Source organism: Piliocolobus tephrosceles, chromosome 16 (assembly GCF_002776525.5).
Source record: "Piliocolobus tephrosceles isolate RC106 chromosome 16, ASM277652v3, whole genome shotgun sequence".
Lineage (NCBI taxonomy): Eukaryota > Metazoa > Chordata > Mammalia > Primates > Cercopithecidae > Piliocolobus > Piliocolobus tephrosceles.
In genome coordinates this window covers 37,019,230-37,090,000 of record NC_045449.1, presented here as the reverse complement: position 1 = coordinate 37,090,000, position 70,771 = coordinate 37,019,230, and the positions used below count along the sequence as shown (strand labels likewise).

The window sequence follows — 70,771 nt, the reverse complement described above, 5'->3', positions numbered from 1 at the left end:
ATCCAGCTATGTTTTCGTATTTTTAGTAGAGACGGGGTTTCACCATGTTGGCCAGGCTGGTCCCGAACTCTTGACTTCAGGTTACCCACCCACCTTGGCCTCCCAAAGTGCTGGGATTATAGGCGTGAGCCACCATGCCTGGCTCATTAATTTGAATTGAATTCCATTTTGCTAGAAACATCTTTATGCTATTAGAAGGATGTGATCACCATTTTTTAGGATCACCATCCAAAAAGCATAATAAAGCCCCAGAGGTTTTTGATTTTCACATTCAATTGCAGCTTTTATAAACGCAATTTTCTTCACATACTAATGGACACGCTGGAGTTGCATTTGGGTTTTTGAGTTATAAATTTGCTACAAATAATTCTTTTCTTGTTCTTGTTTTGATCAATAATTCAGTCTTCATTTAGGGAAGAATGTGAAGTTGTATGGATTTCATCTGATCTTTTCAAATTACGGGTTTGAAGATATTTTTTGTTCATTATCATATGATTAGTAATTAAATCTTTATTAAATAAGGAATTCGTAAAAGTTCTGTCTGCAAATTTTATGTGAGTCATGCTCAGCAGTCTGCTTAAATTTCCAGTTTTTTGGAAATTTAAGCAGACTGCTTTCTATTTTATCTTCTTTCAGGCTTTTTGTTCTCTAAGTTCCACTTCTGTATTTTCTTTTTCTTTTTCTCTCCCTCCCTTCCTTCCTCCCTCCCTTCCTTCCTTCTTCCCTCCTTCCCTCCCTCCCTCTCTCTCTCTTTCTCTCTTTCTTTCTTTCCTTCCTTCTTTTTTTTTTTTTGACACAGTTTCACTCTGTTGCCGAGGCTGGAGTGCAGTGGTGAAATCTTGGCTCACTGCAACCTCCACCTCCTGGGTTCAAGCACATTTCCTGCCTCAGCCTCCCAAGTAGCTGGGACTACGGGCATGTGCCACCATGCCCGGCTAATTTTTTTTGTATTATTAGTAGAGATGGGGTTTCACCATGTTGTCCAGGCTGGTCTTGAACTCCTGACCTCAAGTGATCTACCTGCCTTGGCCTCCCAAAGTGCTGGGATTACAGGTGTGAGCCACCGCGCCCAGCCCATTTCTGTATTTTCAATCTCAATGTGATCTTGACTTATACTGATTTAAATTATTTATGCTTATTAAATTATACTTACTTAAATTAAACAATTTTAAAATTATTTTATTTAAAAATATTTAAATAAAGCTGAATTTGTATTTAAATTTCTGGAAATACTAATGTTTTTATAAAAATTCATAACTCTAGCATTCAGTGTCAATCTGATTGTCATTGTATTTGTCCATGTAGTTGCCAATTCATATTGTTTCACGAATGAATGTTGTCTCCATTCCTGAGTATATACAAATATAATAATAATAAGATTTAATGTTACAAAATATTCAGCTGTCACTTGCAACTGTTGCAAATACCAGAATCATGCATCACTGACAAATGGTACCTTGTTATACAAGAATCTATTGCATTTGTGCTGAGAAGATTTGACAAGTTCATTAGTCTTTTTTTTTTTTATTAATGTCTCCCCCTCCCTGAGATCTCAAGTAGTGTCTAGCTCTATGTTAGCAGCAGCACAACTTACAAATCTCCATGGCATTCTGATTAATTTCCTTTTTTTGTTTCAAGGACATAGGGCTAGAGTCCTTGTCCTTGGGTCCTGAAACGGTGGGTCCTGAAATGGTGTAAGTCATGGGTCCTGAAACGGTGTAAGTCATGATAACAGATGGGTGGGGTATATGGGTTGTACCATGCCAGCACTAATATCAAGTTGCAGACACCTATACATTCCTTAATATACAAATGTGTTGTGTTTGTTATATATGTGGTCCTCCAAAGCTCAAGTTCCCTGCTTGCCTGGGTTAAGGGCAGTGGTCACTTTGAATGTCGTCTTAGGAACTAGTCAAAGATCTTTGGAGCGTGGGATCTTCGGCAGACTAGAATAGGGAAAGGAGCCACGCTAGGTGAGATTTGGGAGACAGGGCAGATTTACCATGAGGAGAATGAAGCTTAAGTTCTGAGGTCCCTCATTTGTACAGATTGCTCCAAGGTTTTGGTGCTTGCCTGATTTTGTGTTCTTTTTCTTGAAGATGTTCCCAGCTCACAAAAGTGAAGTTTGAAAAACTTAAGGCAGGATATCAGAGCCCAAACCAGACAGGTTCAGGGTAGTTCAGGGCAGGGTTCTCTTCCGGTAGTGTCCTGGAATACTCGACAGGAACCAAAGGCATATGAGCTGGGAGCAGTACAGCTTTAGAGTGGCTTCTGCAACTGCAACAGTGAGGTGGGGTGTGGTGGGGCGTGGTGGCTCACACCTGTAATCCCAGCACTTTGGGAGGCCAAAGTGGGTGGATGCCTTGAGTCCAGTTTTGTCATGGGCAACATGAAAAGTCTTATCTCTACAAAAATTACAAAAATCAGCCGGGTGTGGTGGCGCGTGCCTGTAGTCCCAACTACTCAGGAGGCTGAGGTGGGAGGATCACTTGAACCCAGGAGGGAGAGGTCACAGGGAGCCAGGATCACTCCAGCCTGGGTGACAGAGTGAGACTGACTCAAAAAAAAAAAAAAAAAAAAAAAAAAGAAAAAGAAAAAGGAAAAAAAAAAAAAGAAAGACAGAAAAAAGAAACTGCAGTAGTGAGATTCATCTAGAGCAGCCCTAATCAATAGAAATATAATGAAAGTAGTTACATGTATGCTTCTGAATTTTCCAGTGGCCACATTTAAATAAGTAAAAATAAACAGATGAAAGTAATTTTAATATTTTATTAAACCCCTGGTATCTAACATGTTAACTAAGTCCTTAAAATCTTGTTTTGTTTTGTTTGAGATGGAGTCTTGCTCTGTCACCCAGGCTGGAGTCTAGTGGTGTGATCCTGGTTCCCTGCAATCTCTGCCTCCCCGGTTCAAGTGATTCTCCTGCCTCAACCTCTTGAGTAGCTGGGATTACAGACACCCGCCACCACTCCCAGCTAATTTTTGTATTTTAGTAGAGATGGGGTTTCAGCACGTTGCCCAGGCTGGTCTCAAACTCCTGACTTCAAACGATCCACCTGCTTTAGCCTCCCAAAGTGTTGGGATTACAGACATGAGCCACCATGCCAGGTCTGGTACGTATTTTATACTTACAGCACATTTCAATTCATATTAACCCCATTTCAACCACTCAATAGCTACACGTGGCAAGCAGCTACCTTATTGGGCAGCACGGCTCTGCCTCTGCCTCTGCCTTCCCATCAGTGCTAGCTGGGACACTGTAGTAGTTTCCTATTGCTGCTGGAATCAATCACCCTGAACTTAGTGCCATAAAATGGCACACATTTATTCTCTTACAGCTTTGGAGACAGAAATCGAAAATGTGTCTCATAGGGCTAAGATGGTGGTCAGGCTATCTTTCTCCTGGAGACTGTTCCTTGCGTTTTTCAGCTTTCAGAGGCTGCCCATATTCCTTGGCTTATGGCTCTGCACGGCTTGGACTTCTGCTTCCATATTCACATCTCCTCCTCTGACTCTGATCCTCCTTTGTGTTTACAGTGGGCCCATACAGATAATCCAGGATAATCGCCCCACATCTCAAGATCCTTACCTCAATGACACCTTTATGGTGTAAGGCAGCATATTCACAAGTTCTGAGGATTAAGATATTTGGGGAGCCATGATTTGGCCTACGATAGATGCGTAATAGGAGGGGCTATGGTTACAGAGGAAGAGTGCTCAGGCCTGTAGCCAAAATAGGGCTAGGGACAAAGGAATGACTCCATTTTTTGTCCAGAGTAAGAGTAAAGAATGAGCTGAAATTCCATAGGAGGAAAACCAGAGGAACCTAAAGGCATTGAGTCTCAGGGGGACCTATGGTTTGAATATTTGTTTCCTCCAAAACTCATGTTGAAATCTAGTTCCTAATGTGGCAGTGTTGAGAGGTGGCAATTTAAGAGGTGATTGGGTAATGAGGGCAGAACCTTCATGAATGGATTAGCCCATTCGTGGATTAAAGGGTTAATGGGTTCATGGATTAATGAGCTATCATGGGAGTTAGACTGATGGCTTTATAAGAAGGGAAAGAGACTTGCTAGCACACTCAGCCCCTTGCCCTGCGATGCCCTAAGTTGCCTCCAGAGAGAACCCACCAGCAACAAGACCCTCAGCAGATGCAAACCCTCGGCCTGGGATTTCTCAGCTTCTAAAATTACAAGAAATACATTTCTTCTTCTTCTTCTTTTTTTTTTTTTTTTTTTTTGCGACGGAGTCTTGCTCTGTCGCCCAGGCTGGAGTGCAATGGTGCAGTCTAGGCTCACTGCAACCTCCACCTCCTGGGTTGAAGTGATTCTCCTGCCTCAGCCTCCTGAGTAACTGGGACTACAGGCGCCCGCCACTACATCCAGCTAATTTTTGTATTTTTAGTAGAGACAGGGTTTCACCATGTTGGCCAGGCTGGTCTTGAATTGCTGACCTCGTGATCTGCCCACCTTGGCCTCCCGAAGTGCTGGGATTACGGGCATGAGCCACTGTGCTGGGCACATTTCTTTTATTTATAAATTACCCAGTTTCAGGTGTTCTGTTATAAAGAACCGAAAATGAACTAAGAAGAGAGAAAATCTGGCCAAGGCCCATCCCAACCAACCAGCAATCTCCCTATTCTACTCCCTGTTCTATTTATTTATTTATTTATTTATTTATTGCCATTTAGTAAACTTGTCACAGTTACAAGTCCTAGAACAGAACTTTTCCTCCAAAGATTTTATACACACACACACGCACACAGACACACATACACGCACAGACACACACACGCACACACATACATTTTTTGAGACAGAGTCTAGCTCTTTCACCCAGGCTGGAGTGCAATGGTGTGATCTTGGCTCACCGCAACCTCCACCTCCCAGGTTCAAGCAATTCTACTGTCTCAGCCTCTCGAGTAGCTGTGATTACAGGTTTGCGCCACCACACCCAGCTAACTTCTGTATTTTTAGTAGAGATAGAGTTTCACCATGTTGGCCAGGCTGGTCTCAGATACCTGGTGTCAAGTGATCCGCCGGCTTTGGCCTCCCAAAGTGCTGGGATTACAGGTGTGAGGCACTGTACCCAGCCCAAAGATGGTATTTATTTCACGAAGCTTCAGGTCCAAGCCCTCCCCACTACTCTGTGCTACACAGGCCCATAACCTCAGTGCCAAGTCAGAGGCTGAACTCTCTATGATGTGCTTAGTGTAGAGTGGATCGTTTAAACATTAAAATATTCATGGAATGAAAAAAATAGGTACATTGGATTTTACCATAGGAAAACTAGTAAAACGGGACCACGTACTCCTGACCAAGGACTCAGAACTAAGTAAGTCAAAAATACATTCTAAAAGATGATAAAATCTGTAATCACCTAAAACAATAAACATGTGCCACTCCAACTTCTATAAAATGGGCTTTGAGGTACTCTACACGGTGATTACACAGGGAGTCCAATGAACTGTAGAGAACATAAAAATACCATTGGATCATACACTTGAACTGAAGCCTAACTTGATGGCTATCATGTGGTCAATTACAATCTTGCTGGACTTGTTAGACCTTAGCGTGGCTCATATGAGAAGACTTAATGATCCAAATATATCTCAAAGATGCCTTTATTTTGTCTTGATCTGTTTCCCTGGAGAGCAAGCAGAGGTATTTAACACAATTTCCAAGAGTCAGTACCTTCAGTGCTTAATGTGCTATTGGCAATGACAGCCCTTCTAGCCAACTGGGTCCAGAGTATTGGGGAAACAAGATGCACTGCGAGGGGTGGGGCCTGGCATGTGACACACCCACTGGGGTGGGGCATGCCCTGGGAGGGAAGCCCATGAGTGCAGGTGCCAGGAGGCCATCCAGTATGGCAGGCAGAACTCGGAAGTTGGGGTGCAAGGAAGCTGATAATAAACAGTTTTATAGTAAAATGGGAGGCTTCACAGTCATCTGGTATAACAAGAGGTGGACAGAGGGTAGCAACAGATCAGGTATTTAATTAACACCCTTGGCATTCTTGGATACCACAGTCACCATTCAAAATACTTTGGGGTGATCCCAGAGATCCATGAGATTTAGTCATTTGCCATTTTGCCAGGACAAGGATCTTAAACCCCTGAGGACCTAAGAATGACTTGAGTGAATGTCTGGCATTCCATCTCAATATAACTTTGTGGTTCTCTGATCATGGTTGGGTATGCAGACATTTTCTTTTGGTAATTAAAAAAATAAAAATGACCACAATGGTTTTTTCTTTGGAAAAAAGTCAGCTGCTTCTTACTGGTATTAAACTGAAGAGAAATTCAGCCAGAAAATGAAATACAACTGAATGTGAAACTCAGCTGTGCTGGGCTAGAAGGGGTTGACCAGGCCCACTTGTCTCTCCCTCTCCCTCTCCCTCCCCCTCCTTCTCCCTCTCTCTCTCAGTCTCGCAATGATGTGATGACTACAGCCTCTAACTCCTGCCTCCCAAAGTGCTGGATTACTTGAGTGAGCCACTGCCCCTGGCCCCCACTTATACTCTGTACAAAAAAAAGACATTGAAGAAGCTGTTTGAATATGACCCCAAAAAGGGTCATCAAAGGAGACTTAAACTTTAGTGAAAGTTGAGAAGGAGGTTAACATGCGACGTGAGGGTATCTACAAGAAGCAGCCAGCCTTTGATTCTGGAGAACAAGGGGCATCTGCATAAACACCACAGAGATTCAAAAAGGCTTGGAAAAGTGTTGCTCAAGCATGTTATGGGTTGGCTGTAATCAGAAATCAAGCTTGTGGGAGCTATTGTTGGGAAAGCATGTCAGCAGGTAAGCAGCAACATTGCCCCTGGCTGGATGGGTGGAGCACGGGGAGGGACTTAGTCCGGGAAGGCCTGGAGGGCCTTCTCTGCCTTCTCTGTCTTCTTGCTGTCTTCTGCTCCCAATCTACCTCTTCTTACCAACTGCTGATGCTATGGAACAATGGTGGCTTTTTTTTGAGACAGAGTCTGGCTCTGTCCCTGAGACTGGAGTGCAATGGTGTGAGCTTGGCTCACTGAAACCTCCGCCTCCCAGGTTCAAGCAATTATTGTGCCTCAGCCTCCCGAGAAGCTGGGACTACAGACACGTGCCACCAGTCCCAGCTAATTTTTGTATTTTTAGTGGAGACTCGATTTCATCATGTTGGCCAGGCTGCTCTCAAACTCCTGGCCTCAAGTGATCCAACTGCCTTGGCCTCCCAAAGTGCTGGGATTACAGGTGTGAGCCATTGCGCCCAGCCCAATGGTGGCTCTTGACTCACCACCAGATACTTGACAGTGATGCACAAGGCAGTAGCTATGCAGAGGGACAGCTTCCCACTGACCTCCCATGAGCTTGTTTTGCCATCCTATTTTGGGGCTAGATGTGCTTAGCTTCTCAGATTGACCAAATAGTAATCTCTTCTCTGATCCCCAACTTTTCTCCTTGACCTTCACTTTCTTGGCTCCCCTTACAAGACCTCATCCTAGAATACATTTCCTATCCCATAAGTAGTAGTTCTGCTTCCCTGGATAACCTCTGACTATATACTACGTAGACTGAAAAATCCAGGCGGGTGCTTACTTACTCTAAGGATTATTTGGTTCCAAGAAACAGAAAGTCACGCTGAACTAATTTAAGCAAAAATGGGGGCCTTTATTGGCTGATGTTCTCAAACCACGAAAGTGCTAGAGTGACTAGAGCCAGGAATTTAAAAACTGTCAGTCTCTTATCTCTGCTGCTCTTTTCCTGTTAGCTTTATTCTTCCTTCCATGGGGAAAGGCTGATCAGCCCAGCTTGGGTCATGCGTCCACCATGTGGACTAATCACAGGCTAGAGGAATGAGGCATTATCATTGATCCACCTGGGTCACTTGCCCACCTCCATGATTTGGAATTGAGCCTATTATTAGAAAAAAGTGTAGCATGAATGTGGCTGCTAGGAGAATTGTAAGCCAGGAAACTTCCTCCAGTTACATCTACTACACTACATTTAATAAAATTAAACTGGGCAATTTTGAGCATAACAAAAGCGCTTTCTAGCTAACACATTTAAAGACATATCTAGTAGTTGGAGGACACAAATAAGTTGCATAGGCCCTTCATAGAAACTGATATTACAGGCCGGGCGTTGTGGCTCACACCTGCAATCCCAGCACTTTGGGAGGCCAAGGCGGGTGGATCATCGGAGGTCAAGAGTTCGAGACCAGCCTGGCCAAAATGGTGAAGCCCCGTCTCTACTAATAATACAAAAATTAGCCAGGTGTGGTGGCGCATGCCTGTATTTGCAGCTACTCGGGAGGCTGAGGCAGGAGAATCACTTGAACCCGGGAGGCGGAGGTTGCAGTGATCTGAGATTGCTGCACTCGTCTGGGCAACAAGGGCAAAACTCTGTCTCAAAAAAAAAAAAAAAAAAAAAAGAATCTGGTATTACACTAAAATGCATTGAGAGGGTTTTTGTTTGTTTGTTTTTTGGTTTTTTTTTAGATGGAGTCATGCTCTGTCCCCCAGGCTGGAGTGCAGTGGTGCAATCTTGGCTCACTGCAAGCTCCACCTCCCGGGTTCACGCCATTCTCCTGCCTCAGCCTCCTGAGTAGCTGGGACTACAGGCACCCGCCACCAAGCCTGGCTAATTTTTTGCATTTTTAGTAGAAATGGGGTTTCACCATGTTAGCCAGGATGGTCTACATCTCCTGACCTCGTGATCCACCCGCCTCGGACTCCCAAAGTGCTGGTATTAGCGGCATGAGCCACCACACCCGGCTTAAGAGCTTTTTGTACTTCACTGGAAATCTTAAGGACATCAGGTTATTATTGAGGATCTTTAGATGGAGCTCCAAAATGTGTCTCACTAGAGGCTTGCTAAGATGGGCAGGAGACATTCTGACAGTGAAAGAAGGGTGAGAAGAGAAATATGTCTTTTTTTTTTTTTTTTTTTTTTAGATGGAGTCTTGCTCTGTTGCCCAGGCTGGAATGCAGAGGCACAATCTTGGTTCACAGCAACCTCTGCTGCCCAGGTTCAAGTGATTCTCCTGTCTCAGCCTCCCAAGTAGCTGGGATTACAGGCACACACCACCACATTCAGCTATTTTTTTTTTTTTTAGTAGAGATAAGGTTTCACTTTATTGGCCAGGCTGGTCTCGAACTCCTGGCCTCATGAGAGCTGCCAGCCTTGGCCTCCCAAAGTGCTGGGATTACAGGTGTGAGCCACTGTGCCCAGCCAAGAGCGATATAAGTCTTAATTAGGAAGCAAAGGAAGTGAAAGATGGAGAAGATTACATCTTTACTACATTGAGTCTCTCCATCCACAAACATATTTAATAATGTCTCCATTTGTTTAAGAATTATTTTATGTCTTTAAATAAAGGCTATAAGTTTTCTCCATGAATGTTTTGGCCATATTTTATTAGACTTATTTCTAGATACTTTATAGATTTTGGTACTATTATAAATGGTATTTAAAAAATTATTCTAAATGCTTGCTATTAATATATAAGAAAGTATTTCCCCCTCCAGCATCCCAGGCATCTTATATCCAGAAACTTTAGAGAACTTTCTCATTAGTTCTAAGAATTTATCTGGAGAGGCTCTTGAATTTTCTCTGTATTGTCTCCTAATTTTTCACATTCAAGTTAATTTTTCTAAGGTGAAAAATCCAAATTAAGTAATGCAAGCCTAGGACTCTAATATCCTATATTAATGTTTTATGCCTTAACAACTGACAAAATTTATTTAGCTCTTACTGGAAATCATATTGGTCTATGGAAGTGCTTTGCAACATGTGTTCCATCAGCCAGGAGAAAGTTCTCATTTTTCATACTACATTCTTTTCTTGGAGATTCACAAAGGCCCTGAGAAGTCCCGCAAAGAAACTTCTCAAAATTGGGTAAACCCTGCATTCCAAACTGACTTCATCATGGAACCCCCTTCCAAACAATACTTTCCAGCCTTCTGAAGGAACTACTTTTTATAAAGAACACACTTTGGGAAATGATGGTCTAACGAAACGAGTCATGAAAACTGGGTAACCCCAGGATTTTCTCAAGAATCTACTCTCTCATTCACAATGTTCTACGGAAGCTAAGCTGGGTGGAATAAGGCTGTATCTGGCTTTTTCTTTTTCTCTTCTTCAGTCTGTAACAATAATTCCCTGTGGGTTAATGCCGGCATCTGAAAGAAAGAAAAATATGCACATTACATCTCATGAGGCTACCCAGTATGTCTGTTCCTCAGCAAAGGGTCACAGCTGGTCTCAGTGGGAGGTTGTCCTTGGAATTCCCATCAGTATCTCTTAACTGATGTTGAGATCACATTTTCTGTTTCTGTTTCCCTTCCTGCTCAACCCTAGGCCACCAGCTCTCATGCTGTGTGCTTTTCCTTACATTATACAGAACCACAAGTGTTTATCAAAAGCTGTTCTTTCTGTGTTCTGCATTATGTACAAAGGCTAAAAATTTGACAGAGTACAACTAAATAAATGGAAATATAAAAGCTCCACAAGTAGGAACATATTTTATCGGGGGAAAAAAAGCTGTGATGTAAGTTTTCCTTGGATTGCTATTTCTGATTACGGTGCTTATTACATTATTGGAAAGGATAATAATGAGTGTCTACCTTAGTGGGTCTCACATCAAACTTACTTGACGAGCTCTGAAAAAATACAGGTTTTTCCCCAACTGAGACCCTCTGAATTAGAATCTCCACTGAGAAGCCTAAGCACTTGTATTTTTAAATGCTCTGGACTGCATTCTCTGGCATTTATTATGTGGCCTTTCCTTTTAAATAAATCATCTTTCAAAGTGGTCTTGCCTATATTTTTTTCCTGACTTCAATTTAAAATAACAATAAAGAATATTTTTAAAGAAAAAAATCAATTCCGGCCAGAAGTGACAGCTCATGCCTGTAATCCCAGCACTTTGCGGGGCCAAGGCAAGAGGATAGCTTGAGCCTAGGAGTTCAAGACTTGCCTGGGCAACATAGGGAGACTATGTCTCGACCAAAAAAAAACAAAAACAAAAACAAAAAACAGCCCGGTGTGATAGCTCATGCCTGTAGTCCCAGCTACTCAGGAGGCTGAGGTGGGAGAATCACTTGAGCCCAGGAGGTTGAGGCTGCAGTGAGCCATGAATGCACCACTGCACTTCAGCCTGGGTGACAGAGTGAGACCTTGTCTCAAAACAAAACAAAACAATCAAAACAAAACAGAACAGAACAACCTTCCAAACACAAACAAATATTGTTTTTTCCATGTTTGGCTCTGATAGTTGTTCATATAGAGAAATTCTGGAATTCTGAATTTGTCACTTACCATTTTTTGTAAAATTTCCATGCTACCATACAGTAATAGTAATTGTCATTTTCAGCAATTGCATGATATTCCAACATGTATTTATTTGTATCATAACTTAGCTAACCATTCCTTTACTATCAGACATTTAAGCTATTTCTCTATTTTTTGTTGCCCTAAGGAGCTTGATATGTATGAACTTTGCTTTTGTTTTGAATCAATTCCCTTGGGATAATTTTCTGGAAGTCTGGTTATTGGGTCACAGGATATGAACTTTTTTTTTTTGAAATGGAGTCTCGCTCTGTCACCCAGGCTGGAGGGCAGTGGTTGGATCTCAGCTCACTGCAAGCTCCGCCTCCCAGGTTCACGCCATTCTCCTGCCTCAGCCTCCCGAGTAGCTGGGACTACAGGGGCCCGCCACCTCACCCGGCTAGTTTTTTGTATTTTTTAGTAGAGACAGGGTTTCACCGTGTTGGCAAGGATGGTCTCCATCTCTTGACCTCCTGATCCGCCCATCTCGGACTCCCAAATGGGCTGGGATTACAGGCTTGAGCCACCGCGCCCGGCCGATATGAACATTTTTTTATGTCTCTTGTTAATGATTACTAAATTGCTTCCCAAAAGGTCGAACAAATTCATAAAGCCATGCCCCAACTCCATGACACAACTGCTGAGGTTTTCAGGGAGCGGTAGACAATACTAGAAGTCTGTTGGGTTTTCCCATGACAAATCAATAAACGACTCCAAATATATAAGTCATATTACCTTACCTAAGAAGAAAGGCAAGAAGCCTATTAATAAGAATAGTAAGTATTATGGCACTGCTCGACTATCTCATCCTCTATGGGTCAGCACTTTCCTTGCATTTTTTTCTATTATATAATTCTATAATTCTAATACGTATTCAATAATTCTCAAATAACCCTAGGAAGTTAGATCTTGCTACTCCTCAGTTCACAGATGAGACGAGGGTGGGAAGAGAGGTTCAATGCCTTGCCCGAGGGTTACACAGTGAGTTAGTACTGTAATGTGGATTTGAACCCTGTATTGTTGGGCTTTAAAATTTTATTATTTCATCTTTTTTAAAAACTTAAAAAATTTTTTTTGTTTTCTTTTTTCTTTCTTTGCTGCTTGAATCAGAATGAACCCTGTGTTTTACAACTGCTGCTGTGCTATCAGGTTGGTGCAAAAGTGATTGTGAGTTTTGCCATTACACTTTACTTTTTTTTTTTTGAGACAAAGTCTTGCTCTGTCACCCAGGCGGGAGTGCAGTGGCACAACCTTAGCTCACTGCAACCTCTGCCTCCCAGGCTCAAGCGATTCTCCTGCCCCAGCCTCCCTGGTAGCTGGGATTACAGGTGTGTGCCACCATGTCCAGCTAATTTTTGTATTTTTAGTAGAGACGCGGTTTCACCATGTTGCCAGGCTGGTCTCGAACTCCTGACCTCAAGTGATCCACCCACCTTGGCATTCCAAAGTGCTGGGATTACAGGTGTGAGTCACCATGCCCGGCCTTATAGTTTACTTTCAATGGCAAAACCCGCAATTACTTCTGAACCAACCTAATAAATTTCACACCATTGATTCTTAAAGCAGTCCCAAAATCTCACCAGCTAGGTGCCTCCCAATTCATAAATTGGCTGTAAAATGGAATAGGATACACTAGATGCAGTAGGTTACAGATGTCCACAATGTCCTGCTGCTTCTCCCATCAAGAGGTGGTCTATTGACCCTCCCCTTAAGTCTGGGCTGGCCTGTGACTTTTTTTGACCAATAGAATGCAGCATCACTACATCACACCCAGACTTAGTCTGACAGTTTCAGTGTTCACCTTTTTGGAGCCCCGAGCCACTACGTAAAGAGGACCAGTCTTTCTAGAGAGACCACAGAAGAAAGAAATGTGTGGCCAGCCCAGCTTTTTCAGCCATCACTGCTGAGGCTCTAGACATGATTGTCACCATCTTGGATCCTCTATCCTCAGTTAAGTCACCCAGTTGGCAACATGTGGAACAGAAACAAACCATCCCTGATGAGCTCAGAATCAGCTGTTTTAAATGCTGTTAAATGTTGAGGTGCTCTGTTATGCAACAAAAATAACTGAAGCAATAGGGTTTATTTTGGTGAAAACCAGATGCAGAAAGAGTATCAGCAATATGTCCAGTCTTCCCTAACCCTAACACAAGCAGAACAAAACTCACTGACATTTACCACCTCTCATGCCACCTAGCACTTAACCTCTATCGTGACACTGACTCTGCTGCACCCAGCCTTAACTTATGTACATGTCTCCCTTCCCTACCAGATTAGGTGTAAATTACCTTGGTAACCACAGCCTTTCACACGAGGCCTGGCACAAAAGAGTTGCTTAATATGTATTTGTTGAATGAATTTTGACTTACTCTTGATTGATTGATGAAAGCACTTGAAATGGAATAATAGCTCTTATTTTGTGCTCAGCATTGTGCAAAGTATTTTACATAGATTATTTCATTTAATCTTCACAATGATCCCATGAAATAGGTCCTATGATTATCTTCATTTTACAGATGAGGAAACTAAAAGGCTAGGTAACTTGCTTGAGGTCACACTGCTAGGGGCCAACACAGATTCAAACCCCACTTTGCAAAGAGAAAATATTTTCTTATAAAACATTTCAATCACACAAGTAACTATCGAGATGAATACAACACACACCAATGTACTTCTGCTTCTGCAAAGCCTTAACCTTTTATATTTGCTTCAAGTCTTTACAATGCTTTTACATAAATAAAATATTACAGATTCAGGTTAAGTTCCTTGTGTACTTGCCATTGGGAGGGTACACAGTGAACTTCAACTGATCTATATCCTTCTCTTCTTCCTGTATCCTTGATCCCAAGATCACTATCAACCTGAATCTGGTGACACTCATGACAGGCAACTCAGGTCTGTTTTTGTTTTTTCAACATATGCATGCAGTCACAGGCAATGTTTTGTGGGTTTTAAAAAACTACATAAAAGGAACCATGTTGTTTACACCCTTCTGTGCCAGAAATGACTTTTTCTCAGTCAATAAATACATTTTTGAGATTCATCCATGTTAATATATGTAGCTTTTTGATGCTATGTAATATTTCACTGTAGGACTACACCATAATTTATTTAGTCATTCACCTGCTGATGGACAGTGTTTTCAAAAAGAAATCTTTTTTGTTGCTATTACAAACAATGTCTCAATGGACATTTGTATACATGTCTCCCTAAGCAGGTCAGTAACAGTTTCCACATAGGAGTCCAGTTGCCGGATTGCAGTTTACACACATTTTTAAGTCTACGAGAGTTTTCCCAAATTGTTGTGCAAAGTGGTTGTGCTGATTAATATTCCCAGAGCCCAGTTTCTTAAACACTATGCAATTGTCTTTTCTTTTTTAGACAGGGTCTCACTCTGTTGCCCTGGCTGGAATGCAGTCATGCGATCATAGCTCACTGCAGCTTTGATCTCCCAGCCTCAAGTGATTCTCCTGCTTCTACCTCCCAAGTAGCTGGGACTACAGGTGCATGTCATCATGCCCAAGTAATTCATTTTATTTTTATTTTTAGTAGAGACGAGGTTTCACTATGTTGCCCACACTGGTCTCGAACTCCTGAATTCAAGCAATCCTCCCACTTCAGCCTCCCAAAGCACTGGGATTATAGGCATGAGATACTGCACCCAACCATAAGCAAAAATCTTGATATCAGTTCTAGGGTTGTCACCAAACAAGTGTTTTTAAAGTATCTGTGCTGGGCAAGGCAATACTTTAGGCCTTCTGCAGCAATTAAATGAATGAAGTCATTGCAGTGTGTGCACAAAACCCTAAGAGGTCTGGTTGGTTGTGTCATGGTAGATAGCCCTAGCTCTGTTAGAACTCATCCCCAACTACAAAAGTGTCTCGGAGGGTCATGCAGGTCAAGCCCTGCACATGGGCATCCAACCCAAGGGCAAGTAGGGGCTGAAATCCAGGCTGGGCTTCTGCACTCCACTCACTACGAAGCTTCGCACAGGACTGTGCCTGTCTAGGGAGTGGAACACCTGTTGCCTAATTTGCATAATGCCACTGAATAGGCTCATTGCAGTTCCGGGTAGAATGCATTCATCTGTGGGAAACTGGTGTGCCTGATCAAATGGGAGACAGAGATTACTAAGAAATTTGCTAGGTTTTAGAATAGGTAAAGCCAGAAAATGGTTCCAGAGGAATAGCAGGGGGTGTGTGGAGGTTGGTGGCAATGGAAAATTTGGGTGCAGTGTCCAAGCTCTCATATTGCTATATACTCTGCCCCATCACTGCTGGGAGTAGGTCACCTTGGCCAAATGTTTCATCCCCAGGGAAGCTCCTGTCTCCCTGCAGTTCTGTGAGACTTCTGGGTCTTGCTGTTTCAGACCATCTCAGCTGCAACTGTGTGCCTAAGCATATGAGAACTTACAAAATAAATATGGTACATGAGATTACAAACCTCACCCAGAAAGGGTTCACTGCAGTTTCCCTACAGATTCAAGCAATTCAAATGCCCATACACAGGCATCCAGCATGGTTGGGTGGCCTCCAGGAGGATCTCAATAGCTGGACCAGAAGATATCTCCCATGGAATCAAATGAGGTAAGTAACACTGTTTGATGATTTAATTGCTTCTCTATATGCATGAACCTTGCTGTAGTTAAAGGACCTAAATTGGCTGTGGATAGAACTTCACCCTACCTGAAAGAGTCTGCAGAGTTTCTTAGGCTCCATTTCTAAACTAAATTGCAATTGGAAGAAGCTGGGAAGAATGGAGGGGGCTCTGGGAAGCTGGGAAATATGGCCAACCATATTCTTGACAGCCACCCATTAAACAGAACCAGAATCAGGATCTTAAATAGCTAGCTAAAAATTCCCAAGTAGTATGTGGTGGTAATGATGCCTGGGTAGCAGGCCCCTTCATCACAGCCCCTTGGATGGGGCTCCTGCCCTGGGAAGCCAGGGCACCTGAGGTCCAGAGGGGAGGCAGGGGACAGCCCTCTTTTATCACGTTCTGAATGACATCACATTCCCTTTTACCAACTGCTGTCCATGGTTCAAGAAAGAAGGGCACTGTGTTAATTTCCTAGGGCCTCTGTAACAAAATACTGCAAACTGAGTGGCTTAAGACAGCAGAAATTTATTGTATCACAGTTCTAGTGGGAAGAAGTCCAAATCAAGGTGTCAGCAGGGCCATGCTCCCTCTCTGAAACCTGTAGGGGAATCCTTCCTTGCCTCTTCCTTACTTCTGGTGGTTTGCTGGCAATCTGGCATTCTTTGGCTTATAGATACATTAATTCAATTCTCTGTCTTCACATGGTGCTGTCTCTGTGTCTCCCTGCCTTCACATGGTTGTCTTCTGTTTTTTTGAGATGGAGTCTCGCTCTGTCACCCATGCTGGAGTGCAGTGGCGCGATCTCGGCTCACTGCAAGCTCTGCCTCCCCGGTTCATGCCATTCTTCTGCCACAGCCTCCCAACTAGCTGGAACTACAGGTGCCCGCCACCATGCCTGGCTAATTTTTTTGTATTTTTAGTAGAGACAGGGTTTCACCGTGTTAGCCAGGATGGTCTTGATCTCCTAACCTCGTGATCCACCCGCCTCAGCCTCCCAGAGTGCTGGGATTACAGGCCTAAGCCACCGTGCCAGACCAAAACATCATTCGCCTAGGCTGGCTGGAGTGTGATGGCACCATCACAGCTCACTGCAGCCTCAACCTTTCAGGCTCAAGTGATCCTCCCACTCAGCCTCCCAAGTAGTTAGGATCACAGGCACACGCCACCATGCTGCGCTAATTTTTTGTATTTTTAGTAGAGACAGAGTTTCACCGTGTTAGCCAGGATGGTCTCGATCTCCCGACCCTGTGATCCACCCGCCTTGGCCTACCAAAGTGCTGGGATTACATGCGTGAGCCACTGCGCCCAGCCTGGTTGTCTTCTTATAAAGATGCCAGTCACATTGGAGTAGGGGTCTAACCTATCCCAGGATGACTTCAGCTTAACTAACGACATTTGCAACAGCCCTGTTCCCACATAAGGTCCCATTCGGAGGTACTGGGGGTTAGGGTTTCAACATTCTTTTTGAAGGGACATAATTCCACCCATAACAGACCTGTTTCTGTATAAACTGCTCCCTTGGTCTCTGGATTTGCCTCCAGTGGCAGTATAGTGAGTTGGTTAATCCATGGGTTCCAAGTCAGATTGCTTGGGTGAAAATCTTGCCATTGCTGTCGTGTGACTAAGGTCTGTGAAACAGAAATACAGTGATACAGATTGCTGTGATACAGAAATAAATACAGATAACAAGAGTATCTAGTATTTGAGGTTGATGGAGTATTAGGATAAAGGACTCTGCATGGTGCTGGGCATTAAGTGCTCATTAAGCCTTAGTTACTTAAGTGCCATTAGTATTGTTATTCCCCAGCTCTTTCCATTGACTTTTCTAGGAGTGGGTTATTTATTCTTCCCTGCAGACACACATGGTCCTGGGGCATAACCAAATGCGTCTCCATTTTAAGAGAACTGGGAGTGGGGTGGAGTGTGGGAGGGCTCCTTCAGTGTATACATGTAGAGGCAGTTCATCTTTATTAGCACTAAAAAAGTTCTTTATGTAGATGCTTTCAATAGAAAAGTAGGGCATTTCTCAAACATGTGCCCCTGAAATTGGAGGGACTGCCAAGAGAAGAAAACCAACGGACTAATTTTTTTTTTTTTTGAGACAGATCTTGATATGTTGCCCAGGCTGGAGTGCAGTGGTGTGATCGTAGCTCACTGCAACCTTGAACTCCTGGGCTCAAGCCACCCTCCCCCTCAGTCTCTGGAGTAGTTAGGACTACAGGAATGCACCACCACATCCAGCTAGTTTTTTTTTTTTTTTTTTTTTGAGACAGGGTCTCACTCTGTTGCCCAGGCTGCTATGCAGTGGCACAATCACTGTTCACTGCAGCCTCAACCTCCTGGAGTCAAGCAGATCCTCCTGCCTCAGCCTCCTGAGTAGCTGGGACTACAGGCGGGCACCACCATGCCCAGTTAATGTTTTTTATTTTTTTGTAGAGACAGGGTCTTATTATGTTGCCTAAGCTGGTATTGAATTTCTAGGCTCAGGCACTCCTCCTGCCTCAGCCTCCCAAAGTGTTGGGATTATAGGTGTGAACCACTGCACCTGGCCATATATTGAGCTAATTTCTAAAATTTTCTTGTAGAGATACGGTCTTGCTACGTTGCCCATGCTGCTCTTGAACTCCTAGTCTCAAGCGATCTTCCTGCCTTGCCTCTCAAAGCTCTGGGATTATAGGTGTGAGCCACTGTGCCCAGCTCAAAACTAGCTAACTGTTTCTTGTTTTTGTTTTTTCTTTTTTTGAGACAGAGTCTCACTTTGTTGCCTGGGCTATAGCGCAGTGGTATGACGATAGCTCATCACAGCCTCAACCTCCTGGACTCAAGCAATCCTCCCGCCTCAGCTCTGCAAGTAGCGAGGACTAAAGGCAATTACCAGCTTGTTTAGCTAAATTTTAAAATGTTTGTAGAGATGGGGTTTTGCCATTTTGTCCAGGCTGGTCTTGAACTCCTGGGCTCAAGCGATCCTTCCGCCATGGCCTCTCAAAGTGCTGGGATTACATGCATGAGAATTAGCTACCTTTTTAAAAGAGACTCACAAGGTGACATTTACCTTGATGGATTTTCCCATGGTCCTGTGTTAAGCTTTAAAACAGGTTCAGAAACTTCATCATGTTCAAGTCCCGGAACTGAAAGCTGACTCATACTAAAAATATTCACATGATGTACAAGATATGAAAAATGAGAGAGGGTAGGTTATATAATTTATAATGATAAAAATGTATTGGTGGACCAGTGTCTTTCATCGGTCCGATCACGGCTTCTCTCCTTAGTGAGAATGATCAGAAGGCTGCTGGGTGGGTACAGAGTCAGAGTGAGAGGATTGGGTCATGTAATTTAAATGAATAATAGCACTGGGTTCAGATCTGACCAGTTTGACTTCTCAGAGAGCCCGGCTTCTTGATTAATGAGACTGGACACCTTCTTCCTTTCACAGACACTTACTACTTCTTCTATTTTTATTTTTTGGTCTCCTTTGGATCCTTCTATTTTTTACCTTCTTATTCTGGCTGACTTATTCCTTTTTGGATGAAATGTTTTGCTCTATTCACCAGATTCTAATTTTTTGTTGTTGTTGTTAAGGTCAGGATTAGAGTCTGATAGAAATGATCCATAACTAATCTGAACAGAAAAAGGCCATATTTATAAGACCATGCAAATTATTTCAGGGTGTTGTGGACATCCTTGATGTCCCAGGTTAAATTCCTATGCATCCTAAGTTAAAATTCCTGCCTTAAGCAGACCTTGCCCATTTTTGAGCTGACAAAGCTGAAGCCTAACAATGTTATCTTATTTTCCTCATGGCCAAGTTCTTAGGATCACCCTCCATCCTCACCTCTCTTCTCATTCCTCTACCTACAAATCTTCTATTAGGCCCACCTCAGTGACCTTGGAACTGCTCAGACCTTGTGGATACTTCCTCAACCACATGTACTGGGTTGAGGTCTAATGGTGATTGTAGTCAATCCTATTTTCTCATCTTTCCCCCTTTGACTTGTATCTTGCACTTTCTCTAGTATTCCAGTTAACACGCTCATTCCTTCCCTCATTCCTTTTTTCTGGTAGGCTGTGCCCATGTCCCCTTGCATTGGGTATGACTGACATATTTCTCTCATTCACCCCGGTCTTTGTCCTTCCTTCTCATAACCATATTCATAGCCCCATCTCCCTCTTTTACTCCTTCCATCTCCCTGTTTTTCTTTCCTACCAATACTTCCAGGGCTTACATCCCTGGACATAATTTTCTCAGTTTCTTTCTATTCCTACCTGCACTACTGCTAAGCATTTTCTTTTCTTTTCTTTTCTTTTTTTCCCCCCGAGATGGAATCTTGCTCTGTCGCCCAGGCTGGAGTGCAGTGGTGCAATCTCAGCTCACTGCAACCTCTGATCCCGGGGTTCAAGTGATTCTCCTGCCTCAGCCACCCGAGTAGCTGGGATTACAGGTGCGCACCACGCCCGGCTAATTTTTGTATTTTTAGTAGAGACTGGGTTTCACCATGTTGCCCAAGCTAGTCTTGAACTCCTGACCTCATGATCCATCGGCCTCAGCCTCCCAAAGTGCTGGGATTACAGGTGTGAGCCACCGTGCCCGGCCTAACATTGTCTTTGTTTAAAATATCTTTTTAAACGTGATTTTCAAACCATATTTGTATTTCCCATTCAGACCACTCCTCTGAGCTCCAGACTTGCATATCCAACCTAATTACCACTTGCACCTCGATGTCACAAAAACAGTGGGTCAAAAATGAAACCAACACTTCTCTGCCCCCAGTTTTCTCCTTCTCAGGAAATTGCACCCCAGTTCACATTGTAACTCAAGCCAGAAGAATCATCATTTGTTGTTCCTTTTTCTTTACCACCACCAACATGAGTGAGTCTGCTGCTCTTTCAAAATATATCTTAAGTCCAAAGCAGTGTCTTCATCCCCAGAGCACAATCCTTAGCTCAAACTAGCATCATTTCTTACCTGAACCACGTCCAGCATCCTCTTTAACTACTCTCCCTGATTCGACACTGGTCTCCCTCTAATCTGTTCTTCCCACAGCAGCTACAGCTTGCTTTGAAAAACAGAAATTATATTATGTCACTCTCTACTTAACAGCTTCCTATTCATTCACGAAACACATTTTTACTGAACACCCTCTACCAGGCCCTCAAAAATCTCTGCCCTCATGAAATAATGAAGTCTAGACAGGGGTAAGGGTTATGAAGGAAGTAAGTGGTGAGGGATGGGAAATTTATGTGTGTTTGCATGTGTGTGTGTGTGTGTGTGTGTGGTTACAATTTAAAATAGAGAGTCCAGGCCGGGCGCGGTGGCTCAAGTCTGTAATCCCAGCACTTTGGGAGGCCAAGGCGGATGGATCACCTAAGGTTAGGAGTATGAGACCAGCCTGACCAGCATGGTGAAACTCTGTCTCTACTAAAAATACAAAAAAATTTAGCTGAGCATGGTGGCATATGCCTGTAGTGGGACTACTCTGGCGGCTGAGGGAGGAGAATCGCTTGAACCCGGGAGGTGGAGGTTGCAGTAAGCTGAGATGGTGCCACTGCACTCCAGCCTGGGTGACAGAGACTCCTTCTCAAAAAATAAAAAATAAAATAAAATAAAACAGAGAGTCCAGGGGAGACTTCACTGAGTCTGAGTAGCTTACCTTTGAGCAAAGGACTTGAAAGAGGTGAGAGAGTGAGCTTTGCAGAATATTCCATGTGGAGGGAGGCCCTGAGGTAGAGTCATGACTGGCTTTGGGACTGAGCAGAGTAGAATAAAATCCAAGCTTCACTATTTAGTGTGACAAATACTAAGTATTTACTGAGGCAGCCCAGGCCCCTATTCCCCCAAACAAAGACAAGAAACGATCCTCTTTATCTCCTTTCCTGACACTCCCTCCCTCAATACATACCATCCACACTGGTCTTCCAGTTTACCAGAAGTTGCTTCCTACTTTTCCTGTGTTGTGCATCTGCTAGGAATACTCCTCCAACCCTTATGCCCCTATACAATTTGCAAGGCTGGTTCCTTCTCATCCAATAGGTCTCAGTTTAAATTTCACTTTAGGCCTTTTCTGACCACAGGACCTAAAACAGGGCTCTTTTTCTTTCTTTCCTGTGTCAGTTTCCTATTTCTTTCCTGACATCTACCACACCGTGCAATTGGGATTCACATATATATGAATTTGACTTAAATCTCATTATAGTAAATGGCATCTGTCATTTAAATTTGCATTTGATCACTAGTGAAGATGAAGCATTTTCCCAAGTAATTGTTAGTTCTTAGCATTATCTATTTTCCTGTATTTTGGCCAAAGAAATGCTCATTTAAAGTCACTTTGTTTTAAGGATGAGAGCAGGACTGACCAGTCAAAACCCTACCCTCTCCATTTATTTTGGGGGAATTTATTTTCCCAAGTTCCTGGCAGAGATAATGACTCACCGTGACTATCTCTGCAAGAATCATTCCACAACCCAAACCAATTCAGAGAAAAGTGTTTCATTTCGATGACATCAAGTTGTGAAAACGGGCAAGAAAGTTGCATTTGAGGGGTACCAGGTTTCACCATTACGCACTTAATTGAGCAATTATTAATGGCCAACCCAATTATACGTTACAAAGAAATGACGGTCACAGGGAAGCTCAAAGCTCTGAAGCGAGTGAAGCCCTGCTCCTCACCCGCCCCTCTGCCTTTTCCAGGGCGCTCTCCGTCCCGAGGCAGGAGGTGGCCTGGTTCACCCTTCGGGCCAAGGCGGGAGAACCGGTGCTGGGCTGGCGGGGTAGGGCATCAAGGGTCCTCCGAGTTCTGTACCGTCCCGCCCGGCCCCTCCGCCGGGCACCGACGAGATGACGGCTCCTCTCGCGAGAGCTCGAGCAAGACCCGGCTCGGGGCGGCGGCTGGATGTTAGCCCAGCGCTTTAGACCGCGCCCCCTCTGGCGCAGCTGGCAGAGGCGCGGCGGGGGCACTGCCGCGAGCTGCCGGTGGCGCGCACGCGCAGGTGAGCGGGGCGGGCTCGGGAGCGCGGGGGCACGAGGGCGAGGGGCGGGACCTGCGTCGCGCTGCGGGCACGTCGCCGCGAGTCTTCAGTATTTAATGTCTCTGTGTTCCACCGGCCTGGGCGAGCACGTGGGGGAGCTGCGGAAGAGCGGCGCTGCGGGCCGGGCCGCGGGGCACAGCCGGGGGCCGGCGGCGGCGTGCGGACGCCGCACCCCGCACCCCGACAGTCGCCGAGGAGCTGGTAGGTCGGGGGCCGCTGCGCCGGGGACCCCCTTGCCGGAGCCCCGAAGGCGTCGGGGTCAGGGCAATGGGGAGCCTGAGGTGCAGGTGCAGGGTGCGACGCGCGCTCCAGGTACCCCGGGGCGGGACGCTCCGGACGCAGAGGTGTCCTGGGGGCTCTTGGCCGCCGCGCGCTGTCAGACAGGCCCATCTTTCCCTCCCTCGCCTGCGCTCCTTCTCCTCCCCCCCCGCCGGTTGTCTGCCGGCGGGCTCCTGACAGATCGCGTGTGCGCGGCTCTGGGCGGCGCTCTGCGGCCGCCCCGTCCTCCCCACGCGCGTCACTGTCCTCGGGGGCGGGGGGCGAGGGCGCGGCGCCTGGGTCGCCTCTCTGCGCCTCAACTTTACCGGAGCGCGCACACCCGCCTGCCAGGCTGACCCGAGCGCGTCCCACCCAAGGTCGCCCAGCCCCGCGGGCGTTTACTTTTCAAAGGTCGTGTGTACACAGTCTGAGCCGGAGCTACCCCTTCACTTATGGAGCCTCACCCAACTTCTCACCCTCGGCTCGCCCCTCGGAGTTCCATGCGGCGAGCCAGGGGAACCGGGAAGATGGGCCGGGACATCCGCCGGTTGTGATCCAACCGTGTTTCGGGCTGAGGGACCGTTCGAACCGAGTTGGGGTCTGGAGGTCGGAGGCTCAGGGACGTCTCGGGGGGATTTGCATTCGTAGCCCCCGCAGGCGTGTCCGGAGGGACGGAGGCCGTCCAGCCTGGGGTGTCTGCCGACCTCACGCCCGGGGACGCCGAGGGTCACGTGTCCGGAGCCGCCTGCGGCCCAGCGCCCCGGGTCCGCGATCTGGAGGGACCGTGCGGGTTTCGGGGTTACGATGTGCTAGGAGAGGCAGTGGCTGGACGCCTCGAACGCGGGCTTTCTGGCGTTCAACTCTTTTGTGCCCTAGCTGAAGGTCTTCCTGTTTCCCTTCCAGGGAGGGATAGGAGAAAAAAGGTGCTGATCGTGGTGGGCCGTGCTGTGGCGACTCGGAACGGCATGGGAGCCCTGGGCGTTTCGGGATCTTCCTCTCCTGGGGGATGTCCTGGGTGACGGCGCCTTCCTGCCGCGGTTAACACAAACCCGGTGGACTTCGCTCCAGGTGCTTGTCGAGGCCTCTCAAGCTGGCTAGGGTGTATGCGCAGGGCAATTAGTGAGGTTAACCTGGGTATCTTTCCCGTACTGTAGTGCGCGTTACTTAGTGTTTAAATTTGTCTCCAGTGAAATCTAGGCTGCTGGACCTGGTGCAACAGTATCTGTTAGTTACTGATCAAGGAACACCGTTCACAAAAAGCTATTAATTCTGGCAACTAGTAACCTTACATGCTCATGTAACTGCTAAGTCCTTCCCAAATTAGTACCTTTTTTTTTTTTTTTAACTCTTTATTTAGAAAGCAAAGCTTGGACTCTTAGCACCACCCATCCACTTTGCTCTTAAAGGTACAGAACATCTTTGAAATGAAGAGGGCTGCCTGACTTGATCATTTATATGATTCCTGTGTTCTTGGCATTCAAGTGGTTCACCTGCTGATTATTTAAGACCTTGAGCACTGGAAGCAAGTGAAGTTTTGTTTTGGGAGCCTTTTGACTTGTGTTGAACCTTTCTTCTTTAACCTCTAACTAGTTTTGTAGGTTCTGCATAATCATTCCTGGGTGTATTCTCTTTGAAATATGGCCTTAGGTTAGAGGAGGTCCTCTGGATCCTACAGGTATGCAACTCACTAAAGCTCGAGTCTATTACTGAATTAAGTAGGCTCTGTCTTCATGCATGTTAGATGATGCCTCAGAACTTGCAGGTAACAGATCATAGCCAGTGAGTGAGACAGGTCTAATGGATTTGCGTCTAGGTGGGGTTCCTTGTAGGACTATCTCCCATCTCCCAGCTGTTTCTAGGAAATGCATTCTCACTTGGCCACCGCAGGGTGACAGTGGAGGTGTCTGTTGTAAGTGGCCTGCTCAGGTGCTGAAGTCGATATGTCTCCAGTGTAAGGTTGCTGAACATCAATATTTAAAAGCAATTTATCTTGCTACCTGGTAACCCAAATTATTCTTGAGCTTTGGACATAGGCTGGGCTGCAGCCATATTTTAGGGGAAGGCTGGTGTTAGCCTCTACAGTATTCCCTTTTCCTGTCCTAAAGACAAATGGAGATCATATTTGTGATACTGGGGACTGCGATAGGTACTTAAGCATTGCTCTTCCCCTCTCCTCCCTAAACAAGCCCTGAGACTGACTTTGTTTCTCTTGAATTACTCGAGTGACTTGAATTCTGTTAAAAACACCCCTGTCCTTAGCCTCTGACCCAGAAGCTTGTTTGGGAGGAAAAACAAATTGGTTTCCCTAAGCTTTGCTGGCTAGCCTCCTGGTCCCTGCCTGCAACATGACTTGATTGTGTGTGCATTTCAGGGCTTTGAAGATCAGACAGCTTGTAGCCAATGTACCCAGAGAACTGACCGTAGAGTTCCCCTAGGTTACTCTTTCCTAAATCTTACCTGTGAGTCTAGAATGATTGGGCTTCTCTGTAGCTTGGTCTGTTTTCCTATTGTGGGGAAATCAGTTGTTTCAGGTATGAGTTGCTTGTCATTCTCAGGCATTTTCTTCCACTCTGGGGAGGTAGTGGATCCTGTGGGCATCTTGTCCCATTGAAATCATCTGATACTATTTGAGAGTTGCTCATCTTTATGGTGGGAGGTGTATTTTAGTCCTAAGTCTTGCTTCTTAGGGCAAGTTCTGTTTCTTCCATGTTCATTCCTGGTGTAACACCTCAGGCAGTTTTCACTTTTATGATCATTTAACATTAAGTTCCCATCATATGTGGCATCCCACTGAGGGAACCTGCTGACCTTAGTACCTAATTTTAAGCTTGGGCTGTGGAAATCATCATCAGTGAGTGTGTTTGGAGTAGGACAGAGTCTGGCTGGAGAAACAGGTAGTGGGGGACCTGGGAACTAAATTTGAGAGGATGTCTCTTTCTTGATAGTTACTGTGCTAGGTGAGTTACAAGCAAATGGCTCCCTAATCCTTTAATCCTCACACCTGATACAGTGAGGGTGAAGCTGGAGGTCATTCTGGATTGTTTCAGTGGCTGTCACACAAATTCAAATTGAGGGATAGAGGAACTAGGAAGTAGGGGTGTGGACTTAAAACTAGGTCCTCTGGATGGCTTTTGTGAGAAGAACCAAGGAATATTCTTAAATCCCTGGGCTTTTCTCCTAGTCTTTCTGCTGCTTTCTAAGTAGATTGTTAACATTGTGTGTGTTATCATTCAGCGTTCTGAGAACTAGCTTTCCAGCAATAAATAGATTTCAAGGTGTCCTTTGCCTTAACGTTTTCATTTTACTAAATGGTGCAGCCTTGTCCACATTCTGTCGGGGTCTTCGCCATCTGGTTGTTTTTTTTTTCTTCGGCTTGGTTTGATAGTTTGCAGCAGTCAGTGGTAAACATTCTGTTCCCTATTCTGTAATAGTGGCTGGCTGCATTCACTGAGCCGTGTGTCACTAAGACCCAGTTGCACTTGGGAGCAAAGAAGGGCCCTGAGGTGAGTCCTGGAAGTAAAAGTATGTATAACTGAGGGCTGATGAGGCTTGTTTCACTGCTGAGCTTAGCTGACAAGAACCTGGGACTTGGTACAGCTCTCAGAGCTGAAACCTGGCTGTGATTCTAGGCAGGCTGGTTGGCCTTCTAGGTCTTGGTTTATTCAGTGGCTACAAGAGGGTTGGTCAGAATTATCAGTATTCAGATTATGGTCCTGGGAGCCTTGGAGTTAGACCAAACGTGCCCAGGGGCGACTGGAGAGATGCGTTTGGGCTGGGAAGCACAGCTCAATGGGTAGTACATGTCAAAGACTTAAGGGGAAAAAAAAAACACAACTCACTGTTCATCTCAAGTTCTTAGCTCTAAGGTGTGCTACTGTTCTAAATATTTTTTATTTTTAAAGATAGCTCTATTTGCCTAAATTTGTCCTGGTTGAGGGGAGTTTAGAGCCACCTTGTCTATAGGGTAGCTACTAGCTGTGTGACTAATTACATTTTCAAACTATTAAAAAAAAAAGTTTCTCAGTGACATTAGCCACATTTCAGGTTCTCAGTGGCCTCATGTAGCTCGTGGCTGCCGTCCTGGTCAGTACAGGTCAAGAACATTTTCCATAATTTGAAGAAAGTTTTGTTGGACGGTGCTGGCCAAGAAAGTTTTTTTTTCTCCAACTCTAAGAGCTTAATTGTCTCAACTTGTAAATCTCTACATAACATGTTTGAGCTTAGTCTTCCAGAGTCCATAAACCCAACAGCTTTGGTAACAGATTATCTACTGGTTGTCTTCATGGCATACTATAGGTGAGTTCTAGTCTGCCAGTTGGGAGTGGACAATCAGTTATGAAACAGGTGGAGTGAGGACCTTCAGAAAGGACCTGGGGATAGGAGCCTGAAGCAAAGGGCCAGACTCTATGCCCTTAGAAAGCCCTTTTAGTTTGAGAGCCAGTTTATTATCATAAAGATCCTTGCCGATTTGTCCTTGGTTTCCAAATGTCAGATGTCAACATATTGTACTTGGTCCTTCAGCCACCTGATGACTTCTACAGATCTCAGTGTGGCCCTTAAACCAGGTTGTGTTTTCATTCTGCTCTTTCCAGTCCACCTAAATGTTAGGGGCCATTCTTCACAGAAGGTACTGGGGGAGAGTGGGGCCACAGTGCGGATCTTAACGTGTTCTGTTGTGGCAGGGGTAGGGGGTTCTTTGTTTCTAGATGCCCCCTCTTCTAGTCCTGGGTGTGCTTTGTTTGAACCCTGCTAGATTGACCTTTGGTATATATAATATGAGATCTCTTTTCTTGGAGCCAGGCAGCATAAAAGACAAGTATTGACGAGCGCCTACTGGCATATTAGTGGCTTTTTTTTTTTCTATGTCATTTTTATTCTCTCTTAGCCCTATGAGGTTAGTACAGTGATCTAGCTTGTGGGTGAAGAAACAGGATCCAGTAGGATAAGCTGGTCCCAGGACACAGCGAGGGCTGAACTGGCCTTGGGCCTGGGTTGGGATGTGCTCCCTACCTCCTCCTCTGCCCCCCTGCCCCCCATGCTCGTAGGCTGTTGCTTATTTACTGTCCCTTTATCACCACATCCTCATTCAGGAAACTAAACTGGGTTTTAAAAAGATTAAAATCATTTATCCCACATATAGAGTCTGACTATTAAGTGTTTTCAGCCTCGTTACAACTCTGTGAGGGAGATATTCTTACTCCATATTACAGGACATCTTTACTTTATGGGAAACTGAAGTACAGGATCCTACTCTTAACTCTCTTGTCTTTCCAAAGCCATATTTTATCATCAGAATTATGCAACCATCAGGTGCTTTTGAAATGCACAAGTAATGACTATGAATAAAAAAAGCTGTGCCTGAGGGCTCAGAGAAACTGCTCTGAAGACTGAGCTGGTTGTAAAAGACAATCCTGAAGTCACTAATTTCCCAGACACCTGTCAGATCTCACTTGGAGGTCACGAGACCATCCCCTGGCCCTCCAAAAAGCTGTCACCTGGCAGTAGCTGGCCTCCTGATTAGAGGAGACTGTAAGATCTGTTCAGGCACAGCCCCAGCCCCCCAGCCCTTCTCTGGCCTGGGCCTGGGTGTGTCTTTGTGAGGCTGGGTGGACAACAGATCTGAAGGACAGTTCAGTCTTCTGTATACTCCTTCTTGCCCCTCCTTTCTGCCCCTCCCAAGAAAAAGGAGCAGGAGTGAGTCTCACTTTCCTGAACTGCCTTGGAGGGAGACCCACACTCAGCTTTGCCTTTAGCTGTCTCTGGGAGAAAAGGCCATGCTGCAAATAACCTCCCTGCTTTGTCCTTTGGCTTTGGTGTGGCTCACCTGGCCAAGCATGTGCTGGTGCTATTTTTAGCAAGTGGCATCTTTTAGGAGGGCCAAGTGCATGTGGCTGCAGTGTATGGGACAGATCCTGGTGCCAAAGCTGCTGCTGTCTCTGCTGCCACCGCCTCGTCAGGAGAGAGAGGAGAATAAAGCCACCCTAGAAGCTGCCAAGGGGTGTGTGGAGGGGGTGGCTGCTTAAGAGGTCTCCAGGGCTGCCTTTTCTATTCTGGATCCGTGGCAGGGACCCAGCCTGCCTCCTGGTGCAGGCAGGCATGTGACTGAGGCAGCCTGGGGAGCTGGGGAGCTAGGTGTCAGGACTGCTGCCTGGAGAGTGAGGACCCCTTGTTGCCCCAGCAGCGAATTTCTCAGGAAACCACATAACCCCATTACAAACTTTTATGTATGTATGTATGTATTTATTTATTTATAGACGAGGTCTTGCTTTGTCACCCAGGCTAGAGTACAGTGGCACGATCATAGCTCACTGCTGCCTTGAATTCCTAGGTTCAAGGGATCCTCCTGCCTCAGCCTCCCAAGTAGCTGGGACTATAGGTGCACGTCATGATGCCTGGCTGATTAAAAAAAATTTTTTTTTTTTTTTTTGTAGAGATGGGGTCTCACCACCTTGCCCAGACCGATCTCAAGACTCCTGGGCTCAAGTGATCATTCCATGTTGGTCTCCCAAAGTGCTGAGATTACAGGTGTGAGCCACTGTGCCTGGCTCCATAGCTTCATTTTTGTGTGAAGTTGCCCAACCTAAGGGCCGGCCACGAAATGGACATTAAAAAGTCTCTAATAGTTTGGATTGGTGGACAGTCTGGTACCTTGTGTCCTCTGGCTTAAACCAAAATGCAAACATGAAAGGAGGCACAGCCCTAGACCCCCAGTGAGAATTCTTTACTGGGATGCCACAGAAGCTGAAGAGGGATGAACAAGCAGTTTGACCAGCAAGCTTACTGGTTCCCCAGGCCACCCTGTCTTCTCTCCTTTTCAGTTCCTCCTTCCCTCTAACTTGGAGCTGCTAACTCCAGCCCATCTATCTGTTTCTGATTAAGAAAGCTTCAAGCCATATAAGGCCCTCTGTTGCCTATGGTTTATGTTGGCTGGAGAGCAAGGTTGTTTTTTGCAAAGTCCGATTCAAAGAAGTGGCAAGGGCTTATGTAGGCTGTGTGTGTCCGCCTACTGGGGCTGGACTGCCTTATTGGAACAGGTTCCTTTGAGGGAGCCTGAGAGTAAAGGGGGCTTACTACCCCTTACTCTTAGTGGTGGCTCTCTAAGGCTAATGTATGGTATGGCCACAGGGCTTCCTGGCAAGTGTATTCGCTGACAGCATGAAGGTAAAAGCAAGCCCTTGTTTACTTACACAGTGTACCTGTCATGCTACCCCCCACAGAGGCATCCTGTTTCAGAAAACAAGTCTGGAAGCAGCTTCTGCTTATTTCATTAAGAACTAAAGCCCCTTGGCTCTTCAGGCACATCATTTTCCCCCCTGGAGAAAGTTTGATGGACCATATCCCTTGGGGTTCTTGCGAGTCCGACTGGCCTTCCGCTCAGTGATGTTGGAGAGCCCTTTCTCTGAGAGCCATGCTCTGACCTCATCTTCACCTCCCCTCTTGCTACCTCTTGAGTCAGCCAAGCCTGCTCCTGCCTTAGGACTTGGGCACATGTTCTTCCTGCCTGGAACTTTCTCCCCCCACTCCTCCTGCCTCCCCGCAGATCTTGGCACAGCTCTCAAGTGTTCCAGTTCTGATGCCACCTCTTCCAGGAGGCATTCCCGCCCCATCCTGTCTGCAGCTTCCCCTTCCAAGCGCTCCATCCAGCCTTTCTCGTTTCAACCACAGCACACAGAAAAGGACTGGGTGACCGTTCCTCAACTCTCCCAGCTGGTGCCCTGCTACACGCACAGGGATATAGGTGATTCATCACATGCAAGGGCAGCCTTAGGGCTCAGTTCTCTCTATCTGTTGAGAGAGGCTGCAGGTCTAGTCGCTGAATCTTTGCAGTGTCTTACCTGTAATTTGACTCTCTACCCTTCCTTCCGCCTTTGCTTCCTGAGGGCTCTCTTTCCCTTGTGTGCCCAGTGAACTTGGCTCACAGTACGTGTTAAACTCTTTGTTAAATGACTAGCCCAGAGAGGTCCAACCATCTGATGCTGGCTAGCCTTCAGTGCCTTGCTTCCAGAAGGGTCTAACTATCAATAAACATGCTCTCTTTTTGATATTACTGTTATGCCAGCTGGGCAGTTGGGGGTCTCTGAAGCACAATTGGCATCAATTATTATAATAGGAAAGTAAGGCATTACAAGTTTGTGCATAGATGAGTTGACATTAATGCAAATTTAGGATGGTTAATAAGAAACATAAAGCTGCGTGGTAATACAGCATGCATTGCTACTTGTATGTAGCTTAATAATGTGTTTTCTATCTAAACATTACTTGTAGAAAGATTTGGCTTTTGACTGTGTACAAGGCTTGAAAAGACAGTCCTTTGCCCACCGCCCCCCACCCCCATTGCTTTCAATTCTTCCAGCTGTCCCCACCTTTGTCAGTAGTATTCTTTTCTTTCTTTTTAAGGATTACTATCTGATTTGTTTTTCTGCTGTGGGAGATAGGACCTAGCTTGTTCCTATGCTTTTTTCTTCCCTCATCATCCCAGTGTAGAGATAGCCCAAGTTTTGGTCAAGTTGCTATTCAGAATATACATTATTATAATATGAACCTTGTTTATGGCTGCAAGGTTTTTAGTTTCCCATATTTCTTCTTTTCTCGCACTTCTCCTCTCCTAGTTAATTGCCTTAGTTTCTTTTGCTTAATTTTCTGTCTCTCACCAGTTCCCTAACCCCCCAACCCCCCGCCCCACCAGCCTTCACCGTTGCTGTGGAACTCCTGTCATTGGCGGAAAGTGGCTCTCACTGTAGCTCCACATACCAGGTGCTTGCAACAGTTCCACATTGCTCCTGGGCGCATCCCTTTTCCCTGGCTCTGCTTCCCCTTCACCGTTGGAATTCCCTTTCCCCTTCTCTTGTCTCATTTGTGGATCCAGTGCCCCTCCTTTGTTGGTTGATTTCCTTGTCTTGGGGGAGCCCATTGCTCAGTAGCTTGCTGAGAAGGTGTGCATGGTTTGTGGCCCACAAGAAGCCAGCCCATCCATGCAGGGACAGGCACGTTTGAAGGCATGGATTGGGCCTTCAGTTGTGTGGCTGAAATCAGCAGACAACTAGGCCAGGCCCATGGAGCCCTTCCGCCAGGCCAGGCCAGCAGAAGGTCTGGCTTTATTTTTTTAGAGAAGTTGTAAATGTGGGGATCTGGATTTGGGTACCAGGTAGTGGTGAAAATGGGTCCCTTTTTTTTTTTTTTTTTGACAGGTCTCATTCTGTCCCCCAGGCTGGTGTGCAGTGATGCCATCGTAGCTCACTGTAGCCTTGATTTCCTGGGCTCAAGTGATCCTCCCACCTCAGCCTACTGAGTAGCTGGGACAAGAGGCATGTACTACTATGCCCGACTAATTCTTTTAATTTTTTTTTTTTTTTTTTTTTGTAGAGATGAGGTCTCACCATGTTGCCCAGGCTAGTCTTGAACTCCTGGGCTCAAGTAATCTTCCCACTTCCCAAAGCATTGTGATTACAGGTGTGAGCCATCGTGCCTGGCTGAAGATGGGTCTTGAATGAAAGTCTGTATATTGAACGGGGCATCCCAACTCTCCTTGGCTCCCATAATGCTGGTGTTCACACTTATATCCTCTCATTCCTACCCCAAGATACTAGAACATTCTAATCTGAGGACACTGGCACTCCGTTTTCTGTTTCTCCTTCACCCCTAACAGGACACTTCCCCGTCCCATGGATAAAACTTTCAGTTGGTCAGTAGCAGAGAGTGGCAGTAACAAGCCCACCGGAGAAAAGGTCATTGCTTGTTTTTTAGACAAGATCTCACTCTGTCACCCAGGCTGGAGTGCAGTGGTGCGATCTCGGCTCACTGCAACCTCTGCCTCCCGGGTTCAAGCGATTCTCCCATGTCAGCCTCTCAAGTAGTTGGGACTACAGGTGTGCGCCACTATGCCTGGGTAATTAAAAAAAAATTTTTTTTTTGTAGAGACGAGGTCTCACTATATTGCCCAGGCTGGTCTTGAGCTCCTGGCCCCAAGCAAGCCTCCTAAAGTTTTGGGGATTACAGGCATGAGCTACCATGGTGGCCTGTTTGGGCTTTTTTTTTTTTTTTTTCCTTCCATCCTCATCTCCACTACTCCCCGTCCAGACTGAAAGTGCCTTGAGGGCAGTGCCTTGCCTGATTAATTTGTGTCCCATCGGCTGGGCGCGGTGGCTCAAGCCTGTAATCCCAGCACTTTGGGAGGCCGAGATGGGCGGATCACTAGGTCAGGAGATCGAGACCATCCTGGCTAACACATTGAAACCCCGTCTCTACTAAAAAAAAATACAAAAACTAGCCGGGCGAGGTGGTGGGCGCCTGTAGTCCCAGCTACTCGGGAGGCTGAGGCAGGAGAATGGCGTAAACCCGGGAGGCGGAGCTTGCAGTGAGCTGAGATCCAGCCACTGCACTCCAGCCTGGGCGACAGAGCCAGAATCCGTCTCAAAAAAAAAAAAAAATTTGTGTCCCACCATGCTTTTCCCTGTGAGTGCCAGTAATTATTTGTTGAATAGAAATTACCTTCTATGCTTTTATGTGATTTCTGGGGCAGTCGTAGTTCACAGTCTGCCATTAGGAAGATCAGGGTCTTACCTCTTTGGTTTTGCCCATGTGAGGTGCTGTGAAGGGTTTTTTGCTGCACACCAACATCTTTTCTGATGTCTTTACTGGCTTTTAAGTAAGGTTGTTGTCAGATTGCCATTTCATACCTTTTGAGCAGTCCTGTGTAACGTCTTCTGTGGTCGTGGGGGGGAACTCCATGTACCCAGGAAGGCATTCCTGGCACCTGCGTTGTGACCATCTTTAGAATCCTGTCGGAATTCGCTTGTAAAGCAAGATGGTTGTCAAGGCCAGAGGTGAGGGGCCAGGTGAGTGTGACGTAGTCTTCAAAGTTTTAAAATCCACACCCCTACCCCCCAAATGAAGTGATTGGGAAGACCTTTGTAGGAGGTGCTGATGATTTTTCCTTCACGAAAAGAGGCACGTGACTTGGACCTGCCATGGATTTGGCCAGCAGAGCAGGAAGGAGGCTGGGCAGTTCACCCTTGTGTACTGAGTTTTCCAGAGCAGGAGTTAGTTTAACTTTTAGTTGGACTGGAGGAGCTCTTAATGTGAGGCCATGTCCAGAGATGGTATTTCTGACTTTTGGCTTGTCTTACCTAGAACTCCTGGTAGTGGATTCAGGGTTTCCATTTTGGCCGTAGAAGGCTTTGCCAAGCAGGTACTCAGACACTACTGGGTTAAGCCTCTGGCCTTCTGGCCTTCCTTCTGTGAATTGGACTGGGAGAGTGTCCCGAGTTCCTGACAGCTGCTCTACATGGAAGGGCAGAAGCACCCCCAAAGTGTGCTGGTGTGGCTGTGCTGGCTCCCCTGGCTGCTCTGTGGGCCGTCACAATGGAGGGTGGGGGACAGTCCTGGACAGGACCTCACAGCCCCACTGTGAGCTCTTTTGGGATCTCTAGGGTACCCACGTGAAGTCATAGCTTACTGTGACTTACACAGGCCCCTGAGGATGAAGGTAACCGTCCTGTGAGCACTGAGGCTGGGCCGGGACCAACACCTGAGCCATGGCTCCAGCGCTCTGATTCCTGGCCCAGCCATGCTGCTGAGGGTGCACAGCCCAGGCCTACCATCGCCCCCACCCTTGGTGGCAGAACCGAGCACTACCCAGCAAGGTAGGTGTTGGCTGCTGCAGCATTTATGCGGCCCTCCTGTTGGTTGGGGTCTTCCGGGAACACGCTCTAGAGCTGCGTTGTCCAGTGGGTAGGGTCAGCTGCAGGTGGAGAGTTCAAGTTAAATTAACCTGAAGTAGAATTCAGTGCCTTAGTCACACTGGTCACATTTCAAGTGCTCAGTAACCTCCCATGACTAAGTGACTGCCAGTATTGGATAGCAGTCACTCTTGAGGGTCACCCAGACCTTTACCTCTTGTGACCTACTCTACTTTACCACATTGCAACTGCCGCAACTATGGCTCCTGTGGCAAACGTCAAACTCTTTTTGTCTCGTCCGACCAGCACTTCAGCTCCTAGGATTTGTTCCTGTTTTACTCTGGGACTTGCTGCCCTGTCCCATGCCCAGAGATATTAGAACCTCAATTTGCGTCCTGTCCCCCTCCCCACCCAGCCATTGCAGCCTAAGGAAATCCTGGCCATCTTTGAGAAAGCCTTCCTGGCCTCCCTTTGCCCACTTCTCAGCGCGGCTGCTTATGGCACAGGGGTGTGTGAGTGTGTGAGTGAGTGAGATTGATTCTTCCATCAGAATCGTGCGCTTCTGGTGATCAGAGTCTGCTGCTTGTAGCAACTTAAACATACTTGAATGTATGAGCAAGGTGAATGACTGTGACCTGACGAGGAAATGGGTAAATGCATCTGATACAAGCCAAGAGGCCCTCTTGGAATCTTGCAGAGAACTCTGAGTTTGTGATTTTCCTCCACCAAACTCCCATGGAAGGGAGTATCCCTCTGCCTGGCCACAGCCTGCTGTCATTCTCTGAATGCAGTGGCTGAAGTGCTGGGCTTTAGGTTCTGATTCTGTGCCCTTGGAAGACACCCTTCAAGGGGAAGAGTCCCTCAGCAGGAATGCAATGAGCTGGGCACTCTGGAGGTGGAGTGTCTTGGGCAGGCTCCTTCCTATTGGTAGAACACGTGGGGACAGCCTTTGTCAGTGTGAACACTGGAATAATGAAAGAAATGTTCAAATTCCAGTGTAAATGCAAAGTGGATGTGGCTTCACTGACCAGGCCCAAGCCCAAATTGGGCTTGTTGGGCCCTTAGCTCCTAAGCTGTTGTTTTTGTGGTGGACTTTCCCATCAGTTACATGTGGCTCTTTTTGCAGTAACTGCAGCCAAATTGGCTTAGTCACTGGGACCAACACTCTATGTACCATTGCCAGGGATTTGTTTTCTTATTTAGCAGAAGGCTCTAGCCTGCAGTTACCAGGTTTGTCAGCTGAGTTGAGAGTGAGGCCATTACTTCTCTGAGGGCTGTTGTGAGAAGCTGCAGGTGCCTCCCTGGAGAAAGAAGAGATCCTTTGGAACCTGGAGGGAGCAGATAAATGCTAAGGCCTCTGGCTGTAGCACGTGCCTGACTTCAGCTCTGTGTGACCACTTGGCAGCTAGCCAGCGTGCGTCTATTCCCAGGCAAATGGACCTGCTAAAAATAAGCAGGCAGCTATTTAATTCCAACAGATTCAAAATGACAGAGCGTCCTCCCCACCAACCCTAGGGCAGGGCTCTGCAGCATACTTCGGGGAGGCTTTTCTCTGACTGCAGACAGGTCTGCCCTTAGTCCTGGGCCTTGGGGAGGAGCCAGCCTTTGGTTAGCTTGTGAGCATGAAGGCTTTGGGGACTACTGTGATACCACTTAAACGATGAGAAGTTCAGGTTTACAAAAACAAACACCTCAGGGCAAAGAGAGCAATGAAGAGTCTGGCCCAGTGCAGGAAGGAAGATGTCAGAAGAGCCTTCTAAGGCTGAAGGGGTATGAGAAGGTGGCACTACCTGGGCATTCAGGAAAGGCTGATGCATTTTATACCACCTCTTGTAGGCCTGTCTGACCAGGTAAATGGCAAAATGTGCATCTTACCAATTCCCAAGAAGTCTGTTTGACTGAGGTGATAATTGCCTCAGGGGTGAGGGAGTGAGGGGCTAGCTGATATATATATATATGTATGTTTTTTTTTTTTTGAGACGGAGTCTCACTCTGTCGCCCAGGCTGGAGTGCAGTGGCGCAATCTTGGCTCACTGCAAGCTCCGTCTCCCGGGTTCACACCATTCTCCTGCCTTAGCTTCCCAAGTAGCTGGGACTACAGGTGCCCACCACCATGCCTGGCTAATTTTTTAAATATTTTTAGTAAAGACGGGGTTTCACCGTATTACCCAGGATGGTCTCGATCTCCTGATCTCATGATCTGCCCGCCTCAGCATCCCAAAGTGCCAGAATTGCAGGTGTGAGCCTCTGCGCCTGGCCTAGCTGATTTCTTGACTAGTGGGAAGTGGGGGCTGGTGGAGGGGCATCTGTGAGGTGTCTCCTAGCAATGGGTGCCCTTAGTGAGACCCCGCCAAGGCCTGCTGATCCCAGGGGCTCTTGGCTCTGTTCTTGTTGGAGGAGGGTTCATATCTCTAAGCACAATTCCCTGGTAGCAAGGAAAAAAACACATCTTCCACTCTGCTCTTTGGGGATCTTGTAATCTCTGTTCTCAAGTGCTGGTGGAACGCTTCAAGCCAGGCAGTTCCTGTTCCTGGAAGCAATGGTGTAGATAAGGGCTTTATCTTGAGCCACTCACTGCATAGAAGCAGTGACACCTGGTTCCTGATTGCTCAGCCTTGGGTCTCTGGCTTTAGTCCAGAGTGTGGGGTGAAGGCTGAGGAGTAATGGGCACTGGGAATTTAGGTGGGACGTGCTGGATGCTGTGGGTTGGGTGACATGGCTTCAGGGTAGCAGTATTCAGCGCCTTCTAGGAGGCCTTCCCTGGCTTGGAAATGTAGAAACCATGTTTCCTGGGCAGTAATTCTTCAGTAGCTCCAGTGACTGTAGGGGTGACTCTAGAGGTGGTGGTCTGAGGGTTTAGAGCCTTAGTCTCTGGGGAACAAGCTGGGCTGGGAGGGCTAGGGGTGGTGTCTCGGTAAGCTACAGAGCAGCAGGCAGGGATGGGCGTTGTGGCCCACAGTGGTGATTCTGTGCATTCTGTCTGAGGACCGAGAACAGGGCAGGTGAAGTGCAGGGAGCCTAGTAACAGAAAGCACTGGGGACTGGGTATGGGTGGCCCAGGGTGCAGGACCAAAGCCAGGGTGGAGGTGCGTGCTTTGAGTCTTGGGTCTCTACCTCACTGTAGTATAGTCCCCTTATGGGATCTTGGGAGGCTGGTTGTGGTGGTGTGGTGTGGGAGCAGCAACTAACTGCTGGACAGGCAGGACCTCTTGGGATCAACTTTTAGTTCTAAAGGGGTGGGGCTTCTCCCAGCCATCTTGAGAGGTGGTTAGTGTTTTGAGCAGACAGCCAATTAGAGTCTGTGGCCTTGGGCCGTTGATATGTAAAATAAGGAAAACTGTCCCCCAGTGGGGTAGTTGTTAGGATTGTTTTTCTTCCTTTCTACCCCATCCCATTTAATCTTCTTCCTAAGATCAGATAATTGCTATGGGAGTCACAGCTATAAATCTGGGTGAAATGGATTGCCTAGTTAATAAGGAATCACAATCTGAATTTACTGACCTGGCCAGGCGCGGTGGCTCACGCCTATAATCCGAACAGTTTTTGAGGCCGAGGTGGGTAGATCACTTGAGGTCAGGAGTTCGAGACCAGCCTGGCCAACATGGTGTGTAACTCCATCTCTGCTAAAAAAACAAACAAAAAACAAACATTAGCCAGGCATGGTGGCGTGTGCCTGTAATCCCAGCTACTTGGGAGGCTGAGGTGGGAGAATCGCTTGAACCCAGAAGGCAGAGGTTGCTGTAAACCAAGATTGTGCCCACTGCACTCCAGCTTGGGCGACAGAGTGAGACTCTGTCTTAAATAAATAAGTAAGTAAACAAACAAACTGACTGGGTGAAAACCTGGGTTTAGACTCAGTTCCTCTTCCTCCTGGCATGAAGCTGTGGGGTAGTATTTGATCTCCTGACAGCAGGCCATGGGCACACTCCCCGATAGCCACTTTCCCCATAGCCACTTTCCTGTCTCAAACTGTCCTTACTCTTTTTTTTTTTTAATTATTTTTTCCAGCCAGGCCAACGTGGAGAAACCCTGTCTCTACTAAAAATACAAAATTAGCTGGGCGTGGTGGTGCATGCCTGTAATCTCAGAAGGCTGAGGTAGGAGAATCGCTTGAACCCGGGAGGCGGAGGTTGCCGTGAGCCAAGATCACGCCATTGCACTCCAGCCTGGGCAACGAGAGCAGAACTCTGTCTCAAAAAGTAAAATAAAATAAAATTATTTTTACTGGGCAGCCCCCAAACCAGAATAGGTTTAGGGGGACTTCCCTGTCTTTACTCTTTTATTTGAAAGACAATTGAACACAAAGCAAATACAAGGCAAATCTTCCATCATTACCACTTTTTTGGGTGTGTGCAGGTTGTTAGAGAATAGTGATTCTCTTTTTTTGTCCCCCCGATGGGGTCTCACTCTGTTGCAAGTGCAGTGGCACGTTCTCAGCTCACTGCAAACTCTGCCTCCTGGGCTCAAGTAATCCTCCTGCCTCAGCCTCTGGAGCAGCTGGAACTATACCACCTGGCTGATTTTTTTTTTTTTAAGAGACAGGGTTTCATATGTTGTCCAGGCTGGTCTCAAACTCCTGGCCTCAAGCAATTTGCCGCCCACTCCATCACCCCCAACCCCAGCCTTCCAAAGTGCTGGGATTATGGGTGTGAGCCACCACACCTGGCCTCAGAACAGTGATTCTCAAACTTGACTGCACATTGTAATCACCTTGGTTTAAAAAAAAAAAAAAAAAAAAACCCTGCTGCTGGGGTCTCACTCTAAGATTCTGATTTAATAGGGCTGGTGCTGCCTTGGCCTTGGGCTTTTAAAAGCTTACCAGGTGATGCTAATGTGAAGCCAAGTTGGAGAACCATCATGAAAGAAATTAAAAATCTCTCCTCCCAAAAGGAGGAAGTAAGACTATCTTTATCTGTGTGTAAGAAATCCCAAGGAAATCTACTAAGTGGTTAGAATTAGTGAGTTCAGCAAGTTCTCAGGATACAAGATCAGTGTACAGAAACTTCCCCTCTCCTACAACTGAATGACTTGTTGTGTGTCCTTCCCAGTTTTTCCATGGGATTATGTGAACATAGACATTCCATACACATGGTGGTCTGTACGTTTTTGTTTTATGTATCCAGGTGATTTTTTCCATGTTGGCACATGAGATCGGCTTCTTTCTGTAACATCGGTATGTCCATGGATTCCATAATCTACCTAGCAGTGATTCCCCTGAAATGTTAATCCCAATTTTGTTTCAAATGATGCCTCAGCAGACATTCTTGTATAGACCTCTGCCTATGCAGAGGTATGTGGGTTAAAAACATTTTGAAAAAAAAAAATTTTTTAAGGGACTAGTCTTACTATGTTGCCCAGGCTGGTCTCGAACTCTTGGACTTCGGCGATCCTCCTGTCTCTGCCTCTCAAGTAGCTGGGATCACAGGCACTTGGCTTTGTGGATTTTTCTTTGTTGTGGTTTTGTTTTTGTTTTTTTAATTTAAAGATGCCAAGTGTGAGATTTCTGAGTTGTAGGGTGTGGTTATGAGCTTTGAAGAGCTATTATAAGGCTCTCCAGAAAGGTAGTACAGACCTTCCCTTTTCTTGGCTCATATAACGCCTCTTCCCCCCAGTTCTAGAATAATGGGTTACAGATTTAATGTGGAAGAGAATTTAGGTACCCATCCCTTGGCTGTATGTCTTGCTCTATTTGTGTTTTTTTTTTTTTCTTTTTTTGAGACGGAGTCTCGCTCTGTCGCCCAGACTGGAGTGCAGTGGCATGATCTCAGCTCACTGCAACCTACGCCTCCCGGATTCAAGCGATTCTCCTGCCTCAGCCTCCTGAGTAGCTGGGACTACAGGCACCCACCACAATGCCTGGCTCATTTTTTATTTTATTTTATTTTTATTTTTAGTGAAACACAGTTACAACATGTGAGCCAGGGTGGTCTCGATCTCCTGACCTTGTGATCCACCTGCCTCAGCTTCCAAAAATGCTAGAATTATAGGCATGAGCCACTGCACCCAGTCTCCTTGAGCTATTTTAACCTTTAAGATAGTAATACATTTGGCTGGGCGCCATGGCCTGTCATCCCAGCACTTTGGGAGGCCGGCTGGCGGATCACCTGAGGTGTGGAGTTCCAGCCTAGCCAACATGGCAAAACCCCATCTCTACCAAAAATACAAAAATTAGCCAGGCGTGATGGTGGGCGCCTGTAGACCGAGCTACTCTGGAGGCTGAGGCAGAAGAATTGCTTGAACCCAGAGGCTGAGGTTGTAATGAGCTGAGATCACACCACTGCACTCCAGCCTGGACGACAGTGAGTTAAAAGGAAAACAATCTAGCAAGGTTCTGTGTTTGAATGTGAAGTAAGATGGTAGCACTAAGTTTTCTCTCTGAGGAATTGATGTAAAGTCTTAGCCCTGGCCACTGCCTAACCCTGCATTGTGCTTCAAATGCTGCCATTGCTGCTGCTTCAAGTATCAGCAAGAAAGTTTACCTTTAAAGATGTGGGGACTTTCAGATGGAGGTGACCTTCTCACTGCCACTGCTACTTCATCACTGTAGGGGCAGAACACACCTCAGCATTCCTTCACAAACTGTAAGGTCCTTCGGAATCCCCTAGGGGTCTTGTTAACATGCAGGTCTGAGGTGAGACTGAGGCACTGCATTTCTAGCAAGGCCCCAGGCGATATTCAGGAATTCCGGGACAAGGATCGCACTTTCAGAGGCGGAGTCCTAGAGTAGTGGTTCCCAGCCTGGGCTGGAAGTTAGAGTCTCTCAGGGAACTTTTAAAAGTACTGATGTTCTGGTTCTGCCAGAAAACATTAATAGAAGTCAGTTAAACCAGTATGAGTTGTTAAAACATGTACATTTGTTATGTCTAAAAACAAACCCAAATAAGGTGTAATTCAGCTTGTCAGTTCAAAGATTTTTGGTTTTAAAAAGACATTACTTTGGCAGAGAGATTTAAAGTTTGCTGGCACAGGAAGCATTGAATATAAGTGTTCTAGAATAAGCCCGTCATATACCTTTAATGAGTGTTAACCCTGCTTTGCAAAGAACTTTCTATATCTCAGCTAATCCTTATACCAACCATCCATTAAGAGATGTGTCCCCAATTTACAGATGAGGAAAAATTGAGTTTTCTATCCCCTTTCCATGTCTGCTGTTGCCTTCTAGGCCCTTGCCGTTTCTCCTTGCTTAGACCTAACTGACTTAGGTTTCTAGGTTCCTTGTGCTCCATCTCTTCACTTTTCTTTTTTGAGACGGAGTCTTGATCTCGGCTCACTGCAACCTCTGCCCCCCAGATTCAAGTGATTCTTCTGCCTCAGCCTCCTGAGTAGCTGGGATTACAGGCGCCTGCCAGCACGCCCAGCTAATTTTTGTATTTTTAGTAGAGACAGGGTTTCACCGTGTTGCCCAGGCTAGTCTCGAACTCCTGACCTCAGATGATCTGCCCAGCTCTGCCTCCCAAAGTGCTGGGATTACAGGCATGAGCCACCACGCCCAGCCTCGATGCACTTTTCATCCTGTTCCCAGAATTGCCTTCTAGAAGCAATTTGGTGTGTGTGCCTTACAGACCTGTGCTGGTTCTCTGTTGTCTACAGGATAAGGTCCAGACTACGCAGTGGGGTGCTAGGACACCCTCACTGACCCCACGAGGGTACAGATGCTCCTCAGCTTACAATGGAGTTACATCCTGGTAGACCCATTATAAGCTGAAAATAGCATAAATCAAAAATAAACATATCTAATACACCTAACCTACTGAACACCATAGTTTAGCCTAGCCTACTTTACACGAGCTGAGAACACTCACATTAGTCTACAGTTGGGCAAAATCACCTAGCAGCATGGTCCACTCTGGATGCCCGATGTTCACCCTTGTGATAGAGTGGATGACTGGGAGCTAGCATCGCGAGAGAGTAGCGCATCACATATCGCTAGTCCAGGAAAAGATCAGAATCCAAAATTGGAAGTATAGTTTCCACTGAATGGGTATTGCTTTCACACCATTGTAAAGTTGAAACATTCTAAGTTGAGCCTTGGAAGATCGGGAACTGCCTGTACTTAAGTCCTCCAAGTCTGACCTGGACCTTCATGCTGCAGTTTGCTGTGTTGGTCCCTCACCCTGGAGCATCTCCTTAGCCATTTGAAATTTTATTCCTCCTTCATTCTCAGCGTCTCTAATTGCTGAGTAATGAAGTGCCATTTCATTGACTCATTTTGTGGGTAGATGTGAGGAACCCATGTACATGTGGATTCCATGGGGGTTTGAAATGCTCCGATGCCACTTGATAGATAAAAATGTTCTGTGAGTTTAGAGAACTGAGCCACACTGAGCAGAGCCAGCCCCTTTGGGGAACATAGGAAGACTTTGGCATCATGAAGTGATGAAGGGAGGAATCTGGGTTAAAGAATAGAATGCTCGGTTTGTTTCAAGAGGGTGTGTGAGTTGGGGAGCATGGAGGGGAAGATGCCTCTTCCTGGCCTCTGACCCCCAGTGGATCACACAGAGGGTGGACTGGTACAAGCTGAGAGTGTGCTCCTCTTGGAGGGCAGGGAAGGTGGGGGAGATGGCTCCGGCCCTACCCTGTTGACTGTCTTGCATGTGCAGTTGCCAGTATCCTCCTACCTGGCTCTGTAACATTCCTCCTCCCCTCTGTCCTGCTCTCCCCAGGTGTAATTACTTCAAGCCTGCAGGATGGCAATCCAGTTCCGTTCACTCTTCCCCTTGGCATTGCCTGGGATGCTGGCACTTCTCGGCTGGTGGTGGTTTTTCTCTCGTAAAAAAGGCCACGTCAGCAGCCATGATGAGCAGGTGGAGGCTGGTGCTGTGCAGCTGAGGGCTGACTCTGCCATCAAAGAACCTCTTCCCATGGAGGACATTTGTGCCGAAGTAGTGTCCATGCCCCCCAGTGTCACAGAGCCGCCAGAAAAGGAACTGTCCACCGTGAGCAAGCTGCCTGCAGAGCCACCGGCATTGCTCCGGGCACACCCACCTCGCCGAAGATCAGAGTCCTCGGGCAGTCTTCCTAACACCATAGACATGAGATTGCAACCAGGAACATGCAGACACAACAGTACAAAGCTGGAACTAGCCCTGACAGGTGGTGAAACCAAATCGATTCCTCTAGAGTGCCCCCTTTCATCTCCAAAGGGTGTACTATTCCCCCACAAATCAGCTGAGGTGTGTAAGCAAGAGTCCCCGTTCAGCAGGGTGCCAGGGAGGGGCCAGCCAGGCTACCCTGCAGCCCCCCCGGAGGAGCATGGCTCTGGGGAGAGGGCAAGAGAGACAGGTGGGGCCGAAGGGACCGGTGATGCTGTGTTGGGGGAAAAGGTGCTTGAAGAAGATCTATTGTCTCAGGAGCGTGTCTTGGAATTGGAGAACAGCAAGGCCCCCAACCTAGCCTCTTTAGAAGGGGAAGAAGAGAAGGGGAAGAGCAGCTCATCCCAGGTGGGGCCGGTGCAGGAGGAAGAGTATGTAGCAGAGAAGTTGCCAAGTAGGTTCATCGAGTCGGCTTACACAGAGCTGCCAAAGGACGATGTGGCACCAGCACCCCCAATCATAGATGCCAAAGCCCAGGACAGAGATGTTGAGGGAGAACTGGGCAATGAGGAGAGCTTGGATAGAAATGAGAGCTTGGATAGAAATGAGGAGAGCTTGGATAGAAATGAGGAGAGCTTGGATAGAAATGAGGAGAGCTTGGATAGAAATGAGGAGGGCTTGGATAGAAATGGGGAGGGCTTGGATAGAAATGGGGAGGGCTTGGATAGAAATGAGGAGATTGAGCAGGCTGCCTTCCAGATAATCTCCCAAGTGATTTCGGAAGCAAGCGAACAGGTGCTGGCCACCGCGGTGGACAAGGTTGCAGGTTGCGTGTATCAGGCCAGTCAGCTCCAAGGGCAGGAGGAAGAGAGCTGTGTCCCAGTTCACCAGCAAACTGTCTTGGGCTCCGACACTGGGGAACCTGCCATAGCAGAGGCAGCTGCTGCCCTGTTGGATGCTGCCCTCCCCTCGCCAGGCCTACCAGCAGAGGGCTCAGCACCACCAAAGACCTACGTGAGCTGCCTGAACAGCCCTCTGTCCAGCCCCATCAAGGACAGTAAACCAAAGATTTCTGCACACCACATCTCCCTGGCCCCCTGCCTGCCCCCGACCACCCCTGGTGAAGAGTCGCCAGACCGGGCGGGCATCCTGGTGGAAGATGCCACATGTGTCACCTGCATGTCAGACAGCAGCCAAAGTGTCCCTTTGGTGGCTTCCCCAGGACACTGCTCAGATTCTCTCAGCACTTCAGGGCTTGAAGACTCTTGCACAGAGACCAGCTCAAGCTCCAGGGACAAGGCCATCACCCCGCCATTGCCAGAAAGTACTGTGCCCTTCAGCAATGGGGTGCTGAAGGGGGAGTTGTCAGACTTGGGGGCTGAGGATGGATGGACCATGGATGTGGAAGCAGATCATTCAGGAGGTAGGAGGGTCTCAGGTTCATTTAGAGGATGGGGCGCTCCCAGTATTTCTTGGAGAAAGGCCGCCAGTCTGCCTCTTCCTTCTGCAACTTGTGCAGCAGACTCATGGTGCTCTTCAGCTTTTTTCCCCACCTGCAGAGAGCTGGACACAGCATAAAGCTGGTGGGTAACTGAGGAGTCAGATTGCTCTGAAACCCCAAGTCTTGGGAGCTGTCACTTGGTTCCTCAACCGTTGACCTTCCCCAGTGAGCCCTTCCCAAGGAACCAGCTCCAAGTTGGGCTCACTGATTAACATTAGTGTGCCTTTTTTTCTTTTTTTTTTTTAAATTATTATTTTGGTGCAGATGGAGTCTTCCTGTGTTGCCCAGGCTGGTCTCGCACTCCTGGGCTCAAGTGATCCTTCTGCCCTCGGCCTCCCAGAGAGCTGGGATTATAGGTGTGAGCCACCATGCCCAGCCCATGTTTTTTCTCTTTTCAACACTAACCTCTGTGTGTGTGTGTGTGTGTGTGTGTGTGTGTGTGTGTGTGTTTTAATGGAGAGGCCTCCTTAGCTTTACTTCCCTTGAGTGCCAAGTATGGGTGTGAGTGTTTTGAATGGTTTATTTCCTTTTAATCATGTGCTTGTTCCCATGTCTTCACCTGCTTTCCTTCTCCAGAAGCTCTTACAGGGTAAGTGCCCAAAGAATGGCCACAGCTTTAAATACTTGTGGGAGGCTCAAGCTTCCTGAGTTGTCGCTGTCACCTTTGCAGAGAGCCTCAGCCATTTTCTTTCTGTGCAGTTGCAGCTCCACCCCGGGAAAGCGGGGCACTTTGATAACGAGGTGTCCTGGGTTTTTCGAGTGCTGACCCCAGCGTAGACAGTTCAGACCGCTAACTTACAGGTCAGCAGCTCCTGACCCTGCTTCTGCAGCCACCCTGGGGTGTTTTCATTTATCTCATGGAGAGAGGCCACGAATATCCCAGTGACTCTCTGACTTGTTTGTCCTGGAGCCATTCCCTCCCATTTCAGCTCCAGGAAGGTTGGGAATCTTTATCGGGAATTTTACCACTTTCGGCAGCATCTCGTTTGTACCACACACTACATTTTGTCACCTCCAAGATGCTGTTGCGACACTACTGTTTTTATGTATCTTGGAAAGAAAAAAGGTGCTACCAGTCATGATTATAGAAGGCCAGATACTATATGATGCATCCTAATCTCTGGATGTTTAAATGTTTCTTAAAATACTGCATCTTAAAATGGGTGGTTTTTATTTTATTTATTTTTTAAGAATAAAGGAGTTTCCCTTTGCTTACTGCCCCTCAGCTGAATTAACAAGCCCCGCAGCCTTGTCTGCCTACTCTAGATGGATAGTAGTAGCTACTCAGACCTGCTGAGTTTAGACTCGAACCTAAGCCATGGTGATGGGCAGGGAGGTTTAGAGATGGCGGGTGGAAATGAGGTAATACTGTCCACGAGCATGCAGTGGGTGCCAAGCACCAGGTTAGTGCCTCGCATGCACCCTCATGTCAGCCCTGCTTTGTGTGTGAGAAAGTTGAAGCTAAGAGGGGTCCAGGGACCACCCCACTGAGGGAGCTGGAAGCTGGCCTTTGAGTGCAGCCTGCTAGAGTCCTGCTGTGGTTCTGAGCCTCTGCTGGGCGCCATCGGGATGGCAGGTGTTAGCCAGTCCCGTTCTGTGGGACAGAGGCTGGGGGCTGTGAGTGAGCAGAGCGCCCCGCCCCCTTCCCCAACCCCTGTCAGCCTGTTATGCTTCCAGCAGGCTAGCCAAGCAGTCTTCCCCCAGAAGGGGTACTTTTCCCTACATGAATCCTGTTCCAAGCACCTAGGTTAAGGGGGGAAGTCACTTTGAAGGTGATTCTTCCTTTGCTGGGAGCAGGATCTCTTGGGCCTTAGTTCTCTGCATCCAGTGTATGGGTTACTTGGCAAAGGATTATGCCCAGGGTTTGGAGAAACCATGTGGAAGGTAACCTAGTTGATAGACTCTCAGGAGTGATCTATTTCTGGTGATTGAGTCATCCATATTTAAGCCAGGGCCACTTCTCTTGAGCTGATCTGGACCCTCTTTTTTGTGACGGTCCCTTTGGCACACTCTTGAGCGAGAGTGAAACAGCCCAGGTCGGGAGCAGAGTCCTGTTCCCATTGGGTTTTCTTGGCCATGAGCTTTGGCTCCGTCTTTTGACCAATTTGAGCCAGAAGAGTGTTCAGAGTTGCACGAGTCAGGCCTAAGCAAAGGGAAAGGAGACTCTCCTTTTTTTGTCCACATATGGCAGAGGAACGAGCAGGTCCCCGCTAGGTATAAGAATGGGGCCCTCAGGCAGGCCAATGAGGACTTTGTCTAGCTCTGCTTGGCTGAAGGCCTGTACCCGTGACCCTGGGACTGGGCCCTGGGGACAGGAGATCGACCCTTGGACTGAGAGGGTAGGATAGTTGGAAGGGTGTCAAGATGTTTGCAGTCCATCAGTCTGGCTCTCAGGACCATGTGGACCTCAAGCATGTCTCCTCCCCTGCCCTGTGGGTTTCCCTTCCCTGGGCGCAGTCTGTCCCTTCCCAGTTCACCACTTGTGTCTCTGCTCCAGCAGCTGTGGCTGGGTGCGGCTGCCAATTAAGCAAGTGGGACTGTAAGTGGCAGGCTAAAATTAGGTGTATCGACACCCCCAGTCCTCCTTTCATTGGGGTTGTTCTGAGCCTTCTAGACTGTAAGTTGACAGTCACCTGCCAAGCTTGAGGAGCGGGTGTGGGGCAGGGCCTCCCGGGAATGTGAGTTTGGGGAGTTCTGGGTTACTGGCTGCTCTGAGCTGGGGTCTGTGTGTGTGCGCGCCTGCTGCTTCCTCCCCTGCAGGTTCTGACAGGAACAGCATGGATTCCGTGGATAGCTGTTGCAGTCTCAAGAAGACTGAGAGCTTCCAAAATGCCCAGGCAGGCTCCAACCCTAAGAAGGTCGACCTCATCATCTGGGAGATCGAGGTGCCAAAGGTAGGGGTGGAGTCCCCCAGGCTGGTTCCATGGTAACCCGCAAAGCTCCCTGGGGCCAGGGCCATTAGACCTGGGGGAGGGAGCTGGGACAGGGACAGTAAACCAGAAGGACCCCTGGGTCAGCCAAAGGCTGCGGGGAAAGGACACACTACACTTTGCCAAGGCTCAGAGAGCTTCCTGCAACGTGGAATTCCTCCGGCTGCCTCCAGGAGCATCTTATTCTTGTACTTCTCAAACTCGCAGGCCTGTGTGTCTCTCCCTTGGGGGTGGTTCTTGCATATTCTGGGGCTGAGATCTATTTGGAAAAAAACACTGAGGCCGTGGGGGCCAGCCAGAATCCCTTCACTGAGCTCTGCTCAAGTGCTCCAACGTAAAATGTATTTTATAATTGAGCAAAGTATAAATCCATATTTTAGAGAACTTGAAAAGTATAGAAATATATGCAGAAAATAAAAATCAGCTCTAATCCTACCCTTGAGAGTGACTGTGAAAGACTTTTATTTCCTTCTCATCTGGCACCCTGTGGTTTTTAAACAAAACTGAGATTATGTCACTTTAATTAATACTTTAAATATTTAACAATTTAATTTTTGTATGTTCTTCTTTGAAAATGTAATTGTAACTGCATTATTCATTGTGTGAATGTCAGTTTACTTCATCAGTCCCCCATTCCTGAGTGCTTAAGTGGTTTCGAGCTTCTTGCTGTTAGAACTTACAACATATTAGCTTGATCTTGATGTTTGTCTCTGGGGCTCGGAAATAATGTGTCAGACCGCATTCTCCCAGGGCCCTGGGCTCTGTGCTGGGGTGGAGATTTGACTTGGTCTGAACTCTGGGTCAGAGTGGCTGTTTTGACCCTGGGTCGCCAGCTCTCTTGGTGGTTTCCTCCCTGGAGGGTCCTTACCCATCCTGCCTGCTTTTCCTTCAGTGGTTACAAAGGGCTTGACGAGAAAGGCTGTGCCTGAGGAGGGACCATGTCCCCAGTAGCTCCTCTGGGAGGGGGTTGTGTGGGAGCCCGTCTTACGTAAGGGTTAAGTTTGGCTCCTTCTGTCCGCCTTGAACTCTGGCGCACTGGGCACTTCTGCGTGCCTCCTGCTCTGCAGGCTCCAACCTGCTGTCACTTGGCAGTGGGAGCCCAGGGTTCTTAGACCTTCATTTTCTTTGTTTTTTTTTTTTTTTTTTTTGAGATGGAGTCTCGCTCTGTCGCCCAGGCTGGAGTGCAGTGGCTGGATCTCAGCTCACTGCAAGCTCCGCCTCCCGGGTTCACACCATTCTCCTGCCTCAGCCTCCCAAGTAGCTGGGAGTACAGGCGCCGCCACCTCACCTGGCTAGTTTTTTGTATTTTTTTAGTAGAGACGGGGTTTCACCATGTTAGCCAGGATGGTCTCGATCTCCTGACCTCGTGATCCGCCCGTCTCGGCCTCCCAAAGTGCTGGGATTACAGGCTTGAGCCACCGCGCCCGGCCTAGACCTTCATTTTCAAATCGAGCCCCTTTATCTTTGGATCTGAGTAGACCTGAGGGAGAGGGGCACGAGAAATCGTGTGCTGGCAAAACTTCTCAGCATGGGTTTTAGAGGAGAAGATGCTGCTCCCTTTGCGGCTTTCTGGGTCTGGGCCACATTTTTGGGATGAAATGGGAACTGCTTGGTCCTGGAGCCAGACTGCCTGGTTCAACTTCCTGGTTAGCAGCTGTGTGACCTTAAGATAGTTCCTTAGCCTCTCTGGGCTTGTTTCCCCGTCTACAGAATGGTGATAAAGTTATCTGTGTTTCATAGGTACTATGAGTAAGTGTAAGTGCTTAGAATAGTCCTGGAAAATAAATGCTGACATGGTAACAGCTAATATGTTTGAGCGTGATCTTGTGTAAAACAGAAGTAGGTCTTTGGGTGTCCAGGGAATTGGTTTCCCGTTAATCCTCTCAACTCTTTTTCTCTTTCTGGAAGCACTTAGTCGGTCGGCTAATTGGCAAGCAGGGGCGGTATGTGAGTTTTCTGAAGCAAACATCTGGTGCCAAGATCTACATTTCAACCCTGCCTTACACCCAGAGCGTCCAGATCTGCCACATAGAAGGTCAGTAGCATCTGCTGCTTGTATTGCCTCTTACCTGAAATATTAAATAGAAGTGACTAGCATCTGAGTTTCTATTGCTATCTTTTTGGAATAGGAAACCCTACTTCTCATCCCAGGGAAGGGAGCCTTGGGTGTCTTCCCTCCAGCCTTTCCCCCATTTCAGTTGCCTGCGGGAGACTTAGGTCCCTCCCTACTCTGATCTTTGGCCAGGAGAAGTGTGGGTGCTTGGTTGGGCGGGGCCTGGGTCCTGGGTTCACAGTGCCCACCACCCCATAAAGCCTCCTCTCAAAGCAGAAGTGCCCTGTGTACAATTCCGCTTTGGTGTTTTCCCAGCTGCCTACCTCTTCCTGTTGCATGGAAAGCATGGATCATAATGACAGAGGTATCATTTGAAAGGCTTCGATGCCTTTCTTCCTAAAGGAGAGCTTAAGTGTTTTGGTACTTCAGAGATGCACTTGGACTCTATGCAAAGTCCAGTGGAGTAGGGTATGTGGCTGTGTTTTTGTGAGTGTGTGTGTGACTTTCCTCTTACAGTGATTGTGTGTCCCGGCCCCATCCTCTATTTAGGCTCTCAGCATCATGTAGACAAAGCGCTGAACTTGATTGGGAAGAAGTTCAAGGAGCTGAACCTCACCAATATCTACGCTCCCCCATTGCCTTCACTGGCGCTGCCTTCTCTGCCAATGACATCCTGGGTGAGCGTGCTACTGGGTGATCCGGACTTCTTGCCTCTTTCCCCGAAACCTACCCCAAACAAGAAACTCCCCAGACCTCAGGCTAAGAAGGCCAAGTGCACATGAGTGCCTGTGCCCTCTCCCCTCTGGCCTCCACTGGTCGGTTCTGCTATGGGATTGTGTTCTGGGGACAGGGGTTAGGTGGTGATAGTCCTGGCAGGAAACCAGAGGCCTCTTGGTCCCCATGTGGGAGGACCACTTTCCTTGGCTCTGCTGCCTGGGCACCTTTTAAGTTTTCTAGGCATTTGCTTAGAAAGGATGGTGTAGTTCAGCCAGGAGATTGGGTGTGTCCAGGGTCGCCATTCAACACCTGAGACCTGAGTGGGACTAGTATCATGGGTTTGGATGGTGCTTGTTGTTTCTTCTGGTTGAGTCAGGCCTTAGCAGTGGCCCTGGTGAAGGATCTCCTTCCCCTTCCCCCTCCCCAGGAGGTGCCTAAATTGCAAAGAAGAATGAATACTTCCCACCAGGCCTGAAAGCCCAGTGACTCTTTGGAGGTTGCCCCAGGAGTTTGGCAGAGGGAAGAGCTGCCATCTCCGGGGCTCCTGTGTGCGGCTGACTGCAGGGTCTCTCAGGGCTGTCGCCCATATCCTGCAGTATGCCTCTGACCCTAGTAAGGCCTCATCTCACCGGGAGTAGAATTGCAGAGTTCTGTGGACCAAAGACTACATTTTACATAGATGGGCTTGACTGTGCTGCTTCAAGGAAATTGCCCTCCTGGGTGTTTTTTTTTTTTTTTTTTTTTTTTTTTTTTTCTGTTTGTCTGTCTGTTTTTTTAAAGGATGATAGGCATTTCAGTTTTGTGTCTTCACCTTTGCAAAGGCCCTTGGACTGGAGAGAAAGGATCGGGATGTCTTTTTCTTGTGGATATTTGAGAGTGGGCTGAATACCACTTTATGCTTTACTCCTGAATCAAGAGTTTTTTTCCCAGGAGGCTCGGTCCTAGACTCTCTTTTTTTCTTCTTCTTTTTTTTTTTTTTTTGAGACAGAGTCTTACTCTGTTGCCCAGTCTGGAGTACAGTGGCATGATCTTGGCTCACTGCAACCTCTGCCCACCAGGTTCAATCGATTATCCTGCCCCAACCTCCTGAGTAGCTGGGATTATAGGTGTGCTCCACCATGCCCGGCTAATTTTTGTATTTTTAGTAGAGATGGGATTTCACCACATTTGCCAGGCTGGTCTTGAACTCCTGACCTCAGGAGGGTAAGCAGCAGGAGGGAGAGCAAATAGGAAGCAGACTCTGCTAGACCTTGACCACCGACCTGACCTGAGGCCACTGCTTGCTCTTGGGAAGGCAACGTGGATGCTGTCAGATCATAGGCTCCTGGGGTCAGCTGCCAGTCCACAGGAGTTGGCTAAAGGGCCTGAGGGCCTGCCTACTGCTTATTTTCAGGAGTCCTGTTCTCAGTGGCCACCTCATTCCTGTGTTTGCCCTCCCTGGGTCTTACAGATTCATCAATGGAAGTGGGAGGGAGGGCACCACTGGTAGGTGGACCCTGCCAGGCCTGTGCAAGGCCCAGCACTACCTCCGCAGTTGCTTCTTGGTTGCCCAGTATCTGTGAGACCCTCCCTGCCTGGCCCTGAGGTGAGACTGTCCCTAAGGGCTGCTCATAGTATTGCAGGACAACAGCCACAGGGGTGTTGCACATTTTCTATTGTTAAAGTAGTCCTTCAGCCTCTGCCTTCTGGGTGCCATGTTGTCTTGAGTTGCCCTTTTCAAAGATGTGCCAGCCCAGAGACTTGCCCTTGGGCCTCGGGACTTATTCAAAGATGAGATGAGAGGGATTGTTTCAGTGACTGCTGCCCCTTCCCCTCTATACAGCTCATGCTGCCTGATGGCATCACCGTGGAGGTCATTGTGGTCAACCAGGTCAATGCCGGGCACCTGTTCGTGCAGCAGCACACACACCCTACCTTCCACGCGCTGCGCAGCCTCGACCAGCAGATGTACCTCTGCTACTCTCAGCCTGGAATCCCCACTTTGCCCACCCCGGTGGAAAGTAAGCAGCGCCCTGAGGGTTCGGGAAGGGGGACCCCTGGGGTGGCCTGTTCTGCCCTGGATCCTGATCAGGAGGAGGCTGTTCTGGGATCCTTCATGGAAGCAGCGTCCTTCAATTCTTGCCATTGTTATGGAGCTGGGGTGGGTTTCCTGGCGAGGCAGAGCTGGGGTTTCCACTGGCTGGCAGAGTAATGGGTGTTGGAGTAGAGTTTTGACACAGGGATTCAGATCCCAGCTCTGCCACGAATTGTTTTTTAATTTTTTCTTTTTTTTCCCTCAAAGCCAGTGTCACAGTATCTGCCACCTATTTATTATCTGTTAAAGGGGGTGATACCCACTTGTTCCAGGAATTAGTGTTGAATACTGTATGCGTTACATATAAAGCACCTGATGCATATACTGGTTACCATAAAAAAATCCCTAAGTCCAACAAGCCTGTGCGGTGTGTTGGGTCACCTGTGTTTAACAGATGAGAAAACTGAGCCTCAAGTGACTTGCCCAAGTGAGCAGGATCTGGGGTCTGAGCCCAGCCTTTGTCATTATTATCTTTGTTGTCCTTATCAGAGAGGATCAAATGTCAGAACATAACCCATTCCTCACCAGTGGCTGGCGGGGTCCCTCAGTGCAGCAGAAAACTTTTGAAGTGATCTGTAGCTTTTTGTGTGTTACTTTTTTCCTTTTGGAAGGATAAGGATTTAGTTTTCATCAGCTTCTCTAAAGTTGCCTTAACCCAGCAGTAAAGACTGAACTGGTGTCCGAGGGGTAACTGCCAGGGGTTCTCTCTGAGGGTCAGGACCCAGCACAGTCAGCCTCATGTCACACGTCCTCATCCTGGCCAGCCTGGGGGAGCTGTTGGGGTGCTGCTGGGAACCTTTGCCTCATGGTCTCATCTCCTCTGACCTACAGTGGGTTAGTGACCCCTTGATCCTGGGCGACTGCCCAGGTGCTGTCAGCACCTTCCAGAGGCAAAGGTTAGAAGAAGGGGGTTTAGGCCCAGGAGGCCCCTTCTGGTCAAGCTCTCCATCTGAGTTGTGGGCTGGAGCACACCCTAGGTACGAGGATGCCAAGATCCGCTGCACTTCATTTCTTCAGGGGCTTTCTCTTAAATATAAGGCTGGCCCTGGCCCCCATTCCTGAGTGCTGTGTTTACTTGGTTCATTCCTATTCATTTGTGTCCCTCTTGGGTCCCAGTAAGTTTTGGAGTAACGGATCTAGACTGAATGCTTTTCAGTCTGGATGGCCTTGGGGGCAGCACACTTTCTAGGCTGAACTTCTCACATCCAGGTTCTTCCCTCAGCTGGTCTTGGGCTTGGGGGAGGCTTTGCTTGGGGCCAGTTGCTGTTCCTGTCCCCTGCACTGCGGAGGTGCAGGTCTCTGAGAAATAACGCAGGGAGGTGGGTAGTGGCCAGGTGGCCCTTGGTTCCCTGCCCTGGGCCAGGCATTCCACACACTCCGCTCCCTGCCCTGCAGTAACGGTCATCTGTGCCGCCCCTGGTGCGGACGGGGCGTGGTGGCGAGCCCAAGTGGTTGCCTCCTACGAGGAGACCAACGAAGTGGAGATTCGATACGTGGACTACGGCGGATATAAGAGGGTGAAAGTAGACGTGCTTCGGCAAATCAGGTGAGCGGAGATGCCTCAGACAGGCCTACGCCCTGCTTGTCTGGGATGTGTGATCTCTGCATGGCTGGCTCAGTTGTGCCAGGGCTTGGGTGAGGGTTACTTCTCTCCTGCTGCTTACTGTGTTTTAGCGGAGTCTGATAGAAACAAACTCCATTACTCGCTCAGCCAAACTGAGCTAGAAGGCCTGTCTTGTGGAAGAATCCTCAGCATCATCCTTCAAAAGGGAAGCTGGGCCAGGCGTGGTGGCCTGCTGCAAATCCCAGCGCTTTGAGAGGGTCACTTGAGCGCAGGAGTTCAGGACCAGCCTGGGCAGTATAGCAAGACCTCATCTCTACAACAGCAACAAAAAAGGAAAAAAGTGAAGCGGGCTCCTTTTTAGGAATTTGCTGTAGGAAGTCCCTCTGAGGTCAGGCTTGCAGCAGGGCCAGCTCTCTGTGTTTGGGTGTGCTGTGAGCCGTGGCCTGCTGCAAAGTACGAACCCTCTGCTTTGCTGCATTCCAGGTTGTGGGCGTCACTGTACAAAGATGAATACTGGCTTGGAGTGGAGTCAGCCTTCATGTCCACGTTAAACTTGTTCCTTTCTTGCCTTCCCAGGTCTGACTTTGTCACCCTGCCATTTCAGGGAGCAGAAGTCCTTCTGGACAGCGTGATGCCCCTGTCAGGTAACAGCTGGGGCCTCTGGCTTGGGGGATTGTTGGGGACAGTTGTCGAGAGTAGGTCTTTCTCTCTCAGGGCCTCCGTTCTCACCGGGAGGACTTATGCTAACGTAGGTTGCTGCCACTCAAGAGCTTCTGATTGAATAGATCTGGGCTTAGGCCCAGGAACTTACATTGCTATCAAGTTCCCAGGTGAGACCAGTGCTGCTGATCCTTTGAGATCCACTGCTCTAGACTGTACTCAGACCTCAGGCACTGAAGGGCTTCCAACAAAGGCACTTTCCAGATTATAGTCCAGACCCAAAGTCTTAGCCCCGGTGGTAGAGGGTGTGCTGTACTGCTCAGCCAGGCCACAGCTCCACAGGACACGTTGGGGACACGCTATCTGGTGTCTTAGACTGTGAAAGCATTGTCAGAGGGAAGAGGACTGGCAAAACCTTGGGCAAATTACTTAGCCTCAACTTTCACCCCAGAACATGGGAATGGTACCTGTCTTTGATGCTGGCTGTGAGAATTACATAAACCTAAGGTCTGGTGTGTAGAGGGTGATGAAATGGCAGCTGTTTATGGCTAGGAATTTTGTATTTGTAGGTGATAGTTCATCCCATTCCATTCCCTCCCCAGGTTTGCCCCTTCTGATCTTCTTCTTGCTTGTCTTAAGCAATTAAATGCATTAGAAATACTACAGTCTAGCTGGAGTCGGCTCAGAGGGAGCACTAGGGCAAGATCTTTGTTTTGCTTCTTTTATTGCTGTTGCCCCTCCTTCCTCTCGGATTCTGTCCTTCTAAGCGATCTGTCCAGACCCAGCTGAAACTCCTTCTCCTTAGTAAGATTTTCCCAGATCTTCCTTGGTAAACCCCTGTCTCTCCCATCCTTACCACTGCTTGCCTTGGGTGTATTGTTCTGTTAACTTTTGTAACCCAGCAAAGCTGAATGCTGCTGCAGCACCTTGCCCCTTCTGAGTGGCTGCCCTTATTGGGCTGTGTGGCCAACTGCCTGGGTTTGATTCCCACCTTCACCACTTGGGAACTGGTTGACCTTCAGGAATCCACCTTTGCCTCAGTGTTCTCTCCTGTAAAGTGGGGATAGCACTGCGTGTTACTAATTTGGTGGAAGAACACATACTATATGCTCTGCATTGCCACCGCCCGAGTTGGTGGTGGTGATGGTGGTGGTGCTGCTGCTGCTGCTGCTGGTGGTATTGGTGGTGATGTTGGTGGTGAAGACAAGAGTTTCTGTCCATCTGTTGTCTGTGCTCCAGTGGGCAACATGCTGCAGCGGCCCTGAGTTTATCCACTGGGAGTCGTATGGAGGCCTAGGCTCTCTCCCTGACCCGGGTGGATCTCCCCACTGCCGTCCCACAGCATCTGAAGCATTCTACTTGGAATGCACCTGAAACTTATGTATATGACAAGGGTGCCTTGCCTCAGTGACAGCCTAAATGCTGCTTTTCCTTTTCCTCCTGAAGACGATGACCAGTTTTCACCTGAAGCAGATGCCGCCATGAGTGAGATGACAGGGAATACAGCACTGCTTGCTCAGGTGTGTGGTTGGTGGGGGTAGGGGAGGCAGGCTGGCTGGGTTCTTGGGAACTGACCTTTCAATACCTTCTTTCCCGTGGCTTGTCCCTGGATTGACCAGTAGTATATAAGGAAAGGTGCATGAAGTAGCTAATACTTGATATTAGTCTGTTCTCACATTGCATAAAGAAATACCGGGGCTGAATAATCTATAAAGGAAAGAGGTTTAATTGACTCACAGTTCTGCAGGCCTGGGGAGACCTCAGGAAACTTACAATCATGGCAGAAAGGGAAGAGGCATGTCTTACATGACGGGCAGGCAAGAGACAGTATGTGAAGGAGGAACTGTCAGATACTTATAAAACCATCTGATCTCGTGAGAACTCACTATCACGAGAACAGCATGGGCACACCGCCTCATGATCCAATCACCTCCCACCAGGTCTTTCCCTCGAAACATGGGGATTATGGAGATTACAATTCAAGATGATATTTGAGTGGGGACACAAAACCTAACCAGATCATACTCCCCCCTCCCCACTTCTTCAGGTGACAAGTTACAGTCCAACTGGTCTTCCTCTGATTCAGCTGTGGAGTGTGGTTGGAGATGAAGTAAGTTCTGCCCTTCTTTTCTTTCTGTGTTGCTGACCCGAAGTAATGGATTGATTAAGAGCTGGTCCTGGGATTTGTTTCCTCTTGAGTTAATCAGAGGATATAACTGTAGACAAGCACCTCCCAGGGGACACTTTGGATATCCTGATTGGGGGTGGTGGTGTCAGTGTCCTCTAGTGAGTAGAGGCCAGGGATGCCTCCAAACATCCCATAGTATTCAGGACAGCGCCCCACAGCAAAGAATTATCCAACCCCAAATGTCAATAGTGCCAAGGTGGAGAAACCCTGTGTGAGACCTTCTGGGACCTTCCGTAGGTTGGGTTTTCTGTCTTCTATCTTATGGTATGAAAGCTTAGATTTCTTCAGCATATTAAAAAGCCTATCCTGGCCAGGTACAGTGGCTCACCCCTGTAATCCCAGCACTTTGGGAGGCCGAGACGGGCAGATCACTTGAGGTCAGGAGTTTGAGACCAGCCTGGCCAACATGGCAAGGCCCTCATCTCTACTAAAAATACAAAAATCTGCTGGGTGTGGTGATGCACACCTGTGATCCCAGCTGCTTGGGAGGCTGAGGCAGGAGAATCATTTGAACCTGGGAGACAGAGGTTGCAACGAACCAAGATTGCGCCACTGCATTCCAGCCTGGGTGACAGAGCAAGACTCTGTCTCAGAAAAAACAAAACAAAACAAAACAAACAAACACGTATCCTCATGCCACAGCAGCCAACAGAACACTTAAATAAATGTTCCTGTTGGCTAGAGCACAAGCCATGTCCCCCCCCACCCTGTTACTCGTTTTTTTTTTTGTTTTTTTTTTGGGAGACAGAGTCTTGCTCTTGTTGTCCAGGCTGGAATGCAGTGGCGTGATCTTGGTTCATTGCAACCTCTGTCTCCCGGGTTCAAATGATTCTCCTGCCTCAGCCTCCCAAGCAGCTGGGATTACAGGCATGTGCCACCAAGCCTGGGTAATTTTTGTATTTTTAGTAGAGGCGGGATTTCACCATGTTGGCCAGGCTGGTCTTGAACTCCTGACCTCAGGTGATCCACCTGCCTCAGCCTCCCAAAGTGCTGGGATTACAGGCATGAGCCATTGCGTCCAGGCTACACTGTTAGTCTTGTACATCTCTTGCCTGCAGTGGCAACTGGGGAGGGGAGAGCTCATGTTGGCTTGGGAGATGGCCCCAAGGTGTCATGGACAAAGCTTTAAGGGAACTTTCTTTTCTAGGTGGTGTTGATAAACCGGTCCCTGGTGGAGCGAGGCCTTGCCCAGTGGGTAGACAGCTACTACGCAAGCCTTTGACCCCGGTTCCCCATGCTGTTTCCTGAGAGTCTTTTTTTGCACTGTTGAAACTGGGCTTGGCACTCAAGTCAAAGATTAACATCAGAATAACAAACATTGCCCTCTCCAGAAAGTCCTTTCTTCCTCCATACTGTAGTCCTATTGAGAAGACGTTTCCTCTCTGAGAAAAAAGGATGAAACTATGGGTTGGTTCTCTTCTCAAAGCTAAAGGATAGTGTTTAACAAGCCAGCTGGCTTATCCTGGTTCTCAGCTGTTTAAAAAAAAAAAAAGAAAAGAATAGAAACAGTCTCAACCAGATTGTCCTCTTCCCCTGTTCCATTCCCTTCTTCCTTCTGTCTCCTTCCCCGGCAGAATCCAAACAAACTGGCAGACAGGCCAGGGATGTGTGTTGCTTGCTTGAGAGGGTTTCTTTTACTTCAAATCTTTCTTCAGGGAGCAAGACATGAACTGACTAATTGGTATCCACTACTTGTACAGCTTACATAAATGAATTGATGATATTTAACCAGTTTTTATAAACTTCATCTAGGTCTCTAAATACAGACTTTTTAAATTGCAACTGTAAATATGAAATGGTCATCACTCCTGACCTTGGTCAGTGGGGAGGGGAACTGGTATCCTGCGAAGCCTGGTTGTAATTTGTACCCATTTTCTATTTGTGCAAACTCTGTAAATATGTGTTTAAACAAATGTAATATTTTGTACAAGATACACTGGAGAACAAAGGGAACTCAAGATTTTTCCAGCCACATATCACCTGTAAGTAGAAGTCAACTCTGCAGTGCAGCTGCCACCCTTGGCCCCTCTGGCCAGGGCCCCTGTGGCTTCCTGCACACTGGACGGTTGACTGTATGGTAGAGACTGTGATCTGGGAACTTTTTGCTGTACAAATCTGTTAAAAAAAAAAAAAAAAAAAAGTAACTCATTGAATTAACTTGCAGTGGTGTGTTTGATTCTTTTTTAGACTGGCTTCAGCATTGTGCAGTTTAAAAATAAGTAACTTAAGTCACTTAAACTTACATAAATCTTCAATTGTATGAACTATAGCTTTGAGTCCATTTTTTTCCAGTGGTGAAGAACTGGGGAGGGGTGGAGAGTGAAGAGGGGGCGGTGAGTGTGGCGAGCTGGATCACAGGCCCCACACAACCACCTGTACAGGAGACCCGTGGTTTTTTGAAGACAGTTTGGCCAGGAATTTCTATCTGGCCTTTTCTTCTCTCTCCTTGTTCCACCAGGTGGCAGCCAAGTGTCCTCTGACTTCCTTCACTGCATATTAACGAGCCAGTTTAAAGCACTGGCTTCTAAAACAGGTTGTGCCTTCTTTGGTTGTCATTCTTAATAGATTCATGAAGTTATTTAATCTACTATAGTGATGAGAATGATGTAAGAAATACATCATTATGTATGGGAAGAGATACTGCCTTAATTTAATAGCCCCTGCTCTTAAAGAAGGCTCTGGCCACTGCTGCCCAGGCCTACCCCAGTGCCCCGCCCCCGCCCCCTACGTTGGAGGCCTCTGGCTGCAGGGCTGTTGAGCTTGAGCTCTAGTCTTTAGAGAGCTAATGTAGCCTGAGGGTCATTCAGATTGGAGGTATTCTCCCCACCGCACAACCACTCCTGGGAGTTCCAGTTCCAACCCAGCTGGCTTGTTCTCCTTCCCGTCTCTCTGTCCTGGCGGAAGACTGCAGCCCCATGAGTCTGAGCTGTGGCCATTGTCAGGTGCCCATCTTCCCCTCCATCCAGGTTCTCACCTGTGTGGTTAACAGCCTCCGTTTCCCTCATCTGTAAGATGAGATAACCTCATAAGGCAATTGAATCATGGAAATGCCCTCTGCTTCTACAGGGCTTGGTTTCAGGGAGCTCCCCTGCAGTTCTTAGCCACTGTTGGCTTTAAGTCCTGGCAGGAATTGGGTGTGACTTTGGCCAAGTCACCATACACCCAGGTCTAAGCCTTTCCTGTATAATCCAGCATTGCTGGAGCATGAAAAGGTCTATGGAAGCCTTCCGACTAACTTAGGAAATGCGCGCAGAGCCTGGTGTGCAGGTTGAGCTTGTATCTCCAGGGAACCATTGAGGAGTTTCAAACATTAAAACGTGATTCTGGTGCAGGGAAAAGGATGGGTGAGGTGGAAGTGTAGACACGAGAAAAGGATTCTTCTGGGATGCAGCCTGGGGCAGACAAGATGTGATGAAGTCAGGATCCTCAGATAAAGCCCCCTGCGCTCTCATGAGCGGGATGGGCTGCTACTCGGGACTCCCAGGCCTTAGAGTCCTACCCTGCAAGGGTGCCTCCATTAAACTCAGTTTGGAATGCCAGAGGAAGAGCAAGCTGGAGGCTGGTGAAGGACTTGTACTCCTCGAATAAATGCTTCTCAGATTGTTATGGGTCTTTGATTAATTTCCAGAGTTCTGAAAACCTTGACTTTTAACCATTTTGCCAGATATCTCATTGTTCTCAAGGAGGAGCAGATTTATGGAGGTCCTTGCTCCATCCCTCCGCAAGTCAGCTGCCTGGGCAAGTGCATTTGAGACACCCTCTTTTAATTACCTGTAGGGCATCCAGGGGGCGTCTTGGTGTGAATTGGAAACTCACAGGAGAAGCCAGTGCTGCTGAGAGCTCTGGTAATCTGCCCACGGCGTAGGGGAGAGGTGCTATGCTGGACGCAGGAGGCTAGAGCTTCCACCCTGTTCTCACTGCAGGTGTTGGTGTCAGTACTGCCCCTCTGGTCTCTGGGGCATCACCGTGGAGGATGCGTTCTAGGGTTACTGGTACACCTTGTACAGCTTCAGGTAACCACTTGTAGACATCAACATCTGTCAGACGATAACTAATGTCAGTTCTAAGATAAAATGAGAGTCGTAGCTAGAGTTAGGGAGTGCTTACTGTATGTCAGGTGCTGTCTCTTTTACAGGTAATACTGAGTCCTTGACACAACCCAGGGAGGCAGGGACTCCGTAGATGAGCAGACCCAAGAGATAGAATATGGTGACTTTGGAAAGTGGTTTGTGGTTAGAGCAGAGCTGAAACTAAAAACCAGGCTGCTACCCCAGGCCAGGTGCTCTTCACCACCACTCCTAAAGCAGCATGGATTCATCTTGGCCCAGTCCACATCCCCAAATAAATGCCACAGTGATTAAGTGATCAGTCCATGGGAAAGCTTTGGAACTTAGAATGGGAAAGATACCATGACAGGAGACATCAATGATTTTGCTTTTATGGAAAATTTAAATCTAAGTAACATAAAGCCAAGAGACATAGCAGCTAGAGCCAAAGAGTGGACATTTTGAAACTGTGGTAATGTAAAACAAGGAAAACTGGCCAGGCGCGGTGGATCGCGCCTGTAATCCCAGCATTTTGGGAGGCTGAGGCGGGTGGATCACTTGAGGCCAGGAGTTCGAAACCAGCCAGGCCAACGTAGCGAAAACCCCATCTCTATTAAAAATAGGAGAAAAATTAGGCATGGTGGCGTACACCTGTCATCCCAGCTGCTTGGGAAGCTGAGACAGGAGAATCGCTTGAACCTAGAAGGCAGAGGTTGCAGTGAGCTGAGATCATACCACTGGACTCTAGCCTGGGTGACAGAGCCAAACTGTCTCAAAAACAAAACAAAACAAAAAAACAAAAACAAACCTCTAAGTTTCCACTGGGAAATATTATAAAGGATATGGATGGAAAATCTGGGTCTGTTCCTAGACCAGCAGTGTCCAATAGAAATATATGAGCCACATCTGTAATTTAAAACTTTCTAGGAGCCACAATTAAAAAGTGCAAAGAAACAGATGAAATTAATTTTCATAATATTTTAAGTCATATCATTTCAGCAGGTAATGGATATGAAACATATTAATGAGTTGTTTTACGGTGTTTTTCCCACTCAGTCCAGTGTGCATTTTATACTTCAGCATACCTCTGTTCAGGCTGGCCACATTTCAAGGGCTTGATAGCCACATGTGGCTTGTGGCTACCACGTTGGGACAGTGTAGGCCTAGACTATTGCATTGATCAGCATCACACTGATTCTGACAGCCTTATTTATGTTCTTCCTTGTTCAAAAAGTTGTATGTTCTTTTGCACATTTATTTTTCCAGATGAACTTTAGAATCATTTTGCAGGGAAGGGGACCACACTAAATATTCTATTGGTATTTGAAAATAATGCACACTATTGAGTTGGTATAAAGTTTTAATAATCTATGAAGTTGGGTGTATAAAATATTTAAATTTATTGTTTTCCTTTTTTGCTTTCTCCTTCCCTGTGGCTTTTTTATTTTTATTTTTTAAATACAGGGTCTCAACCTGCTGTCCGGACTGGAGTGCAATGGTGCAGTCAGCTTATTGCAGCCTCGAACTCCCTGGCTCAAGCAATCCTCCCCCCTCAGCCTCCTGAGTAGCTGGGAGCACAGGCGCATGCCACCACACCCAACTCATTTGTTTTTTCATATTTTTTGTAGAGATGGGGTCTGCCATGTTGCCCAGGCTGGTCTTGATCTCCTGGCCCCGAGCAATCTCTGCCGCCTCAGCCCTGCAAAGTGCTGGGATTACAGACACAAGCCACTGCACCCAGCCCTGAAATTTTTGTTGTTATCAGAGCATATATGAGACCTTGTACATCAACACATTTATCTTTTTGTAGTTTAGCTGGGCATCTCTGGTAGACTGGATGTCTCCTTGCCAAAAATTCTGTCTTCCTCACGGTAGGAGTGTACATCCTAGTTTTGTTGGACTCAGGCACGGACTCATTCTGGTCAGTGGAAGAGGGGTAAAGGTGGCACGAGTCACCTAGGCAGATGCCTTGAGCCAGAATGTGGTTCACTTTTCTTCTCCCTCTGCACCAGCATCGGCCACATGCCAGGTAGACACCCATCCACCCGCCTGGGTCCCAGTGTGAAGATGACATGGAACAGGGCTGCAGCCAGCCCTCATGGGTGTGTGGTTTGTGAAACATCTCACATGAGCCTCCATTGTTTGGGGCTTGTGTGTTCCCCATGGCCTGCCATTCTAGGGTCCCACACCTTTCCTCCAAGGGCTCGGAGCTCTGGCCATAGGAGCTGCCAGGGTACCATGTTCTTATGCCGCCTGACTGGGGACAAGCTCACAAGCTCCTCGCCCTCTCTTCTCATCACCCCATCTGTAAACAGTGGGGGTGAATTAGGTGAGTGCTGACATGCTTGCCAGGTTTGACTTTTGACTGATCTGTGAATAAGAGCCTTCCTGAAGATTCCTCTTAATGAGGCTGACTTGTATTTTTACAAAGCAAATCATCTAAGAGAGGTCTTGGCTGTTTCTTGCTAGAAATAGGCCCAACTGACATCTGGTGGGGACAGACGGTATTTGAGAAGCCCTGATGCTCTGGGCAAGGAAGGCGGATACCTCCTACCTGGAGCTGGGATGGATTTCTTGTCTTTCCCCAGCCTCCCTGGCTTGGTGACAGGCAGGAGCCCTGACTGCCCCCACTGATTTCTTTCTCTCCATTGAGCGCCTGCATCCTGCTGGGCGCTTCAAAGATGAAACTTGCATTGAGCCTTTAGGGAGCTTCTCTGTTTTGGGAGCAGAGTTTGATGATCTCGATGCAGATGGTGCTTTCCTGAGTGGGTGCCTCCTCCCACTTTCTAGTGGGATCCTGGCAATTGCTGATGAGGTAGGAAGGAAACTGAGGCTTCAAATCAGCAGAGCCAGACTTGAACCCGGGTCTTCAGCACTCCAGACTCTGTCTTTGCTTGCATGTGATGCTTCTGCTTCTCTTTATGATGGTCCAAGCACCAAATGGACGTGTTGACAAGAAGGATGAATGAGGTGACAGGTGGGAGGGCTCCTCTCCAGAGCTGGCCTCTTCCAGGCTTTGAAGGAAGAGGAGGCCGAACAGAGTGGCGTGGCAGGTGAGGGAGAAGCTGAACGGCCAGGGTCATTGCCATGATGGGAGGTACTTCCTGCTGACATTGAGGCTGGTCCTGTAGGTCTGGCTCATGGACACTTGGAAAAGGAGATGGTAAAAGAGCAGGGGCTGGGTGTGATGGCTCACACCTATAATCCCAGCACTTTGGGAGGCCAGGTGGAAGGATCACTTGAGCCCAGGAGAGCCTGGGCAACAGTGAAACCCCATCTCTACTAAAAATAGAAAAATTAGCGAGGGGTGGTGGTGCATGTCTGTAGTCCCAGCTACTCGGGAGGCTGAGGCAAGAGGTGGAGGCTATAGTTGAGCCATGATCACACCACCGCACTCCAGCCTGGACAATAAAGTGAGACCCTGTCTCTAAACAATAAAAAATAAAAATAAAGTGAGAGCATGACATCATAGGAAGCTGTCTGCGAAAACATCACTTATAGAAGTCCTGTCTTTTTCATCTTTTAATAGGTAATAAACATGTAATACATGATTCCAAAGATACTTAAGGATAACCAGAAAAAAGGAAATCTTCCTGTTTCCTCCAGACACCCACATCTTCTCTCTAGAGGACACTATATCTAGTTTCTTGTGTTTCCTACCAGAGGTTCAATCCCTACACACCAAGCACACACAGATGATAGCATAACATAAACAGAGTCACGCACTAGGCCTGGGTTTGTCAATAAAGTTTTTAGTAGAGACGGGGGGTCTCACTATGCTACCCAGGCTGGTCTCAAACTCCTGAGCTAAAGCAATCCGCCACCTCTGCCTCCCAAAGTGCTGGGATTATAGGCGTGAGCCACAGCGCCAGGCCAACCGTGAGTTCTTTAGATTCTGAAAATTGCAGAATCTCAGGTTCCTTATGATGATAGTGGGCAGCTCTGTGCCTTGTAGACTTCCTTCATGGTACCTGCCTTGTTCCTGGTAGAGTGATCACAGGACCCTCCACACCCAGAGGTAGTGGGAGGTTCCTGGGATAGACTGGGAAGACCCTCTTTAGACAGCAAAGTATGGTCCACGAACCTGCAGCGCTGGCAGCTCCTGGGAGCAGAATCTCAGGCTCCACCCTCCTGAATCCTCCTCATTTTTGTGACTCCCAGGCTATTCATACATTCATCAAAGTTTGAACACTTCACGAGCCCAGGGCATGGATGTTCAACCCTGGCTGCATATTGGAATTATTTTGAAAACTACTGATGCCTTTGCAGGACATTCTTAAGTTACGGCTAAAAAGACAAACAAACAAACAAACAAACAAAAAACCTTTAAGCGACTTGTTGTCAGAGACCCGTTTTCAGAGACACGGATTGAATTGGTGGGCACTGAGAGAGATTTAGAAAAATTACTACCTTTGGAGCGTAACTTGTACACCAAAGCATACCAACTGCACACATCTTGAGCATAGAACATGATGCATTTTCACATACGTGTGCCTCTGGGTAACCATCACCAGAGGTTAAAGGAACATTTCTAGGATCTCAGGAGTTGACCTCATGACCTCATTTAATCAATACCTTGTCCCTTAGGGAACTGTAATTTTATCGCCGTAAGATTAATTTTCCTACTCTGGAATTTTGTGTTAATGGGGTGGTGCAGTCTGCACTCTTGCATCTTAGTGTTTGCACTCACCATTTTGCCTGAGATGGCACGTGCCTCAGCTCTCTTGTGTGCATTCCACTGTATGAATATACTACAATTTATTTACCCGTTCTTTGATGTTCATTGAGCTTTCTGGTTTTAGGCTGTAATGCTTAAAGCTCCTATCCTTCATTCTTGCCTTTTTAGTGGATGCATACATTCATTTCTCTCGGCCACATACCTGTAAGGGGTACACACCACAGAGCAGGAACATGTTTAGCTCCAGTAATTATTTGTGTTTGGGGATTTTTTGTTTTTTTTGAGACAGGGTTTCTCTCTGTTGCCCAGGCTGGAGTGCAGTAGCCGTGTTATAAACATAAAATATACACTTTATAAGAAAAAGAATAATTACACATTGAAATATTATTTTGGACATAGTGGGTTAAATAAAACATAGTTACACTTGTGTTTTTGTTTTTCTGAGACAGAGTCTCGCTCTGTCGCCCCAGGCTGGAGTGTAGTGGCGGGATCTCGGCTCACTGCAAGCTCTGCCTCCCGGGTTCACGCCATTCTCCTGCCTCAGCCTCCCGAGTAGCTGGGACTACAGGTGCCCGCCACCACACCTGGCTAATTTTTTTTTTTTTTTTGTATTTTTAGTAGAGACGGGGTTTCACCGGTTACACTTGCTTTTTTAAAGGGTGGCTAGTGGACATGCTAAGATCACATGTGTGCCTCTTAGTTCCTGTTGGACATCACAGGGTGGAGGAACATCCTGATAAGAGGCCACACCATTTCAGAGAGTGTTTCTCAAATGAGGGCGCTCGGGCCATTAGCCTCAGTTTACCTGGAGTGCTTGTTAAAAATGCAAAGTGCTGGGACCTGGAATCTGCATTTTCAATAGCCTCCTGGGCTAACCTCATGCCCACTGCTCCTATAACTTGGGACCATTTGATTTTACTCATAAACAGGCATGCTCCCTTGCTTTAGGTTGTGAGTAGATGGAATCCTTGTTTCCTGCGTTGACTTGGCTTCTAGGAAGTGTTCGGGACTAAGTTTTTGGTTAAGTTAGGGTTTAATTATTGTGTAATCTGGGTGGCTGTGTCGCTGTCTTCCAATATCTTGCCTTAGGCTGGATATATCCCGAGGACAAATACCAAAGTCTATTTGCACAGCTTAAAATTTCTAGCCTTAAAATAGCCGTCTTCCAGTCTCAGTTCTGCCGCTGTGGGACTTTGGGTAGGACACAGTCTGTAAAGATCCCATTCTCCAGTGGTTGTTCAGAGTATGAAAAGTGATCATTTAACTTCAATAAAACTCTTAAAAAAGTAGAGATGATAAAGGTGAAGGCGCTTGGAGAGGCCTAGTTTTCAAGGTTACTCAATGCACACAACACAGATTGCTGCCACTATGTCATAGACCACTAGATGGCGCCACAGCACAAGCTACTGGAAGTGTCCTCCCTGCCTTCCGCACACCGCCCGCCACCCCAATAGTGAGAACAGCCGTTCTCCTCGCGATCTTATTATTAGAACTTAATAGAAATGCACATTCTCGGGCCCTGCCCCAGACCTCCTGAATCCAAAGCTCTGTTTTAACACACTGTCCTGATGCACACTTAAGTTTGAAAATCACGTTCCTAGAATCAACCTCTGGGTAACTTGGGAAGAAGTGAGCAGGAAGCGGTGAAATAGAGGGTGGGCTGTCGGGCGTGAGGGTGGGCGTGCTGGAGGGGGTGAGGGTGGGCGGGCTGGAGGGGGTGAGTGTGGGCGGGCTGGAGGGGGTGAGGGTGGGCGGGCTGGGGAAGGGCTGCTGAGTGAAGGTCACAGTGAAGGAACAATTCCACAGCGCTTGTCCCAATCAGGGAACCTTTAAAGAGCAAGATATCAGATAGCAATTTTGTATTTTCCTTTTTAGGTAAGACATATCCAATACTGTCAGCTAGATAGAGGGAAAAGGGGGGGGCTACTAGGGGACCCGCAATTTAGGGGCAAGGTCTTGGACCAGAAGCAGAAACACAGGGGCTGACCGAGTGCTGCAGGGAGCCCTCAGCCAACCTGTGTCCCCATTCTGGCTGCAGAGAGAGTCCCCACTCTCTGCCTGTTGAGATTTCACCAAACTACCACTGTGTTAATGGACTAAAATCTTGCAACCCTCTCTAGATGACCCAGGAAAATGGATGCTCAGAAATCAAAAAGAAGCTTGAGACTGCGTGGAAAAATCACTAGTGAATTAAAACCTTATTTCTGCTTTTTTCAATCCTGTCTGTATCCTAAGAAAATGCTGGTGCCGGAGTGAATGCGTATCTTTTTGTTGTTGTTGTTTTGACACTGACAAAAATTTCTTTTGCAGATGGCTACTGAGGCTTCAAAGGGGCAATGTATCATGCAAATAATTTTTTTCAGCTATGACGTGTACAGTTCAGTTTGATTTATTTTTGATGTCAGAAACAAAATGGAAAGTTAGCGCTTTAAAAATGAGCGTGGCTGTCTGAATAAATAAATAATATGCTCTTGGCCAGAACCTGCCAGTGCCTCCTTAATTGTCCATTGATTCTTTAATTCTCTGCACTTTAACATCTACGGAAATTAAGAGGCCATAGAGCATGGAGATGTCTTTTGTTAAACAAATTAAGGAAACTGGGTTTTAGAAGGTTTAGTTCTTCCTCCGGCTTTGACCTAGCACTTAAAGGCGGGAAGCAAAGTTGCCCGATGAAAGCCAGTTGCCCTCCGTGGTTTCTTCTGGAGCACGACTGTACTCTCACCTTGTTTTTCCAGCCATGAATATTTATAGCATGTCCTCAGGCCACGAACATATAGAACATGGTATGACTCAGAGAGCAATGGAGACCCTGAGCGTCCCTCCTGTCAATTCCTGGGAGGTATGGAGGTGGCCTGGCATGGCCTCCCTCCAGAAGATGCTGGTTCCATGTTTACGTCCTGGCAGACCAGCCCCAGGATACCCCGCAAGGGTCCTGGGGAGTCTCCTCCATTTCCTGCAGGGAGAGAAACACTCTGGAATCTTTGTTTCTTTTCTTTCTTTTTTCCTTTCCTTCCTTTCCTCCCTTCCCTTCCCTTCTCTTCCCTTCCCCTTCCCTTCCCCTTCCGTTCCTCCCTCTCTCCCTCCCTCCCTCCCTCCCTTTCTCTCTTTCTTTCTTCTTCTTCTTCTTCTTTTTTTTTTTTTGATGGAGTCTCGCTCTGTTGCCCAGTCTGGAGTGCAGTGGTACAATCTTAGCTCACTGCAACCTCTGCCTCCTGGGTTCAAGCGATTCTCCTGCCTCAGCCTCCCGAGTAGCTTGGATTACAGGTGTGTGCCACCATGCCCAGCTAATTTTTGTATTTTTAGTAGAGATGGGGTTTCACCATGTTGGCCAGGGTGGTCTTGAACTACTAACCTCAAGTGATCCACCCACCTTGGCCTCCCAAAGTTCTGGGATTACAGGTGTGAGCCACCGCGCCTGGCCTGGAATCTTTCTTTTATCCCCATTCCCAGCTGGATCAGAGGTACTAGCCTTTCTTAGCGCCCCTAACAGAGGCTTCCAATACCATCCAGAAAGGCTCCCAGAACCCCAAGGCCACCAGAGCTTCCTGGCTCACCAACCCCCACCTCCAGTCTTCTAAACCGCAGAAAGTCTGTGTTCTCTTTCCACCTCTACCCCTTCCCCTAACACACTCTCTGCTCTGAGGCTCCCTCCTCCAGGAAGTATTTCTGAACCCTCACCCGGGCCTCCCACCAGGTGTTGGATGGTGGCCCCTCGGTTCCCATGGCCTGCTGTGATTCAGCTGCTGGTACTGTGGGCCCCTCCAAAGGGCCTAGTCTTTTATTATGTAACCCCAGCATATAAAACAAGACGCAGAACATCATCCACCCTCAAAAATATTTTGTTGAATGAATAAACAATTGAGTCCATTTGCCCCCAAGCAAATACTATAGATAGAGGCGCATTTAACAGAGGATGAGATGCCCAACGGGGGTTCCATGACTGTGTCCTTGTCTTGTGCGTTCCAGCATCTCAGGCCTCTTTGGAAGGGCCTTCCTTATATTCCTTCTAAGCACCCCACTTTGGGGTCAGGTAAGACCTGATGAGGTTAGATGAGAACATGAGTGCAGAATACCCAGTGAGCAGCTCATGCCAGTGGCAGGGAGCCTCCTCTGCACCTCGTGACTGGTGGAAGGCTTTGGACAGGTGGTGCCATCTTAGCCTCTGGTGGGTGCAGACTAGGCCTGTCAGGATACTTGTGAGTGATATGAAGAAAAAGCCGGATCCTGCCAGGCTTTAGACCCTTGAACCTTAGATCTCTGACCACGTCGATGTGTCACTAAGGCTGAAACCTCCCAACCTGCAAAGGCAAATGTACCTGCCTGGAGAGTTCTGGGTTGGCTATGCCAGTTAAGAGCTGTGTGATCTTGGGAAAGTTACTCCACTTCTCTGGACCTCAGTTTGCTCCTCTGTAAACTAGGGTCAATAATAGTGCCGCCTCAAACGGTGTTTGTAGGA

At 47.4% G+C, this 70,771-nt stretch overlaps 1 protein-coding gene across 4 annotated transcripts; it reads left to right on the top strand.

Moving 5' to 3' along the window:
• Positions 1-22,835: 22,835 nt before the first annotated feature.
• On the top strand, positions 22,836-59,855 carry AKAP1 (A-kinase anchoring protein 1). Of its 4 annotated transcripts, XM_023204574.1 has the most exons (12): positions 23,456-23,800; positions 24,098-24,262; positions 43,536-45,327; positions 48,166-48,299; positions 50,244-50,370; positions 50,938-51,065; positions 52,928-53,105; positions 54,575-54,725; positions 55,320-55,387; positions 56,850-56,923; positions 57,451-57,513; positions 58,739-59,855. In XM_023204574.1, the coding sequence occupies exons 3-12, from the start codon at positions 43,560-43,562 to the stop codon at positions 58,811-58,813; spliced, it is 2,766 nt and encodes a 921-aa protein (XP_023060342.1). In that variant the 5' UTR covers positions 23,456-23,800; positions 24,098-24,262; positions 43,536-43,559; the 3' UTR covers positions 58,814-59,855. The 4 variants fall into 4 exon arrangements, with proteins under 4 accessions (XP_023060344.1, XP_023060339.1, XP_023060342.1 ...); XM_023204576.1 differs by lacking the exons at positions 23,456-23,800; positions 24,098-24,262 and adding an exon at positions 22,836-22,897; XM_023204571.1 differs by lacking the exons at positions 23,456-23,800; positions 24,098-24,262 and adding an exon at positions 22,934-23,137.
• Positions 59,856-70,771: the final 10,916 nt, after the last annotated feature.

Coding starts and splice junctions, on each gene's coding strand:
- AKAP1 (XM_023204576.1), top strand. CDS start 43,560: ATGGCAATCCAGTTCCGTTCACTCTTCCCCTTGGCATTGCCTGGGATG. Junction 51,066..52,927: donor CTCTGCCAATGACATCCTGG/GTGAGCGTGCTA, acceptor CCCTCTATACAG/CTCATGCTGCCTGATGGCAT. Junction 57,514..58,738: donor GGAGTGTGGTTGGAGATGAA/GTAAGTTCTGCC, acceptor TTTCTTTTCTAG/GTGGTGTTGATAAACCGGTC.